We start from the raw sequence: 72,089 nt of genomic DNA, 5'->3' as shown, positions 1-72,089 counted from the left end.
AATCACACATTACAACAGTAGTGTGCAGTACAGAATCTCTGAATGCACTTGTTAACCCTTGAAGTGGATGGGCTACAGTAGCAGAAGACCAAGGACATACAGTTAATAGCCGCTTTATTAGTACAAGAGGCATCTAATAAAGTGGCCACAGAGTGTGTATTTCATCAATAAGAATCTGATTACACTTAAATTGTAATATTACCTTTGTATTCACAAGTTTGCAAGATGCACATAACTAGAATTGCTCCCAAGAAACACTTACAGTAAGTAGAATTGCTCAGTATATCTGAAGCAGATTTTCAAGATGGCTGTGAGTTATTGTCTTCAAATGTTTTAAGTAATGGCACTGTCATAATAAATCTGCAAGGATAAAAAGTAGTAATTAATTCAAGGTGCCTGTTTCTTATGAATAATATACATTCATATGATTGAGTAAAAACAAATGAAGTTCCTGAAATCCATTGTAAAATACTTTAATATCAATGAAACATTGCAGAGCTGGATATGGCCATCTGTGACTAACATCAGTTTAAATGTGAAAGTTTTCACTTAAAAAAGTACTGCAGGCAGGTGAAGTCTTAGATCAAAGACATGACAATAGGACTGAGGGCTGAAGTAGATCTTCAATTCAATTCAAATTTAATTGTCATTTAACCATAGATGGATACAGCCAAACGAGACTGCATTACCATGGGGTTGAGGTGCAAAGACACGTTACCAACAGTCACACACAACATCACAATCTTGTGTCAGAGTCCCGAGGCCCACGTTCACTCTTCCCACGATTTGATGCATTCAAGTCAATAAACCCACGTAGAATATCAGTAAAAATACAATGATGCAGAATATGCGGGTACTTATCGTCCAAACGCTCCACTCCCCACCCACCGGTATCATCTGTCGACTGACCCCCGACACCCGCTAGACAAATCTGTGGCTTTGAGGCCCTGTCTACGTCCCGATGCCTGACTCCCGCTTGGCGAATCTGTGGCTTTGAGGCCCAGTCCTCGCAAACACAAGCACATAGGTTTCAGGCCTAGACCGCACTACGACCGGGGAGTAGCCACTCACCCCTGCTCGTATCCGATAAATTAGCGAATCGAACTTGCAGTGGAGCAGATTAACAATGTCCAAAGGGGCTTGCGATAACAACAAAAGTGACTGTGATGGCCACTGGCTTTTTGACTGTAAGCCTCCATCGACTCAGGCAGTAGCTCGTTCATTATTTTCACCAGAGAGCAACTCGGTGCAGACCTGTAGTACTTTGGGTTCTTAACATACAGCAGGATCTTACGATCATTTAACACACGGCTAAGTAGAACACCTTTTGTTGATCCCGGAGAAGCTGCAGCGGCCAGTCGCGCCACCATCTTGCTGGAAGTATATTATACAACTGCCACATATAGTATTCAAAATATAGACTATAATTCTAAAGCAGGTTAGGTAATCTGATCTATTAATTAGAAGTTATAGAAGTGATTGTTGGAATTTATCTGCTGTTTGGGTGGGTAGTTTTGTGTCTGAGCTAAAGTGTGTGCCGATCTCTGCTCCTTCAAACTTACAATCATTGCAGGAGCCATTCAAGCTAGTCCCTGATCGAGGTGCTGAGCTCCCAGAGCTTGGAACCTGCCAGCTTTGTGCTGGTGGATGGTCTCCACAAACAGTGATGGAGAAATGCTGCGTTTTCTGAAGTCTATTGGGTAGGGTGGACATGCTTTGAATACTGCTTTCAGTTTGGGAAGCCCCTGCCTGGAAGGGACAGGCTCTTGGGCCTAATTGGGACTGTACGGGTGGAAGTAAAGCCCATGAGTTTCGGACTTTCTGCCTGCTTCCTTTCAACCATAAAAGAGATCTGCATTATTATAACCAGATTTTGCCCTGAATAGTTTCTCTCACTTCTTTGACGTGACACATTAACTCTGTTTTTCTTTACATAAATTCTGTTTAACCAACTGAGTATTCCCAGCATTTTCTTTCTTTTTCATGCTTTCTTTATGACTAGAAAAAATGCATTTTCTTTCATGTTTCCACTTCCTCCCAGAGTAGCTTATGCCTTGTGGTGGGGCATTTACTAGGCAGGGGGCTGAGTGACATGACCAAAGGGCTGCACTCTAAAAAAAAAGACACTGTAAGGAATGTTGACAAAACTTTCCATGATAATTGTGAGGAATTATTCTAGAGTTATGAAATTATGGGTAGTAGATATTAGTTAAACTCAGAACCAATCTTTCAAGAAATAAAACTTTTTCACAATTCAACTTCAACTGCTATTTTAAAGTCATCAAAACCATTCACTGGATGTGCGATAATCTGATTCTGTACCAGTTGAATTTTTCAGAGGAATACAATAGCAACAACTTGAACAAACAATGCCATTGCTGGAGACCCCATGGATAGTTATATGATACACCCTCCGATTAATCCAATGATAATGTTCCAAAAAGTCAAAGAAATGTACTTGATCATTTATTAACAACTAGTAAAACATACAATCTTGAAGTGATGAAACTTATGAAACTAAAACTAGCAACGTTAAATGTACTTGGGTTCAATGGTCCAATTTAAAGTCAGAAATGTATATAATATACACCCTGAAATGCTTTTTCTTTGCAAACATCCACAAAAACAGAGAAGAACCCCAAAGAATGACTAGCAGTTATACATGAGAACCCCAAAGTACCCCCCCAGCTCCCCCGTCCTGCGCATAAGCAGCAGCAAGCAACAATCTCCCTCCCCCACCGGCAAAAGAAGCAAGCATCAGTACAAGTGTAGGCTAGGCAACAGCAAAGAGACAGACTTGCAGTTGCCCTAAAGACTTCGCATTTCATCTGGCATTTGACAAACCACAGGTTCTCTCGCTCCCTAATAAGGGAGGTGTCCTCCGTTTTCACAGCGAGCGGGGAGACATAACAACAACCTGTTGGTTTACGATGTTAAAAGTCCAATCACCTATTATCTTTGAGCTATCCTTCTTCCCCTCTACCCACCTTTCTATTCTGCTATCTTTCCCCTTTGCTGAAGAAAGGTTTTGGCCTGAAATGTCGACCATTTATTCATTTCCATAGATGCTAGCTGACCTGCTGAGTTCCTCCAACATTTTCTGTGTGTTGCTTTAGAATTCCAGCATCTACAGCCTTTCTCAAGTTTGGAACTAAGGTCTTGTTGGTTGGTTCAAGAACAAATTAGTGGAAGGGAAGCAACTGCTAAGGGCATAAGACCTTCAGACAGAGGAGCAGAATTTGGTCATTTGGCCCATTGAGTTTGCCCTTCCACTTCATCATGGTTGATATAATATCCTGTTCTCCTGCCTTCTGCCCATAACATTTGATGCCCTGACTAATCAAACTGATCAACCTCCGCTTTAAGTATACCCAGTGACTTGGCCTCCACAGCCATCTGTGGCAATGAATTCAACAGATCACCACTCTCTGGCAAAAGAAATTCTTCCTCATCTCTGTTCTAAATGGATGTCTCTTTATTCCGAAGCTGTGCCCTCTGGTCCTACACTCCCCTACTATAGGAAACATCCTCTACACATCCACCCTGTCCAGGCCTTTCAATATTTAGTGCTCTTGAACCTGCAGGTGTGGAACCTCAGGTTTGTGAAGTTTTCTGTATGTCCCGACTAATGGTGGTAGCAATAAGTTGGAATGCCATTTTTGCTGATTTTTTGAGGCAGCACCTCCTGCTGATGCTTACAGTTGTGGGAAGGGATGTTCCTGTGATGCTTTGGACAATGTCCACTACTCTCTTCAGCTTCTTTTGCTCCTATGTCATCCAAGTTGCTGTAGTAGACTATCAATCAATTTGTCAGGATTCTTTCAATACCACATCTGCTCAGGCTTGTTCCAGTGTTTGATAATATGCTGATCATCCTTAATCTCCTAAGAAAGTAAAGACACTACCATACTTTCCTTATGATTACATCTATGTGCTGGGTCAGGGCAGGTCATCCAATACGTTAGCACCCAGGAATTTAAAGCTGCTGACTCTTTCCTTGGCCGATTACCCAATGTAGAATGACAAGTGTGAAGCAATCATGGAAGTGACATTCATAACTGAATGCCCTCACTCCAATGACAACCTCGGGGTAATGGCATTAGATGACACCATTATTCCCATCTGAATCTGCATAAAGAAACATTCCTGAACTTCATTACTATTTTCACAGCACTGCTGTGTATTTAATACTTCAGTAATCTTGTATATTTGTTGGTTGATTATTATTCATTTAAATACTTCATTATGAGTTATATGTATAAATATGTGAATTGCATATGTCATCACGCTACTAAGTGATAAATGTGTGCCTCGCTTAAAGTAAACTCGAAGTTAGACCCACATTTTGGACTCCCAGGTCTACCTTTGAATTATTTTAATGTTTTGAAGTTACAAAACATTATAGAGCACAATGAGTTTTTGTTTTGAAAGCACATTAGAAATTCTATAGTTGAAACAAGTATGCTTTAATTACTGTCCTCTTGGGTTCATGAATATCTAAACTAATCGAGTTTATTATCCATCCATGTACTTGAACCTAAAGCCCCATTACATCATGATCTGAACAAGGAAAAACTTTGGGCTGGGGAAAATAATTTTACTATAGTGAGATGTAGTTTCCGACCCACATGTTTGTCAGCATTGTGTGTTAATGTTAAATTGCTGAGGTTCCAGCAGCTCACACCACAACCATCATGTCATTTCTTTATTTAATCTGGGGATTACTGAGGACATGCATACATAAGAATTTAAATGTTAGAGGAGGGAGCTGTGATATTACAATAAACAGTGTCAATTGTTGAAAATACCCACCATATTCCATTTAGTCATATTTTTGTGTGTTTACATCATGCTTAAAGAGCAAACAAAAAGCTTTCAACATTACATTCACTCAAATGTCATGTGTGCCAACATGTGGTGCTGCTATCATATCAAATCACTTGCATACTCACCAATTTAGACATGCTTTCTCAATATGTGACAGTGGCACTCTTTCCAAACACTAATTGTATTTACTCTTTTCTAAATCTTAAACTTCTAAACTTATGTAGGAAGCCTGTATCTGTTAGGGGTTAGACATGTTACAGGAAGTCCCTGCCGGTACTGCATGTTGTTGTTGGGATACTTGATCAGAGAATCAGGGGTAAATTCATTAATTTATTGAGATACAGTGCAGAATAGGCCCTTTGGCCCTTCGAGCCACGCTGCCCACCAATCCCCTGATTTAATCCTAGCCTAGTCATGGGGCAATTTACAATGACAGATTAATCTACCAACAGGTATATCTTTGGACTGTGAGAAGAAGCCAGAGCTCCTGGAGGAAACCCACACGATCATGGTGAGAATGTACAAACTCCTTACAGGCCCCAGCCGGAATTGAACCCCTGTCACTCTTGCTGTAAAGTGTTGTGCTAATCATTATCTATGGAGCCAAGAGAAGATTTCTTTTCCTTTTGGTAATTTTTCAACTTCCATTTCTGCTGAGATTTTTTTAACCAGAAATTGCATCTTAAAAACTGTCCCTATTTATCTCCAGTAATTTTGTTTTTCAGATTGTATATAATAACAACTTTTTCAATAACAAACAAGAGAAAATCTGCAGAAGGTGGAAATCCAAGCAACACACACAAAATGCTGGAGGAACTCAACAGGCCAGGCAGCATCTATGGAAAAGAGTACTGTTGAGGTTGTGGGGCGAAACCCTTCAGCAGGACTGGAGGGAAAAAAGATGAGTTAGAAGTTGGGACGAGGGGAGGAGGAAACACAAGGTGATAGGTGAAACTGGGAGGGTGGGTGGGTCTCAATAATTTACCTTTCATGTTATAAGACATCCCAAGGCTTTTCACAGTTTGGCACCAAGATGTATAAAGGTAGAGGACATAACTTTTAATGGGTATCTACAGAAGAAAGGAGAATTAAAGCAATGCAAGAGCAAAAGAGAGAATTCCATGGCTAGGCATTGGTATTTGAAAGAAATAACGTCAAGAGGAGTGAGAGTTCAGAATTTGGCCAACAAAGATTGCAGAGGAAGAGAGGTGTTTGGCCTTGGAGGAACTTGAAGGTGAAGATGAAAGTTTTCAAACTGAGCAGAGGGGATGAAACTCAACTTGACATCCTATCAGCAAATAGTCAGAATATAGATACAGTATGTCTCGGAGTTAGTGTAAATGGCACAAAACCTGGGACAGAATGTAATCAGGAGCATTTTTGTCTATTATTGCTAACTTGTTTGATAAAGATAAAAAATGTTTTAATACATTTTATCATAAATGTTTATTTTGTTTCTCAGAACAAAACTCACTATTGAACTCCTGCTCATTCAGTGTCAGTAGCTAAGCTGCTGGATTTTACCACACTCTCTTCAAAAGCTTATAACTGCATTAAGGTTGCTTAGAACATTATGTATTATGCCTTCAGTATGTGAAAACCACAGAGAGAAATGTAAAAGGATTATTTACAATTGTGCCTTTTGGACCAGAGAATTTTTCTTCTCTACGAGACTGCATAATAGCCTTGATAATCACCTCTATGATGAACAAAATGTGTTTTAACAATACTCATGTCAGCCTACTATATATTTATGTACGTCTTTATCCATGTAAGCACAGATGCACTTAAAACTAAAAGAATTGTGCAATGAAGAGTACCTATTTGAGCCAAGCCCAAGCAGAAGCCACCACCTTAACATTGATTCCTTTCCATTCCAAAGCTAATTTTCAAAGTATCCACTTGAAATGCAGCTACCTCCATGCAGACAGACTATACTGATCGATATCTTTACTGATTTATTTATTTAGTAAGATACAGCTCAGAACAGGCTCTTCTGGCCCTTCGAACCAAGTCATCCAGCAATCCCCCGATTTAACCCTAGCCTAATTACAGGACAGCATATAATGACCATTTAACCTACCAATCGATATGCCTTTGGATTGTGGGAGGAAACCAGAGCACCTGGAGGAAACCCAACGGTCATGGGGAGAATGTACAAACTCCTTACAGACAGCGGCAGGAATTGAACCATATCGCTGGTGCAATAAAGTGTGGTGCTAATCACTCCACTAATGAAGCACCTGCTTTGTTCAAGAAAGTAACAAGTTGAAATGTTTCCACAGATTAACCCAATCGTTGCAGTTTTTAACAGAAGATTGCCACGTCATATTTTTTGTGTGATCCACAACCTGAGAATCAAAACTTAATGATGTTAGTTAGTTTTATCATGAAAATGAATGCAATTAAGAGATCAGTTTACTCTTTTGGCAAAATTATAGTTCAGCACCACTGCTGAATGTAATGTAGGCTGTGAAACAAAATCTCAATTTAATAGCCAATCCCATGACTAATGTATGTTTTCAGTTTCACTACAGTTATGTGTTTTCAAAGGGAACATTTCTGAAAGACCCAGCTACGGTAATGTAGTGGTTAGCGCAAAGCTGTTTCAGATCGGAGTTCGGATTTTCCTCCCACAGTCCAAAGATGTCCCACTTAATAGGTTCATTCGTCACTGTAAATTGTCCCGTGATTAGGCTAGGGTTAAATAGGTGGATGGGTTGCTGGGTGGGTGGGAAGGGCCTGCTCTGTGCTATATCTCTAAATACAATAATAACTAAAAAAAAAATTCTTATGCTAGCTTCTGGATTTTTGCTTACTGTCTGGTTGGTGAAATTTATGAGTATTTTTAGTTGTACGCAGCTTGTGAAATATTAAGCTTTTAATACTGAAAATAAAGTCTGGTTGTTTTCAAAGATCTTCATGTGAAATCTGTAATTATTTCCAATAGTTAGTTTTCTCAGACGTGAAATAATCCTTTTAGCCTCCATAGCATCCACAACCGAGTTTTATATTAAATACGACGAATGGAGAAAAAAAAAATCAGTGTTTTCCCAATCACAACTGGAACAACTATCTGCAGACTGCTGATGGCACTTTGTTCTGATCCCTGAGAATTGGATTTTTCATTAAACCTTTTCCAGAGGCCTACACCATTGCTTTCTTTGGCTACAAAGCAGACCCTTTGTCAAGCCTTGGGAAACATTGCTACATATGTTGACAATCTTGAAAACCAAGTTTAGTGCCCTGCAAATCCAATATCTCTCTGTTTATTAGCAGTATTATGCGCCTCAGGGGCTTTTATTGGGTTCACGACTCTGTGTTTCTGAGACAGTGGTAAACTCTAGTAAGGTCAGCCTTCCTGCTGTTTGTCCCTGTGGGTGTCTACTACAGCATTAATCCAATCATAGCAGCATCCCACACAGGTACAACTTGATATATTAATAGCCTGTATTTCACCATGACTCCCAGCAGAGATACGGCAGTTGGCTCCTACAGCAGCTTATATAGTCATTCATTCACCTTACATGGGAATTAGCAATTCCCTGTGCAGGCTCTTCTTCAGTCTGCCTTAGAAATAGTCCATGCCTTCCTGTGATCTCTGCATTAGTCTGAATTTATTAGCTGTAAACCCATTTATTTATAGGCAGAGCGGCACTAATTTCCGTGCAAGTCCTTAATTCCAGTTTAGTCTCATGTTATTGCGTCTGTAGATTTTATATTAATTTAAATCTTTTATGCATTGATATGCACATATTTAAAATTCCATGACTAACATGAAATCTATATGAAATAATGGATAACTGACTGACAGTTACATGGTTGTTACATCTCTAATATCAAGAAAAACAAATAGATCTCCACCCTGTTAAATATTGGTGAAAAAAAGACTAGTCTCAGGGCAGCCACTTTTGAGGTGTGATTTCCCCTAAGCTGGGTCATAGGGCAAAAACTAAGTGTATCCATTGAAGCAGGCAATAGGTTGGTTCACTATGTGTATCAGAGTAATAAATCCACTCTCAGCACCCCTCAGAATATTTAGCACAACTAGATAAAGCATGCACTGGACATGTTCTGATGTACTTATTTGTCACTTTATTGGCCTAATGGAGGGAATATCTGGAAACTACAAGCCATGAGGTAAGGCTAACAGTTTTCAATAATCTTTACAAGGGCCAGAAGAGATGGGTTTGCTTCTCTGGGGCTCCAACAGTTCTGTATCAGTGGCTACTCTTGCTCTATCCAAAAATAAACCAGAACACAACATTTCAGGTACAAATCATCTGGAGGTTTGCCTAGTTCTACCATTATATTATATTCTTTCTGCATTTTACCTGGAGATTGAAAGGTGCTTGAACATTAGCAAAATTAAGAAAGGATCATATACATAAACTCATCCAAATCAACAACAGAATCAGAATCAAGTTTATTATCACTGACATATGACATGAAATTGTAGTTTTGTGGCAGCAGTACAGTGTGATACATAACCAACAGTCACAATAAGAAATATTTTTTTTAAAAGTGCAAAAAGAAAGCAAAATAGTCATGCTCTCTTCTTGTGGCTGCCATTGTCGTGGTTTCTCGTGCCCCACAAACGACCAGAAGATGCAGAAGATTCTTCAAGAAGTATTAAACTTTAATTTGCAAATCAAAGCTGAGACAGTCATTGAGCTAGTCGCTGATTGCCCACCGATCTTTGGACATAGCATATTTTATAGCAATCTCCTGGTTTAGTTGCATTAGCATATTCAATCGGTCTATAGTTGTGTACCACACGTACATCCGCCACTATTGTTTCTACCCATTGACTTAATCATGTTCTAATCTACATCTCTTAGCTACCTCTCATTAACACAACATTGTCTTCTACATTCTTAGGATTTCATTCTCTAGCAAATAGCAAGTTTACATTCTTAATATTTCGTGACTTGATCATGTTCTAATCTACATCTCTTAGCTACCTTTCATTAACACAACATTGTCTTCTACATTCTTAAGATTTCATTCTCTAGCAAATAGCAAGTTGCAACTTTTATACTCCAATAGATCCCCCACCTAGAGAAAGAAGACTAAGAGTCCATGCACAAAAGCCCCAATAAACTCAAGCATTTATTCCCAAATCTCGGGTTAAACTATAATTTTCTGTGCCAAGACCTCAAAGTATTCTCTCCCTGTTACCCTGGGCTGCTGAGCCAAAAACCTGTCCCTCTGTACTTGAGACAGGGAAAAAGACTCAGAAACCCTTACAATCTACTCCCACACTGTCGTTTTGCTCTTGTCCATCCTGCAGGTGTTGCAGGCTGTAACGATACATTTTCAGTGTTTCTTTCTCCACTAAGCTTGCTTCAGTAATTGCCACGAGCATTGGAAATTGTTTGGTTGTAGCACGCACTACAAGAGATTTGAGACAAGGAAGAAAACAGCACAGCACAAGCACACAGCTCAACAACACTGACAGTTATTGCTATTTTAGTCAGCCATGCTCCCCATCCTCCCAGTCTACTTTCCAACCAATCAAAGAACTGATGTTCAAATCCTGCATTCTGTTTGACCTCCGTCCGCGGATTCTTTAATTTATTCATTGCTCTGGTGAAAGACCCTTCTGGGCTAGTATTGTTCAGTATGAAAGTGTAGCATTGTTCTCCAAACATTACACACACACCCCCTTTTTCTGCCAAAAGCCAATCCAGTACCTGTCTGTTTTGCCACGCCATCCCGCTAGTTGCATCCAGCTGTTGCCCTAAGGCCTCCAGTGCATCATCGGTGTAGTTGATGAATCTCTGTTGATTGTAGTATATATAGTTTATCCATTCAACATTTTTGCTTACCCCTATCACAGGTATGATAGCTTCCCAGTGAGCATCTTATGCGGTGTCAGGCATGTCATTCGATTAGTTTGCATGCGGTAATTCATCAATGCTAACAGTAAAGCATCAACCCAATTAAGTTTAGTGTCTGTACAAATTTTGTTTAGTTTGGCTTTCAGGGTTCCATTAATTCTCTCTACCATGCCCTGCGACTGAGAGTGGTATACACATCCAAATCTTTGCTTTATCCTCAGCGTCTGTAGTACCAGTTTGACCACTTTCTGGATAAAAGCTGAACCATTGTCTGAGCTAACTTCTGTAGGTATTCCAAACCTTGGGATCACTTCATTTGTCAGAAATTTTACCACTGTCTTTTCCCCTTGATCTCTTGAAGGTACCGCCTCCACCCAACTGCTAAATCGATCAATTACTACCAGCATGTATCTTTTCCCTCTCACTGTCTTTATCATGTCTACGTAATCGATCACTAGATGTTTAAATGGTCCTTCAGGTACAGGAATGTGACCTATTGGGGTTGTAATTCCCTTTCGAACATTATTCTGTGCGCATACCTCGCACTGTGACAAGACCAAGTCCACTGAAGCCTGTAAATAAGGTGATCAAAAACCATCCTTCTTTATTTTCTTTATCACTTCCCCCCTTGCACAATGGTCCATCCCATGCGCTTCTGAAATCAGAAACGTCAGTAGAGGGGTGGGCGCTACCAACAAACCGTCTTCCGTGCTCCACAAGCCTTCTGGGTTCTGCTTGGCCCCCCTTTTTCTCCACTATTTGCTATGCATGTATCCAAAATGAAATCCTAGGAATGTAGAAGACAATGTTGTGTTAATGAGAGGTAGCTAAGAGATGTAGTCAGCTTTGAAACTTGCTATTTGCTATGCATGTATCCAAAATGAAATCCTAGGAATGTAGAAGACAATGTTGTGTTAATGAGAGGTAGCTAAGAGATGCAAATTATGTAATCTGAGTTTGCTATTTGCTATGCATGTACCCAATTTCGCAGGAGAATGAAATATTAAGAATGTAGAAGACAAAGTAGCAAAGAGATGTAGATTAGAACATGATTAATTCAATGGGTAGAAACAATAGTGGCGTATGTACGTGTGGTATGCAACTATAGACTGATTGCATATGCTAATGCAACTAAACGGGAGATTGCTATAAAATATGCTATGTCCAAAGATCGGTGGGCAATCAGCGACTAGCTCAATGACTGTCTCAGCTTTGATTTGCAAATTAAAGTTTAACCCTTCTTGAAGAATCTTCTGCGTCTCCTAATCATTTGTGGGGCACGAGAAACCACGATACCATCAAGAAGAAAATACACTCAGGACTCACACCACTAAGTTCAGGAACAGTTATTACCCCTCAAACATCAAGCTTATAAACCAGTGGGGATAACTTCACTTGCTTCATCACTGAATTGTTCCCACAACCCATGGACTCACATTCAAGGGCTCTTCATATCACGTTCTTGATATTTATTTATCTATCTATCTATCTATCTATCTATCTATCTATCTATCTATCTATCTATCTATCTATCTATCTATCTATATCTATTTATTATTATTTCTTTTTTTTCTTTTTATGCTTGCACAGTTTGTTGCACACTAGTTGTCCACCCTGTTGGTATGATCTTCCATTAATTCTCTTACAGTTACTGGATTAATTGAGTATGCCTACAAGAAAATGATTTTGTTTTGTATACAGAGGCATATACGTACTTTGATAATAATTTTATGTTGAACTTTGAAAATAGTGACGCAGTATTTCTGGCTTCATAGACCATTCAGTTTTTAACAACAGTCATAATCTTTTTGTATTATGCTGCAGATGCAATACTAAGGATATGATGTAGTCTGACCTTATTCGGTTGATATTTGGTTACCAGAGAATAAAACTTCTCAAAATACAATAGACTCTTTAAAATGCCTTTGCAATTGCATTTATCTGAGTTTTCTGCATGAAACATTGAAAATTTGTTAAAGAAATGATAATAATATAGTAGTAAAGTAACTTGGACTCTGAAAATGAACTGGATGCTCCGTTGAAAGTTTGCACTGTTAGTTTCTAACACAATGAGCTTCTGCATTCACCTTTCCATCATGGAGAGACTCCACTCTAGATAAGTGGTTTTCTTCAAGGATCCCGACAACCACAGCAACAGTCACTATAGAAATAGATTCTCTGTGTATAATGCCTGTTTCATTATTAGACATTCTAAGTGCTTTAACAGGGCAAATGAATTGGTTCATCTTTGATGAGTGAGAAGATCTTGAAAAATTTGAATTTGTTATTTGGAGGCAAATGAAAGGACAGAATTGGAGAATTTTTGTGAAAGAGAAGGATAGATTGGTTGGTGTCACAGCAACAACCTTGCACTTAACATCAGAAAGAGCTAGGAATTGATTGTGGGCTTCAGGAAGGGGAAGTTGAAGGAGCACACATTAGTCCTCACCAAGAGATCAGCAGTGGAAAGGGTGAGCAGTTTCAAGTTCCTGGATGTAAGCAACTCTGGAGATCAATTCTGGGCCCAATGTATTGATGCAATTACAGAGAAGTCAATGACAGGGCTTGTATCTCATTAGGAGTTTGAGAAGATTTGGTATGACACCAACAATCTCACAAATTTCTACAGATGTACTGTGGAAAGAATTCCAACTGGTTGCATCACCATCTGGTATGAAGGGGTGATGGCACAGGATTGGAAGTTGTAAACTCAGCCAACTCTATCATGGCCACTAGCCTCCCCAGCATTGAGGACATTAAAAAGAAATGCCTCAAAAAGGCAGTATCCATCATTAAGGATCCCCATCACCCAAGACATGCCCTATTTTTATTGGTACAATCAAAGAGGAGGTGCAAGAGAATGAAAGCATATTCTCAATGTTTTAGAAACAGCATCTTATCCTCCATCATCCAATTTCTAAATAGACAGTGAACCCATGTACACTACGTTAATATTCTTTCTTCTTTTGCTCTCTTTTTGTTCTAATTATTAACTAATTTTTGAAATACATTTCTTATTGTAATTTATAGCATTTAAAAAATATTACGTATTGCAATGTACTACTGCTGCAAAACAACACATTTCAAGATATGCCTATGATATTAAATCTGAATTGATTCTGATTCAGATTCTGATTTTAACATCTGAGAGAGTAGTGGTTATGAAGGAGGTAGTAGAAAGAGAGGGAAGCTAAACCATTGCCAGATAAAAAACAAGGATGGGCAATTTAAATTGAGACTTTGCCTATCTGAGCACTGTATAAGTCAACAATTCACATAGAGTAATCAATGAGAGGAAGATGAGAGCGAGGCATGAGAAGCAGAGATGTGTATGAGTTCAGATTTACAGGAGATATCCTAGCCAGGAAATGGAATAGTTCAATTTAGAACATGTCCTTTATTCCATGGAATGGGATGATAAGTGACATTGATGACTTCAGACGACCGTGAAACTTAACAGGAGGTATCTTTGCCTTTGGACCATGTTCAGTTACTGAGTTTACTAGAAGTGAAAATTTAGTTGATGAACAATAGCCAACTAAATTGTAATCGACTGCTTGATATTACCATTCAAAGCTAAACTTCGTCGACTGTGGTGGTTTTGGGTATGTTGACTGTGAATTTCTAAATGCAAATGAAGATTGTAAGCTTTATCTGATATATTAGATAGCTACAGGGCCCTCACTAAATGGAGGTTATACTATAACCACCTATGCTTCGAAGACTAGTTCACTTCCTTGTTTATCCTCCATGGCAAGTTTATCTGCCATGGCCCACTATTTGAGGGGTGGTCCCCCCTCTCTACTAAGGAGGAGTTACTTCTACTAAGTAGTTTAATCACAGCTCAATTAATTTTATTGATACATATTTAAATTTAGATAACACTTTTAAAACACATTTAAAGCTCACAGAGGGTTTCTATCTCATAAATGACTTTAAATGTAAAAACACTTCTAAAACACAAATGATTTCCAAAACACAGGTGCAATCCCTATAAGTTAAAAAGACATATCAAACAGTTGCAGACAAGCAAATCATCCATTGCATAAATCGAAGGCAAAGGAATAGATTCTAGTTCACACCTCTGTCTGTCATTCTTCTTTATGTTCTTGGACCATTCCCAAGAAGGCTGACTGCTTTGTTACATTTATACTGTTTCTCTCCCTCTTGGGGGACTTCACATGCATATGATATTTTTTCAGATACATTTTCACATAGGTAGTCTAAAAGGTTCCCAGATACCAATAATTAATGCTGTGAAGCTGATTCTAGGAGTACACAAATCTTCCAACTATTAATAATTTAGCTATTTGATGTTTTAAGTGATAGTATCATCTGGTCTGCAAGCTTTCTTGAACAAAATAAACAGTGATGTCTGGTTAGAAACAAGCCTAATTAACATAACATAGCTTAACCTGCATCTCTTGAGAAATTAGCCTGATGCTGCAGGGCAAACAATCTGTGTACTATAGACAGTGCTGTTCCCAAGCTGCACTTTTAACTTCGGAATGGCTATTGATTGCAATTTACATTAAGAACTGAAGACTGGCCCCCATTTATGATGAGAAGCTAAACAAAGAGTATTGGCTGGAAGTTTAACATATTCAGAAATAACACTTTGATCTCTAGAAGTGTCAGCTGCTATGTTTAGAAAGCTGAGCTTGCCAAAAAGGCTCCCTTGGCTCTGAACAGTGAATGTCCATTGCACAACTATGTGCAACAAATAAGGCGCTGGAAGATCTCAATAGGTCAAGCAGCATCTGTGTGAGGAAAGGAATTGTTAAACTTTTAGGTCCAATCCCTGTAGTATCTCCATCAGTTGTGTACCATGCATGCAAATTGAACATATCACAAGTAAGTGTCTGGCACTCTGATGTGTACATAAGTCATTTGCATTGGTAGATTTTAAGAAAATAATTTTCCTAGATCTGCGATATTCCAGTGAAATTCTGACCCAGGCTGCTTGAGGGAATAATTATTTGATCTGCATGATCAAATAGGTTGATACCAACCTGCACAATGTCTTGACCAAGAAATGAAATGTTTTGAAACTCCAGATGAAAAATGTGCGATTATATTTCTCATATTCTCAACAATGAGCTCCACATCTGGATAGAAATTTGAATGACCAGGTTTAAGTGTTTTCTAAGTATATTTTAACCAAGCAAATTTTGCTGGAGCCATACAGTACTTACATGCATGTTGGACAGTTTCAATCAAACCCTCACTTTTAAACTCCATGTACATAGCTCTATAATGATTTATATAAATTCTAACCAGGCCTTTCTGAAAAAATCACTAAGCAATTACCATCAACAGATCACTTGCAATACCAGAGGAAACAACACACTGGACCATTGCTACACCACAGTCAAGAATGCCTACCATGTTATTCCATGTCCTCACTTCAAGAAGTCTGATCACCTGGCTGTACTTCTACTCCCAGGGTATAGGCAGACACTGAACACTGCAGCACCAGTAGTGAGGACCAAGAGGTATGGACAAGGGAAGTACAGGAGTGCCCCAGGACCGCTTTGAATTGGTGGACTGAACTGTATTCAGGGATTCATCTTCAAAACTGGATGAGTATGCTGTAGATTTACCAACTTCGTAAAAACTTGTGTGGATGGGTGTGTGCCTACAAAGACTTATTGTACATTCCCAAACCAAAAGCTGTGGATGAGGAGGTATGTCATCTGCTGAAGGCCAGATGTGTGGCATTCAGGTCTGGTGGCACAGGCTGTACCAGAAAACGAGGTATAATTTGCAGAGGGCTATTTCAAGGGCGGAAGAGACAATTTCAAACACGGTTGTAGGTGACATTGGATGTACAACAATTCTGGCAGGGTTTGCAAGACATTACTTTCAACAAAGCGAAACCCAATAACATGTTGGTAGCAATGCTTCACTACCAGATGAACTCAACAACTTCTGTGCCCACTTTGAAAGGGAGAACACAATTACATCTGTGAAGATCCTTGCTGCACCTGTCTCAGAGGCCGATGTTAGGCTGTCTTTAAAAAGTGAACCCTTGCAAGGTGGAAGGTCCAGATGGAGTACCTGGTAAGGCTCTGAAAATCTGTGCCTACCAACTAGTGAGAGTATTCAAGACATTTTTAACCTCTCATTGCTACAGGTGAAAGTTCCTACTTGCTTCAAAAAAGACAACAATTACACCAATGCTAAGAAGAATAATGTGGGCTGCCTTAACGATTATTGCCTGGTAGCACTCATGCTGACAGTGATGAAATGCTTTGAGAGGTTGGTCATGACTAGACTGAACTCCTGCCTCAGCAACGACCTGGACACATTGCAATTTGCCTATTGCCACAATAGGTCAACAGCAAATGCAACCTTAGATCAATTGGACAACACAAGCACCTATGTCTGGTTGCTGTTCATCGACTACTGCTCAGCATTTAATAACCCATAATACTGATTGAGAAGTAGAATTTGGGTCTCTGTACTTCCCTCTGCAATTGGATCCTTGACTTCCTTACCGGAAGACCACAATCTGTGTGGATTGGTGATAGCATCTCCTCCTCGCTGACAATCAACACTGGCACACCTCGGGTGTGTGCTTAACCCACTGCTCTTCTCTTTGTATACACATGACTGTGTGGCTAAGCATAGCTCAAATACCATCTGTAAATTTGCTGACGATACTACCATTATTGGTGGAATCTCAGGTGGTGATGAGAGGGCGTACAGGAGTGAGATATGCCAACAAGTGGAATGATGCTGCAGCAACAACCTGGTACTCAACATCAGTAAGACGAAAGAACTGATTGTGGACTTCAGGAAGGGTAAGATGAAGGAACACATACCAATCCTCATAGAAGGATCAGAAGTGGAGAGAGTGCACAGTTTCAAGTTCCTGTGTGTCAAGCTCTCTGAGAATCTAACCTGGTCCCAACATATCGATGTAGTTATAAAGAAGGCAAAACAGAGGCTGTACTTCACTGTGAGTCTGAAGAAATTTGGCATGTCAAAAAATACACTTGAAAACTTCTATAGCTGTACCAAGAAGAGCATTCTGACATACTGCATCACTGTCTAGAATGGGGGTGGGGGGGGGGTGTGGGGGTGCTACTGCACAGAACTGAAAGAAGCTGCAGAGAGTTGTAAATCTAGTCCATCTTTGGTACTAGCAAAAGTAGTCAGGACATCTTCGAGTAGTGGTGTCTCATTAAGGAAGAGTCTATTATTAAGGACCTCCAGCACCAAGGGCATGCCCTTTTCTCACTGTTACCATCAGGCAGGAGATACAGAAACTTGAAGGCACACACTCAGTGATTCAGGGACAACTTCTTCCCCTCTACCATTTGATTCCTAAATGGACATTGAACCCTCAGACACTACCTCATTTTTTTAATATACAGTATTTCTGTTTTTTGCACATTTTTAAATCTATTCAACATACATATACTGTAATTGATTTCCATATTTATTATTATTATTAGTTTTCTCTTCTATGTTATATATTGTATAGAACTGCTGTTGCTAAGTTAACAAATTTCATGTCAAGTGTCAATGATAATAAACCTGATTTTGATTCTGATTCTGAATTACTAATAGAAATTGAAATACTTGTAATTTCTGCTGTAACATAATATTAGTCTGTTGTCTTTCTGTAAACCTTCCTGAATACCCTCACAATCTTGAATTATTTGAGATCCTGATATTAGAGAGATTTACTGGAATTAGCATTGTCATCAGAATCCACTTCAAGTCCACACTGACAATGGTGCAGAAAATAGCTTATTTTATAAAAGAGCAAAAATGTCTATTAGTCATAAGGATATATTTAATTTCATCCTAGACATCTGAACTATCAGTCCAAATATATATTTATTACTTACAGTTAATTCTTTATTTTAAATTTACCCCAAATACATTTGATGTCTATCAAGCTTGTTTAAAGTAATATTGTAGCGGTGTGCTACAAGCAGCGCTAAAATTACGACACGGAGTCGGTAACTGCAGTCGAAGGAAAAAACTTTATTCGAAAACCTCAGCCTCACTTTTAAGCCTCTGTCAACCGGCCCCCCATGGCGAAGAGGCTCCAAAGCTCTGTGCTCGCAAACCCCCGTAGGCTATCTAATTGTGAGTCGGTTCGCATACGCTAGGAAATGAGCCGCCACATAACCCCCCCCCCAGAACCGGCGATACACCCCCCAATGTCCACAGCCTGGGCCAGAACCTGCTTGGGAGGTCGGCCTCTGCGCCGAGGCGCTGGAAACTCGGCCGGTTGCGCCAGGTCCACATGGGCCGGCTTGAGGCGATCCACCGTGAAAACCTCCTCCTTCCCCCCAACGTCCAGCACGAACGTGGACCCGTTGTTCCGGAGCACCGTAAACGGCCCCTCGTATGGCCGCTGCAGCGGCGGCCGATGCCCGCCCCTTCGTACAAACACAAACTTACAGTTCCGTAGGTCTTTGGGTACGCAGGTCGGGTGCCGCCCATGCTGTGAAGTGGGTATGGGGGCCAGGTTACCGAGCTTCTCGCGAAGTCTGCCCAGGACTGCTGCGGGAGCTTCCTCTTGCCCCCTTGGGGCTGGTAGGAACTCCCCGGGGACGGCCAGGGGCGCGCCGTATACCAACTCGGCCGACGAGGCGTGCAGGTTGTCCTTGGGCGCTGTGCGAATGCCGAGTAGGACCCAGGGAAGCTCGTCCGCCCAGTTGGCTCCTCGCAGGCGGGCCATGAGGGCCGACTTCAGGTGACGGTGGAAACGCTCCACTAGCCCGTTCGACTGTGGGTGGTAGGCAGTGGTGTGGTGCAGCTGAGTCCCCAAAAGGCTGGCCATAGCTGACCACAGGCTGGAGGTGAACTGGGCGCCTCTGTCGGAGGTAATGTGGGCTGGTACACCAAAGCGGGATATGCAGGTGGCGAGCAGGGCTCGGGCGCAAGATTCGGAGGTGGTGTCGGTGAGCGGGACCGCCTCTGGCCATCTTGTGAACCGGTCCACAACAGTCAGGAGGTAACGCGCTCCGCGCGACACTGGCAGGGGGCCCACGATATCCACATGAATGTGGTCGAAACGCCGGTGGGCGGGATGGAACTGCTGCGGTGGGGCTTTGGTGTGCCGCTGCACCTTGGCCGTCTGGCAGTGCATGCACGTTCTGGCCCATTCACTGACCTGTTTGCGGAGTCCGTGCCAAACGAACCTGCTGGAAACCATCCGGACAGTTGTCCGGATGGAGGGATGCGCCAAGTTATGAATGGAGTCGAAAACACGTCGCCGCCAGGCTGCGGGGACGACCGGACGGGGCCGGCCGGTGGCGACGTCACAGAGTAGGGTCCTCTCACCGGGGCCCACGGGGAAGTCCTGGAGCTGCAAACCAGAGACTGCAGTCCTGTAACTCGGAATCTCCTCATCTACCTGCTGTGCCTCTGCCAGTGCCTCAAAGTCTACCCCTTGGGAAAGGGCATGAACGGTAGGGCGAGAGAGCGCATCCGCCACGACATTGTCCTTACCCGAGACGTGCCGGACATCCGTTGTGTATTCAGAGATGTAGGACAGGTGGCGTTGCTGGCGGGATGACCAGGGGTCGGATGCTTTCGTAAACGCAAAGGTAAGCGGTTTGTGAACGCGGTGAAGGGCCGGCCTTCTAGGAAGTACCTGAAATGCCGGATTGCCAGGTAGAGCGCCAACAGTTCCCGGTCAAAAGCACTGTACTTGAGCTCGGGTGGCCGCAGGTGTTTGCTGAAAAACGCCAGGGGTTGCCAGCGACCTGCGATGAGCTGCTCCAGCACCCCACCGACTGCCGTGTTTGATGCGTCCACTGTGAGGGCGGTAGGGGCGTCCATTCTGGGATGTACTAGCATCACGGCGTCAGCCAAAGCTTCCTTCGTTTGAACGAAAGCGGCGGCGGACTCCTCGTCCCAGGTAATGTTCTTGCTCGGACCCGACATCAGGGCGAACAGGGGGCGCATGATCCGGGCAGCTGAAGGGAGGAAGCGGCGGTAGAAATTGACCATACCTACGAATTCCTGAAGGCCTTTGATCGTGGTGGGTCGGGGGAAGTGGCGGACCGCATCTACCTTAGCGGGCAGAGGGGTTGCCCCGTCTTTAGTAATCCTGTGGCCCAGGAAGTCAATGGTATCAAGTCCGAACTGGCATTTGGCAGGGTTGATTGTAAGACCGTACTCACTCAGTCGGGCGCAGAGTTGACGGAGGTGGGACAGATGCTCCTGACGACTGCCGCTGGCTATGAGGATGTCATCCAAATAGATGAACGCGAAGTCCAGGTCCCGTCCCACCGCGTCCATTAACCGCTGGAACGTCTGTGCGGCATTCTTCAGGCCGAACGGCATGCGGAGGAACTTGAAGAGGCCAAACGGGGTGATGAGAGCCGTTTTGGGGACGTCGTCAGGATGCATCGGGATTTGATGGTACCCTCGGAAAAGGTCGACCTTGGAGAAGATCCGGGCGCCGTGCAGGTTCGCCGCAAAGTCCTGAATGTGCGGCACAGGGTAGCGGTCCGGTGTGGTAGCCTCGTTCAGCCTGCGGTAGTCGCCGCACGGTCTCCAGCCCCCCGTCGCTTTGGGCACCATGTGCAGGGGGGAAGCCCAGGGGCTGTCGGACCGCCGGATGATCCCCAATTCCTCCATTCTCTGGAACTCCTCCTTCGCCAGTCGGAGCTTGTCCGGGGGAAGCCGCCGAGCACGGGCATGGAGGGGTGGTCCCTGTGTTGGGATGTGGTGCTGTACGCCGTGCCTGGGCATGGCTGCTGTGAACTGCGGTGCCAGAACCGATGGGAACTCCGCCAGGACCCTGGTGAAGTTGTTGTCAGACAGCGTGATGGAGCCGAGGTGAGGGGCTGGCAACTGGGCCGCGCCCAGGGAGAACGTCTGAAAGGTCTCGGCGTGTACCAGTCTCTTCCTGGGCAGGTCAACCAGCAGGCTGTGAGCTCGCAAAAAATCCGCACCCAGAAGCAGTTGGGCTACGGCGGCCAGTGTGAAGTCCCACGTGAACTGGCTGGGGCCGAACTGTAGCTGCACCTGACGGGTGCCATAGGTCCTTACTGTGCTGCCATTCACGGCCCTCAGGGGGGGACCTGGTGCCCTGCTGCGGGTGTCGTAACCCGTCGGAGGTAAAACGCTGACCTCAGCCCCAGTATCGACCAAAAAGCGGCGTCCCGACCTGCTATCCCACACATACAGGAGGCTATCCCGATGGCCAGCCGCCGTAGCCATCAGCGGCGGCTGGCCCTGGCGTTTCCCGGGAACTTGCAGGGCGGGCGACAACGGCGGGCTTCTGCGCCCCACCGCTGGTGGTAGAAGCACCAGTGGTCATTGGGCCGGGGGTTAGTGGGCTCTGCGGCCGGGCCTGGACTGGTTTGCTGCCGGGAGCGTGGCTGGGAGATCTGTGCGATGGACGCCCCGCTCACCTTTTTGGCGTTCCACAGCAAGTCCGCCCGGGCTGCCACCTTCCGGGGGTCACTGAAATCCGCGTCGGACAGCAGCAGGCGTATGTCCTCGGGCAGCTGCTCCAGGAATGCCTGCTCAAACATGAGGCCTGTGTGTCCCTCGGCCAGAGACAACATCTCATTCATTAAAGCCGATGGAGGTCTGTCGCCCAAGCCATCCAGGTGCAGTAAACGGGCAGCCCGCTCGTGCCGTGAGAGTCCGAAAGTCCTGAGGAGCAGAGCTTTGAATTCCGTGTACTTGCCGTCTGCCGGGGGCGACTGTACGAACTCCGCGACCTGGGCAGCTGTGTCCTGGTCGAGGGAGCCCACCACGTAGTAGTAGCGGGTGTCTTCTGAGGTGATCCGGCGAACGTGGAATTGGGCTTCGGCTTGCTGGAACCATAGGTCCGGGCGCTGTGTCCAGAAACCCGGCAGTTTCGACGAAACCGCATGAACAGAGGCGGCGTCGGTCATTTCTGGTCCAAAAATCGTTTGGACCGTCGGGGTCACCAATTGTAGCGGTGTGCTACAAGCAGCGCTAAAATTACGACACGGAGTCGGTAACTGCAGTCGAAGGAAAAAACTTTATTCGAAAACCTCAGCCTCACTTTTAAGCCTCTGTCAACCGGCCCCCCATGGCGAAGAGGCTCCAAAGCTCTGTGCTCGCAAACCCCCGTAGGCTATCTAATTGTGAGTCGGTTCGCATACGCTAGGAAATGAGCCGCCACAATATCATTATTTCTGGTAAATTGATTTGCATGCCATTTTGGCACTTCTGCCAGATTATATAACATCAACTAAAATCAGTGAGTGGGGATATATTGGAACCTATGGCTCATCAGAAGGTAAAAGTTTGCATAAGGCATTAGGTGATATTTGGATGCAAAATTCATCTGGAACTTTCCAAGCAGTTTAAATTGATTGCAAAGAACAGCAGAGTGCCCCATGGAAGTGGCTTTCTGCAGTGACCTTGCCAATGTTAGTGATTGATAGTTGACAATCTCCCAGTGCAAATGGGTTTGGAAATTGTCTACACCACGAATGACATATCTCTCAGCTGCCCATTTTCCCTCTCCAATCAATAAATCTCAGGTTCAAGGAGCAACAAACAATCCCCTGTAGAAACTCACTGTGTTGTGCAGCATAATGGTTGATATTTTGGGTCAAAACACTGCATCAGGACTGAGAGCAGACTGGGGAGATAGGCAGGATAAAGAGAAAGGGGGGGGGGAGGGTTTGTGATTAAGGAGCCCGAGATGATTGGTAGAATGAGGAGGGGTAAAGGATGATGGGGAGATCCAGCCAGTTAAGGGAGGGCTGAAGGTGGGAGTCAAGAGGAAGGTGGATTATCATGGAGACAGTCAAAAAATGGAGAGAGGGTCAGGTGGGCATTAGGGTTGGTGAAGCAGAAAAAGCTGGGAGGGTGAAAAGTAGGAACACAAAAGCCACCATTGCTAGAATCTAAAAAGTAAGAAACGTAATAATGGGAGCCATTATGGGGGAGGCAAAGGGCAGATGGAACCTGAGCCAGAAAGAATGATCCAAATACTATTTTGAGATGATACCTAAATGATTCCTCAAGGATTTAATTTACTCATCCAGCCAAGGTGCCACTCTCTGCCAAACCCTCCCACACCCCCTTCCCACCCATGTGGAGGTCATGTGACTCATCTTATTGGCCATAGCAGCCCCCAGATCAAAGCCAACTTGGAATTTTGGATTGAGTAGGAAATCAGCCTTCAGCATTTTTTCAACAAGTTTGGAAAACAGTGTGATCCTTATTGAAGTTTTCAGATCATCTAGGCCTGATATTTTGTGGGTCCTTTTCCAACATTAGATAAATCCATCCAACTCTGTGCTGTTTGTACAGCATCATGAGTCACCCACAAGGCTCACAGGTCAGGTTTCCCACAGTCCTGCATCTGAAAGGGAAATAATCTCTCACATTTTACATTAATGTGAATTTTTTTTTTAATTTAAAACTATGTGATGCTGTAGGGTATAGATGGGAATCATCAGAAACCTTTTCATGACTACACTCCACAATGTAATCAGGCAAAACCAACCTCCACGGCCCCTGCCATCTACCAATTACAGGTGTCCACTCAATGCCAGGTCTGCTTCCCCGGAGCCCCGTTATGCTAGCCTAGGCCCATAAAGGAATGGCTACTGGTCATACTGAGCCCTGCCCGTACTTTGCCGCCTGAGTTTAAGATTCAAAATTCAAGATTAATTAAAGTCACTTCCAGCACACAAGTGTAAAGGAGAACAAAATAATTGCTACTCTGGATCCGATGCATCACAAAGATTTGTGTTTGAGGGTTTAAGCAGGTCAAGCCAGGTGTAAAGCTGTCTTTTTATCAGTGCGGTGGCTGGAGCCATTTTGGTGGTGGCATGAGGTGTGTGGCAGTATGTCAGCAAGAAAGTGCTAAGATGCTGGTGGAGGGATCCACTTCCCAATAAAGTCTAGAGGGCTTGTTTCATTGTTTGTACGAATCGTGGCTGGATGATATGGCACTTACTTGATGTGTTGATGAATGTTTGCTTCCATAAATGCCTTGAACTCTTCAGACAGGAGTTGTGGGCCATTGTCACTTACAAGCTTTAGAGGAAGCCCAACACAGCTAAACTGGAATGTAGTTCTTCAATGCATTTTTCAGATGGAATGCACTTCATGATGGCAACTTCAGGCCACTTACTATGTGTGTCCACTATGACCAAGAACTTGTCCTTCTGGAGCCTTAGCCCCTGTTCTTTGAGTCTTGATAGTTCAATATCCAAGTTTTGTAGGTGCTCAAGCTCATTTTTCCCAGCATTGTACCCCTGTCAGCTTGATCAAGACCTGGTTCATTGCTCAGTGAAAATGTGCAGGAACCGAGGTGATGCCAAATGATTGCCTTTGGTACCTGAACTTTCCTCTGCAAGTCACGATGGTCAATAGTTCCTGTGACTCCTGCTCCACATGCACATGCAAGTATGCTTGACACAGATTGGTCTTGTTAAATGTCAGTCCTCCAGCCAATCCTGCAAAATAGTCATCAATGAGGGGAAGACGATGTTGGTTAGCCAGAAGAACTGGGTTAATGGTTAGCTTGAAGTCTCCATAAAGCCTTAAAGACCCATCCCTTTTAAGGACACAAACCACTGGAGTTTCTCATTCAGTTAGACACACTGGTTCCAATACCTTACTCTGGACCAGCCTTTCCAATTCAGCCTATCTTTGGTTTGAGGGTGCATGGAGCAGGTCTTGCCTTTTGAGTTTTGAGTTGTGTTGGGCTTAATAGCTAGCTTAACAGTGATTCCCTCCATACTTCACAGTTCTCTGTTGAAATCTTCTGTGTGTTTCTTCAATACCCAGTGGAGCAGTGCTCCCACTAGTCAAGTGCACTTCGCATCACTTGAGTTTGAGCCGCTCCAACAATGAGCCATCCAGAAGCACTGGATAACTACCTTTAATAATGTACAATGGAAGCTTATTTCTTTTTGGTTAATCTCCACTGTAACATGTACCAACCCCCCTCACTGAAACTTTCTCACCAGTGTAGGTCTTTAAAGTCAACCTTGCCACTTCTGGGGTGAGATGCTGCAATTTCTCCTTGTAAACTGTCTCTCATACTGCAGTGAATCTTACTGTGGACTAGTCTTTCCAACTCACCCGTGTCTGCCTGCATCCTCACCATGGCTCCATCCAACTGCAAGGGCACCCAGTTGCTGTCTTTGTGTCCTGAAACAGATAAGGCATGAAGAGTCTTGTCAATCACAGACTTTGTCTGTCCTCAGTGTGCTCCACCTTGTTCACACATTTTTTTTTGTTTTTCCAAAAGTCTTTTTTCTTTATTATAGTGTTTTTGGTTGACGGTGTCTTTTTGCTTTTACAGGTGTGTTCAATATGTCCCTTTTTGCCACAGCTTCAGCAGTCTTAATCCTAATACCAGCCTTCTTTTGCTGAATTTCCAGTTTTGTCACAATGGTAACAATGATTGCTAATAGGAGTCTTATTCTTAATGTCAGTAGAAACTCTATGAACTTGTGAAGATGTGCTTAATAGCTGTGCTTCTTTAGCTGCCATCTCCATAGATATACTAATCTCAATTGCCTCTGTAATGTTAATCTGTCTTTAGTAAGCAAACATTTCTGAATTGCCTGACTACACAGACTACATATAAGTCAATCATGTAACATATCATTCAGCGACTGCCCAAAATCAGTGTTCAGGCAATTGCTTCAGTACTGTCACAAACTGTGAAATAGACTCACCTTCCTCTTGAGTTCTTTTATTAAATCTTGAACTCTCAGCAATAATCATAGGTTTAGGTGAATAGTAGTCCTTTAAGACTTTAACTATGTCCACATAAGCTTATCACCAGATATGGCAAGTTGCATTATTCTGCATTATAAATTAAATGTTTTTGCACCCATCAAAGTCAGAAAACTTGGAACACAAATTTCATCTGAAATTCAATTTCCCAGTACAAAATATTCAAATCTTTCAGTATGAGAGCTCCATCGCTCTGTCATTTCATCATGTGGCCCCATGCTTTCAAACATTGGCGCTATTTTCAAACAATCCTATTCTAGAAAAGTGAACTAGTTTTATTAATCTCTGTCCCTCGGTGTCTCTTATTTGTTTTATTTAACCATCCCATTCTCATTCTCTCCCCTTGGATCCTTCATTCGCCTCACTTCCAGTGCAGGATATTCAAATCTATCAGGGCATGAACTCCATTGCTCGGTAGTACTTCAGTAACTAGTTCTATCCGTCCCTCTCTCTCTCTCTTATTTGTTTTATTTAACCGTCCCATTCTTGTCATCTCCTCTTTGATCCTTCATACACCATACTTCCGGCATCCATTTTTTCGTGGTGTCCTTTTTTCATTCACCCACATTACACAGTGGTACATCGCCAGTTTTGCACACGGACTTTTCTTGCCGAAAGGAACAAAACAACAAATGTCGCGTGAGGTCCTGTCATCCCGTCACTGGTTGTTATGTTTGGGAAGCCGGGTGGCTGTGAATGACACACACGAGAGACGGAGAAATGAGGAATGAAAGTGTAGTTGTTTATTTTACTCGTGAGTGATCTACCCAGAATGCCCTGTCACATTACACACAGTGTGTAACACACAGGGAAGCCTGACAGCAACCCGTAAGGGTCAAAATATGCATGAATACATAACAATCCCAGCAACAGTTCTCAGCAATTCCTTTCAGAATTTACTTTGATTAAATGCAGGTATGTGTTCATGAAGTTACAGTGCAGTGCTTATTGAGGGGATGCAAGAAAGGAATGTGATCAGCTTCATAACTCATGGGGGTCGGAACTGTTTGTTCTATGAGAGGAAGGTTTTACAGAGAACTCAGCTTCAACATAGTTTTACTGAAGGATTTGGAGTTTTGACCTCTGTCTGTCTCTGAATTAAGGGCTCCACAGAGTCCAAGCTGCTGCTAAATTTTGATTAGATCATTCAAATAAAAAACCTTTCAAGAGAGCTGCTACTCTTAAAAAAAAGACTGTGGGAAGTGCTGGCAAAGTATTGCATATCTGGAAATCTACAACAAAACAGCAAATTCTGGAAATACTAAGAAGGTCAGACAGCATCTGGAGAAGAAAGGGAATTAACATTTCAGGTAATTGACTTTCCATCATTTCAGTAATATGAAGTATTTTCCTCTTAACAGACACTGCTTAACCTACTGGGTTTATACAGAATGTTCTATTTTATTAACCATGTGCTTACTTCTGTCTTTAGCTGAACAAATGCTCAGTGGATGACGATAATAAGTCTTGTCCAAAGCCAAAACAGATTAGAAAGTGAGTAGAATCTTTTGCCTTATTGTCATCACTGGAAATGCTAAATCACAATAACTTTATTGATCCCTGAAGCAGAGAGGGTATATAATAAAGATATATAATGAAGCAAATTATTTCCTACTCAGTAGTTTAATACCATTAACTGTCTAGTTCTTGAATGGCTACATGGATCAGAATCAGGTTTAATATCATCAGCTTGCAGTATGTCATGTAATTTGTTGACTTTGTGGCAGCAGTAAAATATAACATGTAATAATAGAGAAAAACATGAATTACAGAAAGTGTATAAATATATTTATATAAACTAGTTAAATTAAAAAAGTAGTGCATAAAAGCAGTGAGGCACTGTTCATAGATTCAATGACCATTCAGGAATTGGATGGCAGAAGGGAAGAAGCTGTTCTTGAATCATTGACTGTGTGCCTTCAGGCTCCTGTAACTCCTTTCTGATGCTTCCAATGAGAACAAGGCATGGCTTGGGTGATGGAGTTGGGGGGGTGTGGTGAACTACACGCCCCCTGCTGACTGCTCCTGTGGCTCCTCCCACAGACCCCTGTATAAAGGCGATCTGAGGCCTGATCCTCTGCCTGTCTCCAGGACGTAGTATGATGGTCACTCACTTCTGGTTCCTTCTTCCAGTCAATAAAAGCCGATATCTCGCCTTACGTCTCAGAGTGAGTTATTGATGGTGCATCGGGGGGGGGGGGGGGTCCTTAATGAAGGATGCCATCATTTTGAGGCATCGCTCTTTGAAGATGTCCTGGATACTATGGAGGCTAGTGCTCGTTATGGAGCTGACCGAGTTAACAACTCTCTACGGCTTATTTTGATCCTGTGTATTCCCCCCACCCCCACCGTACCAGACAGTGATGCAGCCAGTTAGAATGCTCTCCATGCCATATCTGTAGTAATTTGTGAGTGTTTTTCGTGACACACCAAATCTCCTCAAACTCTTAATGAGTTTATGCCTTCTTTGTAGCTGAATCGATACTTTGGGTCTAGGATAGATCCTCGGAGGTAGGGAAGGTTTAGAGTGATACGGGCCAAGCATGGGCACATAAGACTAGCTTAGGCATGATCTTTGTCAGGATGGATGAGTTGGGCTGGAGGACCTGTATCTGTGCTGTATTGCTCTTTGACTAGATAGTGTGCATTATAGCAAGCATAACATCAAAGATTTTTGCATCAAAATATTCATTGTTAACTTAACTAAATAGTTTGTCAGAACCTGACATTTTTGAATCTGAAATTAAAAATAACCAAGCTGAGAGATGTGTCAGATATAATGAGATCTTTTGAATAGAGCTCGACCAGATGAATTCATTGCAAAGGACCTCCTGGCTGACATCTAAACGTATGTGACTTTCAACATTTCAGCATTTTTCTGTTAGCCCACAATATCCCAATACTGATAAGCTACAAATGATTGACTATGCAAAATTTGGAGCACCAATATATTATGACTTTCTAAAATCATGCAACAGAAATTAGTCTGAGCAACACACACACAACGCTAGAGGAACTCAGCAGGCCAGGCAACATCTATGGGAAAGAGTAGAGTGAATGTTTCAGACTGAGACCTTACATCAGGACTCCAGCATTTTGTGTGTGTTGCTTGGATTTCCAGGATCTGCAGATTTTCTCTTGATTGTTGTTAGAAATTAGTTTGAGCTTCTTTTCAGAAACATAATGAGAATTACAAGATGTGGCATTCCCAACAAAAAAGTATGTTGCTTCTGACTTCCTCTCCAACCTCTGGAAGAGTACTTTGTTGGCATTAACTCTGTGCAAAGTGGCAGCAGGCACAGAGGATGAACCTGGGGAAATGGTGACTCTTGTGGAAGTGGAGAGTACTTCTTCGATTTGTAACTCTATAGGAAGGTGATGTTCAAAAGAGACACATTTTGATTGTTGGTTGCGGAGGTTATTATTCTTGTTTATCAGATGGGCAATGTATCAAAAGGGACAATTAATGGGTGCTGGGTTCAAAGTTCAGATAGCCTGGTGTTAACTTTGCATGGCCACAGACGCAATCAAAAAATAGGTCCTGCAATTTTTGCAACGTACAGGTTGTATGCAATCTGTCCCATGTCGATCCAATATAGCATGTGCCTATTTTTTACATGATGAATGGATATAGCATAGACCAGCTTTTGCTCCATAAGTCTGGAAATTTAATTCAACCTTTAAAATCCATAGAGATAATCAAAGGCAGTAATGTACAACAAGGTGATGTAATTGGTGCCGTGCCCGGAGTTCTTTAAGATCTCATAATTAATGTGGTGCTTCATGCCATTTTGATGTGAAGGTGATTAACAGAGTGGAAGAAGATAACTAAACAAAATAAAGAGCTGCAAATATAACTAAGATATAACAAGAACAAGATATCTGCTGCAACGCTGCCTAATCAGACGAATGATTGCTTTTGTAACATTAATGGCCAGAAGGTCTATATTACATAATTGGAAAGAAGTAAATCCTCCTACCACGTTTCAGTGGCTTTCTCAAACTATTTCTTATCTGAGCTTGGAAAAAATTAGAAGCACTATTTTTGACTCATCAATTAAATTTGAAGAAACTTGGAGACCGTTTATTCGACATTTTCATATGAATTAATTTGGCCTTTTCCAGACCTTCTTTCTGCTTATTCATGTTCAGGTATGGAGTTCCGGAGTTTGTTGACACTATCATATACTTGTAAACTATTATTATTGCCCATGTTAGTTTAGTTTAGTGTTTTATTTTTCTTAATATATACTTTTTTCACATATTTTCAAATTTTTTCTTCTTTTAATGGTTATTTTTGTTTTTTTTCATATATAATCATATGGACTTGATTGATTAAGGTATTTTTTTTTCTGCTGATGTTTAATAGGATATTGTTATCTTTTTATCAATGTGACTTCATGTCTATTGTATTCATAATTTACTCATTATTATGTTATGTTTTTTTTATATGTATATATGAAAATCAATAAAAAAATTGAAAAAGAAAGAAAGAACACTGCCTAAATATTCATTGTCTGCAGCAATCTTTACCAGGCTCTCACTGTCTCCCTGATAACTATGTTTAATCCTGACACACTGAAATGATACATTAACACCCAAGTGACCCTGTAACATCTTCCAATTATATCAAATGTTCTCCTCTCCTGAACTCTTTTTGCACTCTTTAGTATGCATTTTAAACAGTAACCCCAGGTGCTGGAGGATTGCCAGGAAGAAAAGATGGGAACAGTGAAAGAGACATCCTGTTTGTACATACTTGGGGAAAGGCGGAGGCAGATGGAGTGTGTGATTGAGTAGGGAGCTGGTGGAGGGTGAAGAACTTGTTTTCAAACTTTAATCTTACTTCAAATACATAAGTGGTAGATGTCTACTCTGGGAATTGTCTGTCAGGGCAAGTCCTTATGCCATTTTTTTTGCTTCTGTCATCAGTTAAAGAGTCTCCTACCTGTCCAAATGAATAATAAGCCTATGGAGAAGTTGGCTCAGACCTTGGAGCGAGGGAACTTTATGAATAAAATATCTTCATGAAAAAATTTTCACTTACAGTGTGTGTGGTTGACTTCGTAGAGAAAGTAAGTTAAATATATTGTGAGCTTTGTAAGATCGCCATGAAATGCTCTGTAAGTTTAGATAGTACATCATTGGGCAAGAGAATAACACACACACATACACACACACACACACACACACACACACACACACACACACGTAAATGTATTTCTGAATATAACACGTTTGTGATTTTTTATTGAACAGTTCAACATCACAATTATTAACGAAAGTCTGAGAGTGGAAGTGAAGTTAATGTCTGCCTGTGATCACTGCAAAAGGCCAGCAGGATTGTCCATGGCTTTCCCTCATTCAAAATTCCCCTCCGTCTCATATTTAGTGTTAAATCACAGGGTAATACTTATACTGAATTCAGGAAAAAGTATGGCAGCTTCTTAATCATTACACACCTCAAATCCCAAACAATGCCTATATAACAATGCAAATTAGGAACTGGAAAATTATTTCCAGGATGCCTGTACCAGAAAAATGAAATCAGAGTCAGAGTTGTAGTCATAGAAGAGTACAACACAGAAACAAGCCCTGCAGCCCATCTCGTCTGCACCAAAGCATTCAAACTGCTACTCCCATTGTCCTATACCAGGACCATACCCCTACTATCCATGTACCTATCCAAACTTCTCTTAAATGTTGAAATTGAACTTGCATGGACCATTTACACTGGCAGCTCGTTTCACACTCTCATAACCTTCTGAGTGAAGAAGCTTCCACTTGTGTTCCCCTTAAACTTTTCACCCTTCACCCTTAATCCATGACCTCTAGTTGTAGTCACACCAAAAAATTGTAAACAATTACAGGATTTGTTGTGACATATCTTCCATTGATATGAGTATTAATTATTTTATATTTTAAAACTTTTAGCTATTAAAATTAAAGTGATTCTTTGTCAATTCACAGGCAGTAAAATACTAAATCATGTCACTGCTCTTTACATATATATTAGTCAATAAAACTGAAATGCAAACAGCAAATACAAAAGAAAGTTAGACAAGAGGACAAAATGCAGAATTCATTAAAACAACATGGCCATGACTTAAACCAGAAATCATAGACAGAAATAGGATCACAGAAGTTCGCAGTACAAAAGGTCAATCTATTGCATCTGTACCAAGTCTTTGCTAGAGCAATCTGAACCTAATCCTCCTGCCCTATTCATTCCCCTAGAACTCTGTTTGTCTTCCTCTGGTTCAAATGTTTATCTTTCTATCCCTTAAAACATGCAATAGTCTCTTATGCAATTATTCCCTGTAGTAAACAATTCCATGGTCTAACAACTAACTGATTATTTAAAATTCTCATCCTTGTTTTTAAATCATTCTGTAGCTTCACCTCTTCTTATCTCTTTAACCTCTTCCAGCGGTTTAGCCCTCTGAGATCTCAATGCTCTTTCAGTCTTCTCTCTTGTACATCCCTGGTTTTCAAATCTCCAGTTTAAGTGGGCGTGCCTTCATCTGACTGAGCTTGAAGCTCTGGAATTTCCTCTCGGAGTCTCTGTGCTTTCTCCTTTAAAGCACTTCGTAAAACTTGCCTCATGTTTCTTCACGTGTTCATTTTGACAAAGCTCTTTAGGATGTTCTGTTACCTGAAGTGAGCTAAATAAATACAAGTAAACGTCTGTTTTTAATTTAAAAGTATTTTCCCCATCACCACTGACTCTGAGAGACACTTTTATCTGTATGATAGAAAAGCTTTTCCCTTTTCATCCATGAAATCACTTATTTTGTTTCTTCAGTGGAAAATGGAATACATTTCCATAATCCCTTTTTATTTTTAAAAATTCTGTTCACATTTTGCATTCTGATGCATGCACTCCCATCTTGTACAGACACTTTTATAGAGACTTATCAATATTAAATGCAGAAGCAGACCATTCAATCCATTATGGCTGTGCTGACCCATTAAATAAAGTGTAATTTGCTTTCTCTCTGCTATAGAAGTTAGCCAGAACAGTGCTGATTTCTTTTATTCAATGTAACTAGTCATCTTCCCCACAGGAATGTGGTTTATCAGAATATATGCTGGAAGAAGAATCAACAGAGGGAGATGTTAATACAGAAAATCTTGTTTGAAATTATTCAGTAGTTATGAGTGAGTAGCAAGCATTAATCAAAGTGAGAGGCAGTTCAGTTTTATTGACTAATCTGTATTTAAAGGGCATTGACATGATGTTATATGTTACTGCCTATAACTTGACAATTTACCCACTTTAATTTTAATTGCTAAAAAAATTGAGATATATTGTAATTAAAATACATACCAGTGGAAGGTATGTCACAACAAATCCTCTAACAGCTTACAATTCCATTTTTCTGGTACAGATATTCTGGAAACAAGTTTGTTATAATTCAACGCTCACCGATACTTAAAGCCATCAAAATGAGTCATTAGATGTGGAACAACGTACAAAGGTACTGGAGGAACTCAGCAAGTCAAGCAGTATGTATGGAAGGAAATCAACATGCGATGTTTTGGGGTTGAGACCTTGCTTTAATATTCATAGATGCTGCCTGACCAGCAGAGTTCCTTCAGTGTCTTTATTGTTTCAGAATCCCAGCATCTGCAGTCTCTTGTGACTCCAGTTGGGTGTGGGACATTCTGTTTCTGTACCATTGTGATTATACAGGGACGACCATAGATGATCATGTTAAATGGCACTTATTGAAATCCTCATGAGGAGATTAAAGAAAGGATTTTGTGGTCATCCCCTGTATTAATATATTATTAAGGACATTTCCTTCCACTAAGTGGACTGTTCAGGACATACAAAAAAAAATTTACAATTGCTGGAAATCCAAGCAACACACAAAAACTGCTGGAGGAATTCAGCCAACCGGACAGCATCAATGGAAAAGTACAGTCGACATTTCGGGCCGAGACTTTGATTGTAGTCTTTTCCATAGGTTCTGCCTAACCTGGTGAGCTCCTCCGGTATTTTGGGCGTGCTCTTCAGGACAAGTTCATTTTGTCACTTAATGGTCTGACTGTTTAATTCTGCAAGATTACCTGTCTTCATTCAAATTGTTAAAATTAAGTAGGTAAGTACAGTATAGCCAACTAAATATGTAAAAAATCCTTTATTGATGTCTTTGTGCTTAATAAATATAGAAAATTACTGTTTTGTTGAGTGTGGGAAACAGAGGAGTAGATTCTCCAGAAGGCATGTTTGTGATGAATAAAGAGCTTTTACTGTATATCTACCAGCTTCATTGTCACCAGTGACTCAGTACATAGACAAAACAATAGTTACTATTTTTATGACAATCACTTTGGATATGCTCCTACTTTTTCAAGGTAAATCCATGTCAATATTTGAACCTATTAAGATCAGCAACAGGTATTTACATTCCAAAATCCGTACATGAGAAAACAAAATGAATAGTGTTTGTGTGTTCAGTTTGGGTTTCTATGGATAGTCTGTTGATATTAAGGTGGATAATTAACTGAAGCTTAGTGACAGCAACAAATACATTGTTTTGGCAGTTAGATTTATAATTACAATCTGCATAATAAGCAATAAGCCATTTTGCCAAACTAGCTAACCAGGTAAAGTTGAAATTGAAGGTTAATTTCTACATCTGTATTAAATAGACATACAAGTTTCTGACTTGTCCTGTAATGGAAGATATTTCAAAAATCAATGTAATTAAACTTAGTAACAGGGATTTTAGAGAGTAAAAGTTGTTTTCTCTGTCCTGATCATTGGCAGAACAATGCTGATTCTTTCTATTCAATGTAACCAATCATCTTCAGAATCAGAATCAGGTTTATTATCACCGGCATGTGTTATGAAATTTGTTAACTTAGCAACAGCAGTTCAATGCAATACATAATAATATAGAAAAATAAATAAATAAATAAATAAATAAATAAATGACAGTATATGTATTGTATATTGAATACATTAAAATCATGCAAAAATAGAAATAATATATATTAAAAAAGTGAGGTCAAGTTCACAGGTTCAATGTCCATTTAGGAATCGGATGGCAGAGGGGAAGAAGCTGTTTCTGAATCTCTGAGCGTGTGTCTTCAGGCTTCTGTATCTCCTACCTGGTAACAGTGAGAAAAGGACGTGCCCTAGGTGTTGGAGGTCCTTACTAATGGACGCAGCCTTTCTGAGACATCGCTCCTTGAAGATGTCCTGGGGTACTTTGTTAGTATCCAAGGTGGAGCTGACTAAGTTTACAACCCTCTGCCTTGTCTTTTGGTCCTGTGCAGTGGCCCCACCCCCACCCCTCCATACCAGACAGTGATGCATCCTGTCAGAATGCTCTTCACTGCATATCTATAGAAGTTTTTGAGTGTATTTGTTGACATAGCAAATCTCTTCAAACTTCTAATGAAGTATAGCCACTGTCTTGCCTTCTTCATAGTTGCATCGATATGTTAGGACCAGGTTAGGTCCTCAGGGATCTTGACACTCCGGAACTTGAAGCTGCTCACTCTCTCCACTTCTGATCCCTCTGTGAGGATTGGTATGTCCTCCTTCATCTTACCCTTCTGGAAGTCCACAATCAGCTCTTTCATCTTAATTACTGTGACACCATTCCACTAGTTGATGTAATTCGCTCCTATCTCTATCTGAGATTCTACCAACAATGGTTGTATCATCAGCAAATTTATAGATGGTATTTCAGCTATGCCAAGCCACACAGTCATAGATATAGAGAGAGTAGAGCAGTGGGCTAAGCGCACACTCCTGAGGTGCACCAGTGTTGATTGTCAGCAAGGATGAGATATTGTCACCAATCCACACAGACTGTGGTCTTCCAGTTAGGAAGTCGAGGATCCAATCACAGAGGGAGGTACAGAGGTTCTGTCATTTATCAATCAAGATTATGGGAATGTTGGCATTAAATGCTGAGCTATAGTTGATGAACAATATCCTGATGTAGATGTTTGTATTGTCCAGGTGGTCTAAGGCTGTGTGAAGAGCCATTGAAATTGCATCTGCCATTGTCTTATTGTGGCGATAGGCAAATTGCAATGGGTCCAGATCCTTGCTAAGGCAGGAGTTCACTCTAGTCATGACCAATCTCTCAAAGCATTTCATCACTGTAGATGTTTGCGCTACCGGGCGATAGTCATTAAAGCATTTCACATTATTCTGCTTAGGCACTGGTTGCTTTTTTGAAGCAAGTGGAAACTTCCGCCCATAGCAGTGAGAGGTTGAAAATGTCCTTGAATACTTCCGCCAGCTGGTTGGCACAAGTTTTCAGAGCCTTACCTGGTACCCCATAGGGACCTTCCGCCTTGCGAGTATTGAACCACTTTAAAGACAGCCTAACATCAGCTTCCGAGACATAGATCACAATGTAACCAGGTGCAGCAGGGACCTTCACAGATGTAATTATATTATCCCTTTTAAAGCAGGCATAGAAGGCGTTGAGTTCATCTTCCCCACGGGAATGCGGCTTAATAGAGTATTTGAGGAAAGAAGAAGACTCAATAGAAAGATACAGATTTGTCAGGCTGAATCAGAGGAAGTTTCAGCCTTGTCTCAGAGACTGAAGTCAGGTATCTCAATTTGTCAGTGGGTCAGTGCTATCTGTGGTTAAAAAGGAGTTGTGACAAAATTTATTCTGCACAGTTCAAGGTAAGATGCAGTTGTATTCCTCAAAAAAATATAAAATGGCCAGTCCTTCCTTAACTTTAAATTCATTTTATGCTCCCACTGGGGCTATTGATTTCCAGAAGCCAATGAACTTTATGCAGATAACTAAAACTAATGACAATTACTATATTTTCTTGATCAACTACTTTCATCTTTTCTGTTTGACAAATTCTCAAAAGACTCAAGGGTTAATGATTACATCTATTGGCTTTTGCATAATGGTATGATTCTCATGGATAAGAAAGGATTCCAATTGATAAACTTTTAACTTGTTTCCAACTATTACCACTGAATTTCAGAATCAGAATCAAAATCAGTATTGGGTTTAATATTGCTGGCATATGTTGTGAAATCTGTTAAATTTGCGGCAGCAGTACAAAGCAATACATGATAACAGAGAGAGAGAAAACTGTGAAATATTATAAGTACTTACATATTAAATAGTTAAATTAAATAAGTAGCTCAAAAATTAAAAAAAGTAGTGTGGTAGTGTTCATGGGTTCAATGCACATTCAGAAATCAGATGGCAGAGGGGAAGATGCTGTTTCTGAATTATTGAATGTGTGCTTTCCGGCTCTTGTACCTCCTTCCTGATGGTCATAATGAGAAAAGGGCATGTTCTAGGTCAGCCTTTCTCAATCTTTTTGCCCTGAAGGAACCTTTGAAGTAATTTTTTGGATTCAGGGAACCGCTGCATAAAGTTTATTCAATCTAGAGCTCACAGTACCTTAGCATGATCAGTAAGATGTAGATATAATAATCCAAAAGTAATTGTCAAAATCTCATCCTCGGTGAACAATCAGACTGCAGCTCCCAAAGTTCTTCCTCTTCTCTCAAAGTCAAGTTCTCAGACTGAGGAGAAGATTTGTTCTGCAATTCTTCCAGGTGGTTTTCAATAAGACTCGAGAGTTTCAGATATCCATCCTCACTCTCAAGCCCAAGCAGCAGTGAAAACATTTCAAGATTTCCTTTTGCAGCATGATTTTTCCAAAGATTCAGTTTCCTTTTAAATCCAAGAATCATGTCACTTGAAGTCAAAATATTTTCTCCTTGCAGAGAATTATTCAACTGGTTCATATGATGAAAAATGTCTGTTAAATAGGGTGGCTTCTGCAGCCATTCTTCATCTTCAAAGCTCTCAGCAAAATTTGGCTTACTATCTTCTTGAAAGTACTCCTGCAATTCACCTTTCAGCTCAAACACCCTGTTGAGAACTCTTCCTCTGTTAAACCACTGGATTCCTGTATGTAGCAGGAGATCGGTGTGCTCTTGGTCCATGTTTTCACACAGTTTTTAAATATTCTCATGTGAACTGGTCTTAAAACTACTAAATAACTTGCTTCCTGAATCTTTTTACTAACTGTGACTTTATTTTCAAATGCTTTAATCTACTTGTTTTGAGATTCAAATAGTCGTTCAAAACAATCAGCATGTTTACATGTCAGACGGCTGTGATTTGTAGTTAAGTGGTTTTTCAATTTTGCTGGAGCCATTGCTGCATCTGTACGTTGTTTGCCACAGACTGGGCACAGTGGAACAAGACAGCTTGGATCACCAGTGATAAGTAGCTTTCATTGTAATGATATGATACTGGCTGATTATTTTAGTCCTGTCCAATGCTTTTGTCTCCAGGACCCAGAAGAGGATGGTGGATGACTTCTGGGGCAACAGGAGGCACTGGGTCTTGGCTACAGTCCTGAGTGTTCCGATCACAGAGGGCGGTTAGTAATTGGTGTGTGTGCGCACCTAACCGGCGGCTCTCCACCTAAGGACCCTGCAGAGATACCTGTATACAAACCACCCTCCGAGATGGTGTGTACTGGTGGCACACTTTCTCTGCCTGGGGCACTGCCTGCAGGAGGGCACATGGCTTCTAGCAGACAGTGTCAGCTCTGTCATTTTGAGGGAACTACCTTGCTTTTAGCAAGAACGGTTGAGGGTGTGGGGTCTAGTCTCATCCAGTCAGGCTGCTGCTGTGCAGGTAGGGGACAGTACTGGTCCCCATCCTCTCACAGTGGTGTTGAGGGGACTCGGGGAAGTGGAGGAGTTCCAGTTGCACCACCACACCATCTGAGGGTCGGAGGTGTTCGTAGGACCCAGGCCTCAGGATACCACATGGGCGGGGTCCCATACAGTGTGAGTTGTCTCACAGGGAGGCCGACCATGCCCGCCTGTGATGCTCCAAAGCATTTCTTGTATGGGCTATTCCTGCATACCTTTCACTCCCTTGCCTTCGCCTGCCGACCAGATTTGCCTTGGCGGTCTGTGTTACTACCTGGCAGTGGAGGAGGACCCCAGTGGAAATCTCTATGCAGGGGATCTTTCCCCTGTACCCTGGGGACCTGGGGTGAAAGGTGTTGATAGGGCAGTACTGGACAACAGGCACTGACAACCCATCCACCTTGCTGGGAGGAGTCAGTGTACCACGTTTATACGGAGTGTGAGGTTGCAGCCGCTGTTTGTGTATTTTATGGGGCTGCAGCTCAGGTTTTGGTCACATGTCAGCCTCGGGCTCCTCATCTATGGGTGCCTAGTACGGAAGTGGGCAGGTCACGAGGAGGATCTATTGCTGGGCTTGGCCAAGATGGCCATTCACGGGTCTGGGCAGCGGAAATTTGAAGGCTCTGCCAGGGATGCCCGCCTACCCCTCTTTGAGGATATGTCTGTGCCCGGCTGTCCTTGGAGAGGTAGTGTGCAGTCACAGTAGGTGCAGTGGGGGATGTCGGGGGTGATGGGTCCCACAAGAAACTGACTGTTTTATAGACAGCAGCAATCATATTTTAATTTGAATTTATTCACTGTCTTGTAAATACTTAAAGGTTGTATTTTGTGTACCGTGTAAACAAACTGTCATAGTTCCGTAAGAAAAAAGATGGACCTTTATTATGTCTGTTCTTTCACTAGTTCTGCGAAATGACTGAGAAGACTGTAATTCTTCATCATTAACATTATTAGAATTGTCCATAGGCCTAGGCCTGGAATCCTCCTTTTCGATCTCAGACCTCCTCTTCAAAGATCACCGCAAAGAACTGTCTTTAGAATGAATATTTCCCTCCAATTTTCTACTCCACTGGCAGAGACTTTTCGCTTCCATAAATCAGTCGGCGGCACATAAGGGGAAGTTGGGGGAACTGAGACTGGACTCAGCCAAATAAATACAATCCTACTGCGCACTGCCACACTGGGCTGCGTTTGCTAACGCCCAGTCCAGTCACTTCCCACCACTGCGAGCGCTAAGCCTTGTGCGTTGCATGAAGTTCAAAAATAATGCTTATTTTTTTCATCACGATCTCTCGTGGAACCCCTAGTGGCCTCTTCCTGAACCCCGGTTGAGAAACCTTGTTTTAGTTGATGGAGGCCCTTAATGATGGACACCGCTGTTTTGAAGTACTGCTCCTCCTAGATGTCCTGGATGCTGCGGAGGTTTGTACCCACAATGGTGATGACTAGTTTTACAACTTTCTGCAGCTGACTTCGATCCTGTGCGGTAGGTCACCTTACCAAATTGTGTTGCAGCCAATTAGAAAGCTCGCCACAGTAATATTGTAAGTTGTTTCCTCAGCAGCTGTTATGATGATTTCACTTTAAGACTTTAATCTCTCGACTGATTAAATTTTGGATGACGGGGCAAGGTGCTGTGCCATGGCTTGCAGCATACCCGAGGGCATCAGCTCTAAACAGTTATGACGATGTGAAGGGATCTATCAAGGGAATATCAGAGTATACTTTTATGCAACATTGGCTTTAGGATCATGAATCATTTCTGGGGAGTCAGTTACCCAATGTAAGGAGTCACTACTAGTGATGTTAAATGCAATTACTAAGTCGTTCAGTGATAATAGGTTTTGTCAGACCACAGCAACAGTCTAAACATGGAACAAGGACCAAGTTCTGGAGATCATGTGAGAGTGACATCAAGACAGGACTTGATTGAGTCTGGTGTCAAAGAGCCATGATAATACAATTCAATTGGTATCAACTTTAATACTTTACATAGAGGAGAAAATAATCTAAGCCACTGGGATCACTGTGGAGCTTTTCAGGATGATGTTCTAGGCCCAATCATATTCAGCTGCTTATTCAATGAAATTCCTTCAGAAATGGGGATATTCACTGATAATTGCACAATGTTTAATTGAATTTTCAATCCCACAGCAAATGAACCCGTCTATACCTACATGCAACAGGATTCAAACAGCATTTAGGCATTGTTGGGGAGTATTCTGGAGTTACGTGAATATAGAATAAATATTAAATATTAATTTAATCAAGAACTAGGATTCAGTCCTTATTGTAAATTGCAAGCAGTAAATTGAAGTTAAACTGGCCCACAGATTGAGAGAAATATTTTAAAAAATGGTGACCATGAGATGTTTGCATGTGCATCAGCCAAGTGTTGACAATTTGGTTGTGTTCATTAGCCTGCTGTCCAGTAGGCAACTATGGCTTTAAGGAATTTGCACCATTGTAAGCAAGTTCAAAGAAACTTGCAATCAATTTGTGCCAGCAGAGCTATTTGAACAATCAGAGGTACTTCCCACTGTAGATATGCAATTCAAAGGAAGCATTGTCATCCTGAAGGATTGAAGTAAATGATGTAACTATTGAATCTGTATTGAATCAACTACGGTTACCTTTAATCTTAAGGGTCTAAAAATATGAAGTATTTTTTGAGTTTGTGCGACTTCACCATGAGTGTCTCCTCAAGAATGCTTGCTTGTTGTGATGAGTAAAGATTTCTATATCACCAGTTCAGTGTCTATCTGGTGACTTTGATCATGGTCACAACAGGCCTGAGCTGTACAGTGGCAAGTATCTATGCCATTGCTGTACAAGGTAAAGACTATCTTAAATAAGAGAGAGTCTGATACCTACATTTGACATTTAATGACATTACCATTGCCAAGTCTCTCAACATTAACATTCTGAGGGCGACCATTGACAAGGAACTCAGTTAGGCCGACTACATAAATACAGTGCTTATAATAACAGGGAAGAGATTGAGTATGCTATGGTGAATGACAGTCCAAAGCCTTTCTACTATCCCAAGGCTCAAGTCAGAATTCTCCTAGAATTCTTTCCACTTGCCTAGATGAGTGCAGTTCCAATAACACTTCTGAAACTCAACACTATCTGGGACAGATAAACCACCTGCTTGAATGACATCCCATCCGCTACCATTAGCGCTCATTCCCTTCGAATGACTGCCATCAAAAAAAAATCTCAAAAGCTACATATCTAAATTGCGCCAGTATTTCTAAATGCAAAAGATCTCCCTACCAAGAAGGATAGGGCTGTAAATGTATTGGAAAACCACCACTAGCAAACTTGCCTCCAAGTGAGACAACATCAAGACCTGGAAATATTTTGCTAATATCATGGATTTAAATCCTGGAACTCCATATCCAACACCTTTGTGGGGGCTCTTTGACTAGAAAGTCCACAGCAATTTGAACTGGCAGCTCACCTCCACTTGAAGTCAATTAGGTATAGGCAATAAAGCTAGCCTTACCTACAATTGTCAACATCCTGAAAAATGAACAGAAAGTAACAGTGGATTTCTTTAATCACATTCACTGGAATTTAGAAGGATGAGAGGGGATCTGATTGAAACATACAAGATTATTAAGGGATTGGACACACTAGAGGCAGGAAACATGTTCCTGATGCTGGGGGAGTCCAGAACCAGAGACCACAGTTTAAGAATAAGTGGTAGGCCATTTTGAATGGAGTTCAGGAAAAACTTTTTCACCCAGAGAGTTGTGGATCTATGGAATGCTCTGCCTCAGAAGGCAGTGGAGGCCGATTCTCTGGATGCTTTGAAGAAAGAGTTAGACAGAGCTCTTAAAGATAGTGGAGTCAAGGGATATAGGGAGAAGGTAGGAACGGTGTAGTGATTGTGGATGATCAGCCATGATCACATTGAATGGCAGTGCTGGCTCGAAGGGCCAAACGGCCTACTCCTGCACCTATTGTCTATTGTGTATTCACTGGTGAGATCATTAAGTCAGATCTTGTCCTTCCCAGAAATTGTCAGCAAGGTCAGAATTGCTGTCAGTTTAGCTATGATTTTTTTCCTTGAAATACATCAGCCATTTTCACTGACACAAGCTTTTATTCTATATGTAATCTGTTACTGAAGTTAGATTTACTGGATTTAAATATGCCAGGTGCTGCATTGAGAGTGAAACTTGTCCTTTGGATAATTACTCAGATCCTCGATATTCAAATCCAGTGATTTAATTATGATGCCATCCCTGCTGTCAGCATGCATTCCATGCTGCGCTGATATTTTACTCTGGGAGTTCAGCCACGTCTTGGTAAATAGACTCTGGGATAAAATCTTATGTCACATACAGAGACCAGAAAGCTCACCTCTCATGAAAGAGTGGTTAATTGCTTCTGCATGAACCAACTTTTGCTTTGCCAGCCTATTTACACCTTTGTATTCTCATCAAACACACTTTGAGTTTGCCTTTGTAGAAACTGTTGCAACTAACCTGATTTTCATTGCAGTTGCAGTGAGATCTGGCCCAGGGACTTATAAAGCCCTGTCTAGCACAGTGCTGGAAAATATAGAGCAGCCGGGTTGGAGCCGTTCCTTTGTGCTGAGCTTGACTATAGCCCAACGCTCAACTGTTTGTTGCACTTGGCTTCATTACTTAGATCCGAGGTTAGGATACGTTCACTTTTGTAATCATCCTGTAGAAAGCTGCACTGAAAAATGCTTGTAAGTATTGATTGATGGCAGAATTGATTTTATTATGATGTTTACAATGTTCAGCACACTACTAATGCTCATTCTCCAGGTTTTATGCACAAGGAGGATCACTTGAACATTGTGTTGAGTAAAGCTCCAGAGTACTGTGTTCTTCCACACAGTTTATAGTTTCTGTGGAACTCATGAAAATAAACTGGATACATAAAGAGATAAAATTGGAGGTGACATCTGAGCCCAGATTGAATAATCGCTGAATGGTTTCTAAATCCTTTAACTGAGTAACCATTATACGTAAAAAAAACCCAAAATGTTGTAAACAGTGAGCTGCATCTGCTAACAGAAAAAAACCTGTTAGTCTGAAACCCTTCATCAACTCAACAACACACACAGGTGTTTCTGCAGATGCTGGAAATCCAGAGCAACACAGACAACATGCTCTTCCAGGGGGAACACAGCCTAGTCGTGGTTTGGAGGTTTGTGCACCTGAATGACCTGGAGAGCTATGCTGGCTGGAGTCAGGGGTTTATGCTTTGACTCTTGGTAGGGTCATACACGCCAAACAGGTCAAAGGGTAGAGGCCAGACTAAGTGGTCTACCAGTCCTTCAGGATCGGGGGCTTCAACTCAGGACTAACAACCCTGACTGGTAAAACAAAATTGTTATGGAAATAGTGATGAAGAATCCTTCTTGAACTGAATGTGATGGTATTCCGGAGTCTCCACCTGGGACTTGTATGAGTGGCAGTAGTGAAAACTGAGAGGAAGCTACTGACATGATGAAGGAAGCCCTGAACACTGCCAGAGATGGAGGACCTTTACTGCTGGCCTAAATGCCAGCGATGTAATGAGTGGTGAATAAGTAAGCACACACACAATGCTGGAGGAACTCAGCAAATCAGACAGCATCTATGGAAGGGAATAAGCAGTTGACATTTTGGGCTGAGACCTTTCATGCTTGGCCTGAGACATTGAATGATTATTCCCCTTCATGCCTTCTGACCTGCTGAGTTCCTTCAGCAACTGTATCAGCCTAAGAAATTGTTTACAAAGTATAACTGGAATTTTACAGTGAAAAAGATTAGTTTTTGATGAAAATGTGTGTAATCCTGCATTCTTACTGTTTCATAACTGTTCCACCAAAACTAAGTGAATGAGGTTCCTTGACAAATGTCAATCATTGGAATCTACAACAGGAAACTTCACCCAAGTTGCTACCAATTTACTGCCATTTCTTAAACAGATATGGAGTGAGACCACCAGTTTGCCAAACTTGGACCAGTGGAATGAAAGAATGGCTAAAGAAATACACACAACGTTCTGGAGGAAATCAACAAGTCAGGCAGCATCTCTGGAAATGAACAAACAGTCGATGTTTTGGGTTGAGACCCTTCTTCAGGACTAAAGATGTTCCAGGTCCAGTTGTTTATTTCAGCATTGGTCAGCATCTGTGCTCACCTGTGCCTTTTGGGGAGGAAGTGAGCATTAGTTGGTAGGGGCTGGCTTTATTTCTCTTTCATTTGACACACATAATATTGCTACTGTGGATTATTGTATTTTCTGCTGTTATTTCCTAAATGAAATAGAAAACCTAAAGATACAGATCTTTGTGGGGCAACAAATAATGATAAGTCAGAGGATGGGAAGGAGTTAGAGAGTCTAGTGCCATGGTGGAATGACAACAACCTTTCCCTCAATGTAAATAAAACCAAAGAACTGGCCATTGACCTTAGGATGGGGTGGGGGGGCTCCTGTCTACATCAATGGTGTTGACATCGCGATGGTTGAGAGCATCAAGTTACTAGGAATGAATATCACCAATGCCTCTGTTTCCTCAGGAAGCTAAAGAAATCTGGCATGTCTCCACTGACCCTTACCAATTTTTATTGATGTACCACAGAAGGCATTCAGCCAGGTAGGCAACTGCTCTGCATGTGACTGCAATAAACTGCAGAGTGTTGTGGTCACAGCTGAGTACAGCACTGAAACCAGCCTCCCCTTTATGCTCTCTATGTTGACTTCTTGCTGCCTCAGCAAAGCAGCCAGTATAATGAAAGAGTTCATCCACCCTCTCTTCTCCTCTCTCCCATTGGGCAGAAGATACAAAAGCCTGAAAATATATACCAACAGGTTTCAAGATCAGTTTTGAACCCACTGTTAATAGACACTTGTCTATTAAACTGTTAATGAACCCCCTTGTATTAAAAGTTATCTTTAGACATCACAATCTACCTCGTTACAAGCTTGAACTTTTTTGATTTCCTGCATTTCACTTTATTCTGCACTCTGTTGTTGTTTTACTACGTCTTACCTCAGTGCAGTGTGTAATGATTTGATCACTATGACAGTATGTATGGCAAGTTTTTCATGACATCTCAGTACATGTGGCAATATCTGGCAATACTCATATTGGCACTTCCATACATTAGTTAAAGTATTTTCAGCACCTCCTTGTGAAGCCAGAACTTCCAAAGTCGCTCCTAGATTTTTATGGAATCTTTCTTCAATGAAGTTTAACACTGAATTCTGGAAGAGTCTTGTGCTGAACTACATCTACCTGTCTGGCCACGCCCCCTGCTGACTGCTCCTGTGGCTACTCCCACAGACCCCTGTATAAAGGTGATTGAGGTCTGAGCCCAGCCTCTCTGTCTCCAGGATGTAGTATGGTGGTCACTCACTGTTTGTTCCTTCACTGTTTGTTCCTTCTTCCAGTCAATAAAAGCCAATATTTTCAGAAGGCATTCGATAAGGTGCCACATAGGAGATTGGTGAGTAAAATCAGAGCTCATGGCATTGGGGGCAGGGTTTCAACATGGATAGAAAATTGGTTGGCAGATAGAAAGCAAAGGGTAGCAGTGAATGGGTGTTTCTCAGACTGGCTGGAGGTGACTAGTGGGGTACCACAGGGCTCTGTATTGGGACCACAGCTCTTTACGATTTATGTCAATGATTTAGATGAGGGCATTGAAAACTATATCAGCAAGTTTGCTGACGATACTAAACTGGGTGGCAGTGTGACATGCGAAGAGGACGTTAGGAGAATACAGGGAGACTTGGATAGGCTGAGTGAGTGGGCAGATACTTGGCAGATGTCATTCAATGTGAATAAATGTGAAGTTATCCACTTTGGAAGCTGGAACAAGAAGGCAGAGTATTGTCTGAACGGTGTCGAGTTAGGTAAGGGAGAAATGCAAAGAGACCTAGGAGTCCTAGTTCACCAGTCAATGAAGGTGAATGAGCAAGTGAAACAGGCAGTGAAGAGGGCAAATGGAATGTTGGCCTTTGTTACAAGGGGAATTGAATACAAGAGCAAGGATGTTCTTTTGCATTTGTACAGGGCCCTGGTAAGACCACACCTGGAATATTGTGTACAGTTTTGGTCTCCAGGTTTAAGGAAGGACATTCTGGCAATTGAGGAAGTGCAGCGTAGATTCACTAGGTTGATTCCTGGGATGGCAGGGCTGTCTTACGCAGAGAGATTGGAGAGATTGGGCTTGTACACGCTGGAATTGAGGAGATTGAGAGGGGATCTGATTGAAACGTTTAAGATAATTAAAGGATTTGATAGGATTGAGGCAGGAAATATGTTCCAGATGTTGGGAGAGTCCAGTACCAGAGGGCATGGATTGAGAATAAGAGGTCAGTTATTTAAAACAGAGTTGAGGAAGAGTTTCTTCTCCCAGAGAGTTGTGGAGGTGTGGAATGCACTGCCTCGGAAGACGGTGGAGGCCAATTCTCTGGATGCTTTCAAGAAGGAGCTGGATAGATATCTGATGGATAGGGGAATCAAGGGATATGGGGACAAGGCAGGGACTGGGTATTGATAGTGAATGATCAGCCATGATCTCAGAATGGCGGTGCAGACTCGAGGGGCCGAATGGTCTACTTCTGCACCTATTGTCTGTTGTCTATTATCTCGCCTTACGTCTCAGAGTGAGTTATTGATGGTGCATCAAGTCTGCAACACAGCAAGAAAGGGCTCTCATTTCTCAGTTGATCAGGTTAAATATCCTGCAGCAAAAGAATCTCCATGAGTCTATAGGGAAATGAATGGCTGCAAAGGGAACAGGGTTTCAAAAGACCTCTGCAGGTCAGGTAGCATCTATGGACACTTTTTATTCTGGTAGCTTCCCCTTTCCTTTGCGATCCTGAAGAGGGGTTTCAGTTCAAATCGTCAACTGCTTGTTCATTTCCATAGATGATGCCTGACCTGCTGAGTTCCTGCAGCATTTTGTGGATGTTGCTTTGGATTTCCAGCATTTGCTGACTTTTTTGTGTTCAGAAGATGTCCTCCAAGTCCAAAACTGGGAAATAAGAATAAGAAACATCTCTCAACGGGAGCCATAAGATCACAAGACATACATGCAGAATTAGGCCATTCAGCCCATCGATTCTGTTCTGCCATTTAGTCATGGTTGATTTATTATTCCTCTCAATCCCATTCTCCTGTCTTCTCCCCGAAACTTTTGATACCCCGACTAGTGAAGAACCTATCAAACTCTGCTTAAATATATCTGATCACTTGTCCTCCTCAGCCATGTGTGGCAATAAATTCCACAGATTCACCACCCTCTGGAAGGAGGAGTTACTCCTCATCTCCATTCTAAAGGGATTCTGATGCTGTCTCCTCTGGTCCAAGACTCTCTCGCTATTGAAAGCACCTTCTCTATCAAGACCTTTCACTTGAACTTGGACAGGAGCATTTTACCTGCTTCATAATCAACCTGAGTGTCTTTCCATAGCTTATGACTTCATAAGCATGTAAGTAATCTTGGCATTAGTCAGCTTATGTATTTGAAACATACATTCCAAATTAATATTCTTCACCTTCTTCTTGGGCCCTTAGCTCCCAGTAGACACTTGATGGCCTCCCGTCTCCATCGTCCAAAGTTGATGATACGGTTGGAGTTCATCAATGTTTCTGTAAGCCATTGTATCCACTGTACAGGAGATGGGTCTGTATAGCTTCATCAAAGCCCTGTTGGCTGGCCTTACCTGATTCCACCGCTCAGGACAGGGACATGAGGTTGGACTTTGAGAGGCTCCAAATTAACACTCAATGCACAAAAATCAAGCCCAGTGAAGTCAAGAAGGACTGTAACTTATTGGAGGATACAGAAACTGCATTAGGATCGCCAAAGGTTTGCATTTGCACAAAGTTCATTTGTTCTAAATGGTTTAAGTTAACCACCATAAAACTATGTATTGAGATGATTCTATGAAAGTAAAAGGGAATTTATAAAAATGGGTGTATTGTTTCACATAAAATGGCAGCAGCTAAAGATGCCTTCTCTCAGGTATGAAATTTGTAAAAATATCTTTTAAAAATGGTGATAACTTTAAAAAATATACAGAATCAGTTAACAATACATTTAACTTGCAAAGCAAACTGACCTGAATGGTGTGGTATTTGCACTGCTTGATGTGCTATTTGAGCTGAGATATTATGGTAACTGCCAGAGTATTGTTAAGGGAATCTGGACTAAATTTATCATCACAAAAGTGACCAGAGCAGGTGTGTTGATCCTGAAGATGGTAATGATTATAAATTTTGTTTTACTCTTTGCTTTCCATAAATATTCCTTTAAGTAAGTCATATCCATTTGTGTCTGGAGGCCCAGCAATTTTGTTTTTCTGACACAAGGACCATTCAAGCACTTTGTCCTCCACTTTATCTTCAACATAGGTTTACACAAAGGTCACAAATGAAGCATGTCTATCTACCCCTGTGGTCTGTAGTCTGTAGTCTGGTAAACATTTATACAGTGAAGAGGTCCTGATGGCAGTTTGCAAGGCTTTAAAATGGGTAAAACGCAGAAAGGAAACTCACTTGAAACTTTACATCCATTACTGTAATGATCTTATTTTTGTCTCCAGGAGCATATAATACCCAAATGACAGTCTGAGCTATCTTAGGTTTCAATATATCTATTCAGCTAATGCTTTTGGATGTCATGTTGTTTAATTGTGATGGTTATTCTACGCCTGGCTCAAATATCAACAAAATCCAGATAGGCAGAGCAAATTTCTGCATTCTTTCCTTATTTTTCTAGGATAGAATAAATGCTTGCAACAAAACAGCATTGGGGAAAAGAAAGCAAGAAAAGTTCAAAACTGTAACTGTGTTGTGCATTTACTCACATACTCTTGCCCTAAAACACTTACTGTGTACATTGCTGATACAATTTTAAATGGCAAAAATCATTTGGGAAGACAGTTTAATTGCCGAGGATGAATTTCAGGGTGACAGTAAAACTTGGCAGACAACTGTGATTCAGTTACACAACCGAGCAGAAGTGAAGCTAGGTTTTCCTCACAGATTCTTCTGATGATGAAACACAATATCTTGTAAATATTATTACACTATTTGACAGTCTGCATCGATTAGAGATGAACTTCCTTTCTGGTTTTTGTTCACAGACTCAGAATTAACACATATTTTGATTCTATACCAATTCAGATCTACGTGGCACATGGGGGTAGGGGCTGATGTTGCCATTTGTGCGATTTGTTTCTTTTTGTGTGTGTGGGAGGATGATGTTTTTCTTTGTTTTGTGGCTGTCTGTGGAAAAGATGAATACACACTTTGATAATAAATGTACTTTGAATCCATTGAACTGCATACTCATCTGTAACTTACATCAATTACAATTATTTGTTACAAGCTCCCTCCATCTTTTATTCAGAAAGAAAGTGATTTTATTACAAAATTTTATTTCAGTTAGATTACATACTGAAATCCCAGTGCTAGTATTTAATTGACTGTTTAGAGATGAAAACAGCTTTTTGTTTGAAAACGGTCTTGTATAGTTTTCAGAGGAAGTTGTACTGCAGACAAAGTTTCAGGATGAATAAGGATTTCACAAAGCTCCTATTTTCTGAGGCCATGTACTGATTTAAGATGGCCTGAGGGCTTGTGAGTTATTTAGCTACTAACTTAAGATAAAATACTCAAATAGATGTATCTATCTATAACCACATGACTAAAATATAAAAAGAAGAAACTTCCAAGTTAAAATTTCCATGCTTTTACAGACAGACTCTTTGTAAACTCAACTTGTTTTGCTGTAAAATATTCCAGCTCTGTAACTCACTAGGAACTCTACATCTCTCTGAATTTACCTTCTAATCCCACCTTCACTTCCCTGTTGGTTTTGTCTGAGTAGAGCTCTTTGATGCATCTTGGGATGCTATTGCACCTTTATGTTTTTGCCCCTTGTGATGATGAAATATAAGTTGTTGTGGATTGACTGTTGAAAATCCTGAGGAGCAAACGTAAAGGCCTGGTGGGACTAATTCCCTCCACCTCTGCCTCAAAGCAACACCATTAACTCGATAAACCAGTTCTGTAAAATAGCAATCAGTAAGTGCCAGCAAATCAAGAATGACAAATGACAAGCTATATCCAGAAATGTCAAAAGCTTATTTGAAACAATGGTGGTTTATCAGTTTGATAGATGGTGCCACAGCCCTTCAAAAGGAAGCTACTTTCAGACGTCTTGGAGAACCTAGTCTGAATTGTTAGCTGGTGGACTGGGTGAAACCAAAAAGCATGTCCCAAACAGGAACTGGAAACAGGATCAGGAAGTGTCAATAAATTATTGTTCTTATATCCATAAAATAAGTTATTTCTACAGGGGGATGAAGTCCAGTTTCAGAAGTTACAAGTAACTAACAAATATTTAGTTATTTTAGTGGGCGCTGTATGTTTTGGATGGAGATTTGAAAACATGAGCCAATTCTTAAATGAATGCTTCAAACTTAAACTGTGAGAAGTCCATCTCACAGGCAAGAATAAAATAACTGATCACAAATAACAGATTTGAGAAACAGCATTTGCTTTTTATTCAATTCTGTGCCTCCATAGAAGCTGATTATTTTTAACTAGTAGTTTCACTTGAGTTGAATCAAAGATTTATACATTGTCGTGCTATATAGGAATAAAGCCAATACTTTTAGCTTACAGTCACTGATTTAGTGGAAAACCTAGTTTTATGGTTTGGTATTTTGGATTATTTTCATATTGCAAAATAGATCATTTGTCTCTCTATCACACGGTAAAAACTATATTTGCCTTTATGTTACATGTACTTAATGCATTTTCTTACCATTTATAAAACTTGAACTCCCTGCGTATGACTGGAAAGGGGTGGTAAAAAGTTGATGAACACAAATAAATAAAACCTGATCTGCTTAATCCCTATCTGATGCAGACATGTCAATCAGGTCACTTGTGAAGGCCTGAGAACTATGCCTCAGATCTCCGACACAAGCAATTGTTGCACTCCTGGGAGAAAGCACAACTGTCACAAGAGATCAGAGTCCTGCTAACATTACATCAGGGGCTCAGCAATTTGGACAGATCAGACAATCTGGCCTGTTCCCTCAAAGACAAGTTCACACGCGTTCACTACGAAAACAATTAAACCACCTTTGTCCAGACTAGAGATAAGCTAGAAGCAATCTAAATAAGTGAAAGCAGAAAATTCCTTTTTGAATATCAGGGCTGGAGGCATCAATTACATCTTTGTGTTTTACAATTACAGTAATATTTTAAGTCTCTTTAAAATAGCCATTAGATACAATTTTTTTGTTTTAAATACACTTACATTTGTCAATCAACAAAGTTGTACAAAGACAGTATATAAAAGTGGTCAGTTTTGTTGATTGGGTGAGAATGCTGGTCAACTATGTAGTGTGCTTTTGACCACGTATGGGGAATTTGCAGCCTTCTAAGTCCAAATGTTCTGGGATGAAAATGTGTGCATGACAGAGTGATGGAGCTAGCCCCATCATTTGAAATAGTTTGATGGAGCTACAGGCCACCTTGTGTGAAGCTGTGGTGGAGGTATACAGCATTTAGTGAGGCAGTTTAATGCAGCCATCCAGCACTGTGTGGTTGTGCTGGATACCACCAGTTTGTCACTGTATTGGAGCTACCCACCATTGTTCTCAGTGATTGGAGTCGTCAGTGACTTTAGCAACCTTAACTTCAATTCATTAATCATAATCACTCATATAAACTCTAGAAAGTAAAGGCCTCAGCATCAATTCTATGATACAGCAATCATTATATGTATATTACCAATAGACCTGAATTGGGCATGTGTGGTATTTCAATGGGAAGTTGACTGCCCAGTACCATATTAGCACAATTCAACTACTTATATCCCAGTTCAGCCCACAATGAACACATTACTGAGCTGCAGCAGTGCTTATCCTTGAACCCTTTGATAGTCAGTGCTGACAGGATCGTAGCACAAATGCTCCTGCCAGCGAGAACTACTGTAGAGTGAAGGGAAAAGAGGAGGGGTATCCATTCCAGATGGCCATGAAAGCTCACCAATACCTCTGCTTCCTCAGGAGGCCAAATAGATTTGGCCTGTCCCTGTGGACCTTTACTGATTTTTATTGGTGTACCACAGAAGGCATCCTGTCTGGATCCTTAATGGCTTGGATGGCAACTGTTCTGCATGTGACACATGAAACTGCAGAGAGGTGTGGACACAGCTCAGCACAGCACTGAAACCAACCTCCCCTCTGTGTCTACCCCAGGAAAGCAGACAGCATCTTCTCTTCTCCCAGTGGGCAGAAGGTACAAAAGCCTGAAAGCACATACTACCAGGCTCAAGGTCAGATTCTGCTCTGCTGTAATAAGATGATTAGTAGAACAAGATGGACACTTCACCTCACAGTCTACTTCATTATGACCTTGCTCTTTAAGGGTTACCAGCACTACACTTTCTCTGAAGCTGCTACACTTTATTCTGCATTTATACCATCGTTTACCTCAGTGTACTGTGTGATTTGATCTGTATCAACAGTATGCAAGATAAGATCTTCACAGTATCGTTGTACATCTGAAAATAATAATCCAATGCTAATACCAATATCAATATATATGACTGTCCACAAATCCACTGGCATTACACCATACTAAAATAAGCCCCAGTCACATCAAACATCTGGTGAAAGGTTTTTGACTTATAACCTTTCTTACCCAGATGCTTCCTGATGTCTTGCGCATTTTCAGCAATTTCTACCTCTGTTTCAGATTTACCATCCATGGCTCCACAGAAAACATTGCCCTCACCTCACAACATGGCCAGCAGTGGCAAAACCCCTCCCACGCAACAAACCCCACTTACACCCATCTCCGCCCACAACAAGGCCCACCCTGAGGCACACACGCAAAATCCACCCACAACAGTCCTTACCAATAATAAGCCCCATTCAAAACAATACACCAACAGCAATGTCAATACAAATCTCCACATTGACATGCTTCATCTGCAGCTAGTGGATGGAGCTTACTGTGGTAGGACCAAGCCCCACCACCATAGGCTCCATCCACAACAACAGCATTCAAAACAAACCCCAGCTACGAGCTGTGCCTCAGAACTTGACCACCCACAGACCCATCAACAACATGCCCACATGCAACCAGCTCCCCTGATAATAAGCCAGACCAATAAAAATGCTCCAAGCCCCATCTACCAATAGCCACACCTACACCAAGCCTTATCCACAGCATCCCATGGACACGAAGCTTTGCCACAATTGTCCCACCCACAGCAAATATCATCTATATAGCAAATTCTTTCATAACAAGCTCCACCCTCTCAAAACAAGTTCCACCCACAACATCCTCCTTATTTTTGAAATAGAATGTTGGTAACTCCAAACCCCGATTTCAATTCACTTAACCCCTCACCCTGAACCCTCTCTTTTCCTGTGCCAGTTCACTATTTCCCGACAACCCACACTTTCCCCTGAGACTTTTCATACATCTTATTTTCAATTCTTTGCTAATTTCTTTATATGGACTGCATTTACAGAAAATCTTAAGAGTTTTCTGAAAGGGTTGGTGTACACTCAGTGTCTCCTGTACCTAATAAGCTAGCCACTGAGTGTATGTTCATGGTCTTCTGCTGTTGTAGTCCATCCACTTCCAGGTTCGATGTGTTGTGCATTCACAGACACTCTTCTGCACACCACTGTTGTAATGTGTGGCTATTTGAGTTACTGTCACCTTCTGTCAGCTCGAACCAGTCCAACTGCTCTCCTTTGACATCACTCATTAACAGGGCATTTTCACCCACAGAACTGCCACTCACTGGCTGTTTTTTTATTGGCTTTTCATACTGTTCTCTGTAAAGTCTAGAAACTGTTGTGGGTGAAATTGTCCCGGGAGATCAGCAGTTACTGAGATACTCAGACCACCCCGAGTGGCATCAATAATCATTCCCTGGTCAAAGTAACTTAGCTTAAAGTTCTTCCCCATTCCGATGTTTGGTCTGAACAACAGCTGTACCTTTTGACCATATCTGCCTGTTTTTATTTATTGAGTTGTTGCCGCATTATTGGCTGATTAGATACTTGCATTAATGAGAAGGTGTACAGGTGTACCCAATAAAGTGGCCACTGAGTGCATTTCAAACGACTTTGCTATCACGGAGCTGGGCGGGAGAGGCCAGTATATACTTCAGGTGGGGTCTTTGTTACATAGCCCCTTTAGACTAATTTGATCTGAGGGATGAATGAAGTTTTGTGTTGTCTCCCCCTGCTCACTGACTTCACTTAACCTGAATTTTCACAGGCAACATTATTTTCTAATGTCATCTCCTGAACATTAAAAATAGGTGAAATCTGGAACAACCCTGAAAGCTGATAAAACAGCTGAATATGCTTGTAACTCAAATACACTTCAACACTTAGTTAAACTCAGGACAGAGATGGTCTCTTAAATTCAGAACTCTTAAGTTTCAAGCTGTGCTCCTATTGACAAGTTTAATGAATTTATTGAAACAGATAGGGTCAGTATTTCAGGGTTCACTGGCTGTGGACCTCATTCACTCTGTTCAATCTGTAGAGGATTGTTATGAAGGGGTCAGTGTGCAGAAATAATCAAATGTTGTTTGTGCCAGTGCAGGCAGCAGTATCTTTCCCCTTTCTCCTATCTACCTCAAGGTCATGAACAGATTCTAAGATCTTCCACATCACACAAAAATATTCTCAATTTTTACAGATTGCAATACTTTCTGATGGACTTTAAACTACAAAAACAGCAGCATACTGCTGGGGTAAGCACTGAAGAAGGATGGTGTTGGGGGTCTGCTGACTCCAGTCCCTGGAGGAATAATCTACCCATTGTTACTTTGTAATCACGTGGTGCCCAAGGAACCTGTTCTTCAGGAAGGGAAAAAAGTGCAACAGTTTCGAAGATCTTGCGCAGCCGCATCCTGACAGGAAATTCCATTAATGCACTGCCTCTCATTTTGTTCTGAGTGTGGCGAAAACTTTTCCCCAACAAAAAAATCTCAGCAGCTAAAAGCAAATTAAAAATGAGGCTACATCTTAACAGGGAATTCTGGGCTCCTTTCCCTCATCCTCAATAGTGTCAATCTCTGCCCCCATCTCACTCTCCACGGCCCCCAACACCAGCAACACTCCCCCACCTTTTCCAGTTCATCTCTTGACAATTAATGTCCAAGCTGTTTCATTTCCTCACTCAGCAGATGCTTCTATTATCCAGGCAGATTATCAATTGCAGCTTTGTTTACACTTCCTGTAATCCCTGGGGGTAAACCTGTAATTATTGCGTGCTTCAAAACCTTCAGATGCACTGAGAACCCTGTGCATGTGGATTGAACCGATCAACAGCAGTGCTCAAGCTACATTTTATTGGAAAGGTTTCAAATGACATGCATTGGAGATGGCAGTTTTTAAAGCACGGGGAAGCATAACCGAAAACCCTTGGAGAAATGCCGCGGAGAAGTCAGAGAAAATCATCTTGATGCTGAAACACTAAGCGGAAAGAGGTTTTTAAACAGACATTTTAAAATGAAAAATATGCCGCAATCTAAAACCCGTGACCAAATGGATAGAGTAAGGCAGAAACCAAGCCTGGAGTGTAGACTGTTAGTAGGATAATTGGAGACGACCAATGATAAGAGGATAAGGACATAAGAAATAGGAGCAAGAATAGGCCATCTGGCCCATTGAGCCAGCTTCACCATTCAATAAGATGGCTGATCCGGCCATGGACTCATCTCCACTTACCTGCCTTTTCCCCACAACCCTTAATTCCCCTATGATGTACGGTTTTAACCCTGACTACACACTTACAAGGAGTGAATGGGAATTTAGGAAGTGCAGGGAAGGAAACAAGGAGTGAATGGGAGTTTTGGAAGAGTAGGGACGGAATTAGATTAGCAAAGGGACCCTCTGCTCAAACGTTCTTACATTCTGGGCCATTGACAAGTCAGAATTTCTAAGCTACTGCAGAGCTCCTGTGTATCAGCTGTTGCAGCTGGAATCTGAGCTCTTGTTTCTTTATTAAACCATTGACCATCAACAACATAAAACCAAGGCCTTAGCTGACCTCTAAGGTAGATGTAAAAGACCCTTGAAGATGAACTAGGGAGCTTCACCTCAATATCCCAGCCAATATTTTTGGTTTCTTGATTCTGTGGTGAGGACGATGGATGGAAGTAAAGTTATGGACTGATTCCCTGAATCAATCTGGGAATGTTTAGGCATTCTTGGTCATCTTTTTTGTCACTCCCCTTCAAGGGCTAAAGTTCTCAGAGAACTGCAGTGAGTTCTACAGGAGTTGCCCCGTACAGCAATAGAACCCAATCCCAGGTGACGCCTTCACTCAAACTGGGATTGAGGAGTTTTCTGGCTCTAGCTTGGATTATTTCAGCAGTCCAGATGGTGAAGAGTTCAGTGATGCCCTATGCACCCACAAGCAGTTCATAGCAGATTAATAAATGTATTCTAACCAGACTATTTCAGAGGATCTGTCCTGGGTCCAGCATGTAATGCAATTATGAAGAAAGCATGGCAGTGCCTCTACCTTCTTACAAGTTTGTGAGGTTTGGGATGTCATCTAAAATTTTGACAAGTTTCTATAGGTGTTTGGTGCAGAGTATATTGACTAGTTGCATCATGGCCTGGTATGGAAATACCAATGCCTATGAATGGAAAACCTACAAAAAGTAATGGATACACCCCAGTCCATTTCGGGTAAAAATCTCTCCGCCATTGAGCATGGAGCTCTGTCACAGGAAGACAGACAGACAGACATAGTTTATTGATCCTGAGGGAAATTGGGTTTCATTACAGTCACACCACAACATCCAGTATCAAGGGCGCCCTCCATCCAGGTCACGTTCAGGAAGAAGGAAACTGCAAGCAGTTTCAAACTCCTGGGAGTTCACATTACACACAACCTCTCATGGTCCCAGAACACATCCTACAGAGTCATGAAAGCTCACCAACGCCCCTACTTTCTGAGGAGGCTTAAGAAAGCAGGACTTTGCACATGTAAACTCAGATCATTCTACACAGTGAAACCCAACAGCATGAATGGCAGCGATGCTTCACTACCAGATGAACTCAAACACCTTCTATGCATGCTTTGAAAGGGAGAACACAACTACAGCTGTGAGGATCCCTGTTGCACCTGATGACCCTGTGATCTCTGTCTCAGAGGCCAATGTTAGACTGTCTTTAAAGAGAGTGAACCCTCGCAATGTGGAAGGTCCCAGTGGAGTACCTGGTAAGGCTCTGAAAACCTGTGCCAACCAACTGGCAGGGATATTTAAGGACATTTCAACCTCTCACTGCTATGGGCCGAAGTTCCCACTTGCTTCAAAAAGGCAACAATTATACCAGTGCCAAAGAAGAATAATGTGAGCTGCCTTAATGAAAACAGCCCGGTAACACTCACATCAACAGTGATGAAATGCTTTTGAGAGGTTGGACATGACTAGACTGAACTTCTGCCTCAGCAAGGACCTGGATCCACTGCAATTTGCCTATTGTCACCATAGGTCAATGGCAGATGCAATCTCAATGGCTCTCCACACGGCTTTAGACCATCAGCAGAACACAAACACGTACGTCAGGATGCTGTTCATCAACGATAGCTCAGCATTTAATACCATCATTCACACAATCCTGACTGAGAAGTTGCAGAACCTGGGCCTCTGTACCTCCCTCCACAATTGGATCCTCGACTTCCTAACCAGAAGACCACAGTCTGTGCAAATTGGTGATAAAATCTCCTTCTTGCTGCCGATCAACAATGGCACACCTCAGGGGTGTGTGCTTAGCCCACTGCTCTACTCTCTGTATACACATGACTGTGTGGCTAGGCGTAGCTCAAATACCATCTATAAATTTGCTGATGATACAACCATTGTTGGTAGAATCTCAGGTGGTGATGAGAGAGGGTACAGGAGTGAGATATGCCAACTAGTGGAGTGGTGCTGCAGCAACAACCTGGCACTTGATGTCAGTAAGGTGAAAGACTTCAGGAAGGATAAGACAAAGGAACATGTACCAATCCTCATAGAGGGAGCAGGAGTGGAGAGAGTGAACAGTTTCAAGTTCCCGGGTGTCAAGATCTCTGAGAATCTAACCTGGTCCCAACGTATCGATGCAGTTATAAAGAAGGCAAGACAGCGGCTATACTTCACTAGGAGTTTGAAGAGATTTGATATGACAACAAATACACGCAAAAACTTCTATAGATGTATCGTGGAGAGCATTCTGACAGGCTGCATCACTGTCTGGTATTGAGGGTGCGGTGGGGGGGGGGGGGCTACTGCACAGGTCCGAATGAAGCTGCAGAAGGTTGTAAATTTAGTCAGCTCCAACTTGGGTACTACCCTACAAAGTACCCAGGACATCTTCAAAGAGCGGTGTCTCAGAAAGGCAGCGTCCATTGTTAAGAACCCCCAACACCCAGGGCATGCCCTTTTCTCACTGTTACCATCAGGTAGGAGGTACAGAAACCTGAATTAGTACAGAAACACTCAGCAATTCAGGTACAGCTTCTTCCCCTCTGCCATCTGATTCCTAAATTGACACTGCCCTTGGACACTATCTCATTTAAAAAAATATATGGTATTTCTGTTTTTTGCACGATTTTTAATCTATTCAATATATGTATACTGTAATTGATTTACTTATTTATTTATTATTATTATTATTAGTTTATTTTGTGTTTTTTCTCTCTTCTAGATTACGTATTGCATTGAACAGCTGCTGCTAAGTTAACAAATTTCACGTCACATGCTGGTGATGATTTTGAGATGCGCAGTAGAGGACATCCTAAAAAGCTGCATCACTGCATGGTAGGGAAACCGCACTGCCACAAACAGACAGGATGACTCTACAACTGCCCGACACATCACTGGCACCAGTCTACCTGCCATCAACAACTATACTGTACACAGAAAACTGCTGCAAAAGGGCCAGTACACGCCGGGTTTACGGACAGTCTGTCCCACTCCAATCAGGGAGGAGGCTACGTATCATCCACACCAGGACCACCAGGCTCAAAAACAGTTATAGTACTTCCCCCAAGCAATAGGACTGATCAACACCTCCGCCCACTAACTCCACCCCTACTTTATTGTTTCTTGTCAGTTACTTCCTGTACAGCCAGGTGTTACTTTATAGTCATACAATCAAACTATGTATATAAGTTTACTTATGTATTTACTGTATATAAATTGTGTTCTTTAGTGTTTGTGTTTTTTTGGTACTGCATTGGATTCAGAATAACAATTATTTCATTCTCCTTGCACTTGTGTACAGAAAATTACATTAAACAATCTTAAACCTTGAATCTCAGGACCCACACCACCAAGTGCGGGAGCAATTATTACCCCACAGCCATCAGGCTCTTAAACAGGGGGCATAACTTTACTCTACTTCACTTGCCCCATCACTGAACTGTTCCCACAACCTATGGACTCACCCTCAAGGACTCTACTACTTATTTTCTCAATATTTATTGCTTATTTACTTATTATTAATATTTTGTGTTTTTTTCCTCAGTTTTTATTTGTATAGTTTTCTGGTTTTGCAGATTGGTTGTTGCTCATCCTATTGGTGATGGTTACTCATTGATTCTATTGTGTTGCTTTTATTTACTGTGAATGCCCACAAGAAAATTAATCTCAGTATTGTATATGGTGACATATATGTACTTTGATAATAAATTTGCTTCGTGCTTTGAACTTTTGAACATCTCCACCTGAAATACTGCATCCTCGGCATCAATAGCTGCTATATAAACACATCAGCAACAAATCTTTAACCAAACAGAATGTTTCTTTCGTTCTGGCAGGACCTAAGTGCCAGCTGTCACATAGTCAGAGGCTTCCAGCTCTGACTCCAATTATGAAAACATTAAAACAAATAGCTGTAGTATGACAGTCCCATCACCGACAGCAAATATAACAAGTTACACAGAAAATCTGTAGTTGTACAGAATCCATGCTAGTATCTGTACAAGCACAATAAAAACAACAATGTCTGTTATAAGAACTTTTGCCCACGATATAAACTACTCCGAACTCGTTCCTGCAATGCAACCCATTTTGGAGTCTTTGTCAGTAATTTAATCCAATTGGTCATTTACAACTATAATGCCGCCTGGTCCATAATCTGCAGCTATACTACACCATTATGAAAAATAACGTACAGATGCAGTATGTGCATCTGCAATATAACTTTCACTGGAACTTGCAACAATAATATTATCCAATGCAGATGCCACACCTGTTAGAGAACTTGTCTGGAACTTGCATGTTTAATAGTCCCACTCTGTAACTTACATCTGTAATAGAGCTTGCTCCAGAATTTGCACTGGCAATATAACTCACTTCAAAACGTCCACATGAAACAGTTGCAGAATCCAAAACCTGCACTTAAGATATACCCACAGCTGCATCCACAGAATAATTTCAGTGACCTCACTGATAATGACTCTGGGACCTAGCTCTTTTTTCATATTCAGCATTTTACTTTCTGTGGTACACATCAAAAAATAATAAAATATATATGTTAGATTAGGGTGTGTGAACAGTGAAAACCGGCGCCCTCTACTGGCTTACATTGTCAAATCTCACTTGATTGTCTGTTAACCAACCAATCCTATTATTTTTATAAAAGTATATTTTTTGCACCATAATTTTGCAGAGATCATTTGTGGCATGCAACTTACTTATGAAGAGCAAATTCTGTTGTTATGTGAGGAAACTTAATATATGAATTGTGCTGCTGAATATTTCCCAGTCTGGAAATGACTCGGTTTGTTACACTGATGGGGTTGTGAAGGTTTGAATTTTGGACAGGTTATCTTATTCCCGGAATATATTATTCTTTAACCACTGAGACCTTCCACATTTTCTTGAATTGAGCAATCATTCCAACTATGACACAGAGGCACAAGAGGCTAAAGATGCTGGGATCTGAAGCAAAAGCAACCTGTTGGATGAATTCAACAAGTCAAGCAGCATCTGTGAGGGGGAAAGAAAATGTCAAGTCAAAACCCTGCATCAGGACATGAAAAACGAACCAGCTGGACTTCACCTCTTTCTGTTTGGATCACTGAGCTCTAAGTGCCCCTCAGGGGCACGGCCTTCTAACTGAAAGATGAGAGTCATAGAAAACTACAGGACAGAAGTGGTCCCTTTGGCCCATCTAGTTCATGCTGAAACATATAAACTGGCTAGTCCCATTGAGCAGCATAGCCCTTCATTCCTCTCCCACTCATGTACCTATCCAAAGTTTTCTCGAACATTGAAATCAAAATTGCATCCATCACTTGCACAGTAGTTTGTTCCACACTTGTACCACCCACTGAGTGAAGAAGTTTCCCTCATGTGCCCCTTTGTAATTTCCTTTGGGATCAATAAAGTACCTACCTACTTATCTATCCATCCATCCATTGATCTAAAACATTTCACCTGCGACCACGACCTCAAGTTGTATTCCCACCCAACCTCTGGAAAACACCTGCTTGCATTTACCCTATCTATACCCCTCATAATTTTGTATACCTCTGTCTAATCTATCCTTAGTCTTCTATGTTCTAAGGAATAAAGTCCTAACCTATTCAAACTTTCCTTATAACTCAGGTCCTCCAGACCCGGCGACATACTTGAAAATTTTCTCTGAACTCTTTCAATTGTATTTGCATTTTTCCTGTAGATAGGTGACCAAAACTGCAGACACTGCTCTATATTAGGCCTCAACAACATCGTATACAACTTCAACGTAACATCCCAACTCATGTACTCAGTACTTTGACCTATGAAGGCTGATATGCCAAAAGCTTCCTTTACGATCTTATCTACCAATAACATCACTTTCAATGAATTATGGACCTGTATTCCCTGATCCTTTTGTTCTACCATACTCCTTAGTGCTCTGCCGCTCATCATATAAGATCTACCCTTTCTGGTCTTCCCAAAGTGCAACACCTCACACTTGTCTGCATTAAACTCCATCTGCCATTTTTCAGCCCATTTTTCTAGCTGGTCCAGATCTAGCTGCAGGCTTTGACAGTCTTCCTCACTCTCCACTACATCCCAGTTGCTGATCCAACATTATCATTATCATCCAGATCATTGATAAAGATGACAAGCAACAATGGACCCAGCACTGATCCCTACAGACTCCACAAGTCACAGGCATCCAGTCAGAGAGACAGCCATCTACTACCACTCTCTGGCTTTTCCTTCAAAGCCAATGTCTAATCCATTTTACTACCTCATCTTGAACGCCAAGCGACTGAGATTTCTTCATCAATCTCCCATGCAGGACCTCGCCTAGCTGAAGCCTATTAGACAATGTCCACTGTCTTTCCTTCTTTAACTTTCCTGGTAATATATTCGACAAACTCCATAAGATTGGTTAGACATGACCTACCACGCTTAAGGCCATGTTAACTATCCTTATTCAATCCCTGTCTTCTAAATACTGATATATCTGATCCCTTAGACTACCTTCCAATAACTTTCCCACTTCTAATGTCAGGCTCACTTGCCTAATAATTCATTGGTTTGTTCTTCGAGCCTTCCTTAAACAGCAGAACCACCTCGGCTATCCTCCAATCCTCTTGACCTCATCTGTTGCTAAGGATGATTTATCTCTGTAGGACCCCAACAATTTCTGCAATTGCTTCCACAGGGTCCGAGGGATTGTCAGGCCCTGGGAATTTGTCCACCCTGATTTGTCACAAGACAGCAAACACCTCCTCCTCTGTAATCTGTATCAGGTCTATCACTGTGCTGCTGCTTTACCTGTCATCTATAGATTCTGTGTCTACCTCCCTAGTAAATGCAGGTGCAAAAATCCATTTCAGATCTCTCCCATTTCTTTTGACTCCATGTATTCATTACCACTCTGATCTTCCAGAGGACCCTTGCAATCCATTTGCTCTTAACACATCTGTAGGAGTCCTAGAGTCCTTCACCTTACCTTTTAGACCTCTTGATTTCTTTCTCGAGTGTTCTTGTGTATTTCTTACACTCCTCAAGTACCTCATTTATTTCCTCATATCTATACCTGGTATATACCTCTTTTTATTTCCTTAACCAGGGGCTCAATCTGTCTTGAAGGCAAGTTTCTTTAGGCCTATAATTCTTGTCTTTTGTTCTGACAGGCACATGCAAGCTTTGTACTCACAAAATTTCACTGTTGAAGGCCTCCCACTTTTGCCAGAAAACAACCTGTCCCACTTGCCTTTTTGATGCCACCAAACTCGGCCTTTCTCCAAGTTAGAACCTCAACCTGAGGATGGGGCCTATCATAATTACCTTGAAACTAATGGCATTATGATCACTAACTGGCGATCCCCTACAAAAACTTTTGTCAGCTGCCCTACCTCCTTCCCTAATAAGAGATCAACTATCGTACACTCTCTCATTGGGAGGTCTACGTACTGATTAAGGAAACTCTCCTGAACACATTTGACAAACTCGATCCCATCTAGTCCTTTCACAGTATGGGAGACCCAGTCAATATGTGGGAAGTTACAAATCACCTACTATCACAACCTAATGTTTCTCGCTACAAATTTGTTCCTCTAAATCCCGTGGACTGTTGGGTGGTCCATAATCTAGCCCTATTAACATGGTCATACCTTTCTTATTCCTCTGTTCCGCCCGTAATGCCTCCCTAAATGAGTTCTTCAGTCTGTCTTGACTGAACACTGTTTTGACATTTTCCTTGACAAGTAACACCGCCCCTTCTCCTTAAATCACTTAGAAAATTATGAAAGGGGTATATAAGATAGGGGCTGGCAAGTCATTTCCACTGGTAGGTGTGACTAGAACTAGGGGACAGAACCTCAGGATTTGGGGCAGTAGATTTAAGGCGTGGATAAGAAGGAAATGCTATTCACAGATTCTGGTGTATCTGTGGAATTCTCTGCCCAATGAAGCAGTGGAGGCTACCTCAGTAAATATATTTAAGACAAGGTTAGATAGATTTTTGCATAGTGGGGGAATTAAGGGTTATGGGGAAAAGACAAGTAGATGGAGATGAGTTCATGGCCAGATCAGCCATGATCTATTGAATGGTGGAGCAGGCTCGACAGGCCAGATGGACTACTCCTGCTCCTATTTCTTATGTTCTTAATCCCCCCCCCGCTCTGTCATTTCTAAAACAATGGAAGCCTGGAATACTGAGCTGCCAGCCCCTGTCCTCCTGCAACCAAGTCTCACTAATGGCTACAATATCATAATTCCATGTGTTGATCTATGCCTTTACTAAAATACTTCCCGCATTACAATCAGAACATTTGTCCCACCATGCTCAGCCTTTTGATTCCTGACTTTGTCTGAGGTCTTAACAAATCTGTGTCCAAAACCACTCTACTATCTGTCCTGACATTCTGGTTCCCATCTCCCTGCAACTCTAGTTTAACCACTCCTGTGCAATACTAGCAGACCTTCCAGCTGGGATATTAGTCCTCCAGCAGCTTAGGAGCAAACCATCTCTTCTATACAGCTCTCACTTTTCCTGGAAGACAGCCCAATGACGTAAAATCTGAAGCCCTTCTTCCTACACTAACTTGCTAGCCATGTGTTAATCTGTATGATCTTCCCATTTCTGCCCTCACTAGCACGTGGCATTGGTAGCAATCATGAGATCACAACCCTGGAGGTCCTGCTCTTTAACTTAGCACCCAACTCCCTGATTTCACTTTGGCTAACCTGTCCCTCTTCCTCCCTGTGTCATTGGTACCTATATGGACCACATCCTCTAGCTGCTCACCCTCCCACTTCAGAACGTAAGAGAATCAAAACTGAATTCAACACTGGGCTTACAGTAGGAGAATATTGCAGATGTTATCAATCTAGTATAGAACACAAAAGAGCTGGAAATATTCAGTAAATCAGGCAGGAAATATGGAGAGAGTGCTTTAGGTCTATTATCTTTTGCTAGCTTGGCCTGCCATTAAACTTGGAAGCCCTGTATTTGATGAGCATACTGTATTACAGCCATTGGTTTGAGTCCAGCTTTTGCTGAGGGCAATATGAATGCACTTGCCTGCCAACTCTGACTTAATTGTGTTTGGGCCAAAAATTACAGATACTTTTCTCAGAAGCAGTAGAATGTCATTCAAGTTTGTTATACACATAATTCTTCCATCACTCCTCTATTAAAATGATAATAAATTACAAGTAGCAGGTTTCCAAATGGCTCCTTGGACCATCTGTCTTTATTGGATTCGGGTGACTAGGCCTCTGAACAGCAATATCGGCAAAGCCCTTTCATACTAACACAAGATTTGCTGGTGTTTTGCTCACTTTTCCTGAGTCTAAGCTTTAGATGCGAAGCTAAATGTGTATTGTTTGCTGTGCTGACATAGGCATCTGAATCATATTGTACAGACTCAGAGTTGCTAATGAAGAGTGTACAGGCTACATCGGATATGTGCGAGAAAAGTGTATAAGTTTATTCAGGTGCCCTTCACAGACTGCTTACATTTTATACACAGCACAGACTACAGTAAAGTTAGATAACACAATCCTTTAAGAGGATGGTGATGAATGAAAGATAATAATTATTGCAACTATTACATATACTGCAAACATCAGTTTATCTTAATGCATAAGGACCCAAAGATTTGTTTGAATACTTTCTCACCAGTTTGGCTTATCATAAGTGAGGGACTTCTGTCAAGAAAAGTAGTTCCTTAATTACCCTGTATCAAAATTTTAGAGCGTCAGGTGCAGACCACCATAGAAAAAGTTATAAAAGAAACACCAACCCTGCTGAGGACCCTGGAGTTAGAGGAAATTTCCATTGAATCTACATTAAAACTAAACTGTTATATACCATGCCGAGAATTGCCTCTTTCTGGCAACATAACTCATCCTTCAGTTTAGTGATCTACAAGGAGCTGTAGATACTGGAATCTGGAGCAGAAAACCAACTACCAGATGAAGAAACATGATAGTCAGCATCTTGGGACGATGCCCTGCATCAAAGAGGCAGCTGGTCCTGCTGCAGGGAATCAGCCTAGAATATCGATGATCCCTTTGCCTCTTCACCTCTGAGTTTCTCCAGCATCTTGTTTTTTTTTTGCTCAATGATCGACCTTGGGTTGTCGGATACAGAAAGGACCCAAGTAAGATGGACCTAGCCTACAAAGCAGTCTGAGATTCCCATAAAGAGCACAGCTGAGAGTGGACGTTGGGCCTCGGCCTGCTCGCTCTGGTGCAGGCACCGGCCTATGCCTTATGTTAAATACTGTTCTTCCAGAGAATTCTGCTGATAACATCAGAATATGCTGCAGATACTCGGTAGCTCAGGCAGTATTGGTGGAATAAAAATAGAATTTATTTTGAAAATGGGTGACCTTTAACCAGAACTGGGAAAAAGAGAAAATTAATTAGTTTTAAACAGTGGAGACAGTGAAGGAGGGTTGGATGGGAGGATGGGACAAAAGAAATATAACAAGAACTAGTGCACAAAGATTCTGAGACAAGGAGAGTTAAAGTATATGAACAGTGAGAAAGAAATGCAAAAAAATAGTCAAGTTTGAAGGATTGCATGTTTCAGGAGGTTACACTGAGTAATTGAAAGAGAAATGAGCCAAAACCACAGATGGAGATGCAGGGAAGGTCCAATACAGACAGAGAAAGTGAACTTCCTGAATTTGTCCAGTTTCATATTGAGTCTATCAGGCTGAACATGCACTGACTGAAGATGAGGTGTTGTCCCTTAAGCTAATGTTAGGAATCATTATTGTAGGAAGGTGTAGACAGAAATATCAGAATAGCAATGGAATGAAGAGTTAATATGTCTGTTACAGGGGGCTTTTATCTGCTTCTGATTTGTGTTTGGCTTCTTCAGTGAAGAAATCTAAAAAAAATGATGCTTAGTAGAGCTCGAACAGCGTCGGGGCAATCTTGACATCAGGTATGGAGCTGGCATGTTCACTCTGTGACCGTGTGGGTTTCCTCCCGAGGGTAGATGGTTTTGACTTTGAGCAGGTTACCTTGCTGCTATAAATTGCCTTTACTGTGCAGATGTGTTGTAGAAACCGGGAGTTGATAGAAGCTTGGTAAGAATAAAATGGGATTAGTGTGGGATTAAGATAATTGTGTGTTTGATGGTCAATGTGGATTTAATGGGCCAAAGTGCATGTTTTAGTACTGTTTGACTGTATGATGTTCCATGATCCATGACACCACATTTTGACCTCTGGATGCAGCACATTAAAGTGGAAGAAGGGTCAACGAATCACTACGAATCCCAGAGGATGTGCCATCTCGGGCAGTTGTATGGGAGACCCATGCTAAAGTTATGCCATTATGTACTCTCACCCTTTCAAACACTCACTAATGTGCTGACACCAGTTAGAGATGTTCCAAAAACCTAATGTTCAAGCGTAAATACGGACTTTCTTTTCTCTCTGGTGATTCTGAGGGGTGCTCACACTTGTTTTTTTAATGAGATAATCCCTAAAATATAAAGTAAATTTGGCAGCTTGTTCTAGATACGTTTCTGTGGTAAATAAATTTCTATTTCAAAAGAACTTCTGTTGATAACGTAAGGCAGAAAATGCTGGAAACACGAGAAGAAGGCAGTGCAGATTAATGAGATCCTTAATTGTTTTAACTCTCTGCTCACAGTTGTTGTCTGTGGAGATAATGACCAGCAGGTGGCAGCATCCTCCACTCAATCGCAGTCAGAGTCTTTTCTGCCATGTTAGAGCTTCCTCTACTGGCCATGGGTAGAACTTTTACCTGTGACTGCACAGCCAATCGAAGGAGGCACAGATGTGAGCAAAGAATAAATCATGCCTGCTCTTCTGCAGAAGAATAGGAAAGGGATATTAAGTGACTACATTTAATCCTCAGATAGAAACACACACACACAAACATGCAGCCTGATATATGGTAGCCTACCTGCATGCAGTATTCCAGCTTGGGTCAATATTTGTCCTGGCTTGCTTTTATGTAAGCAGTGTAATACGAAACAAAACAAAAACAAATGGAAGCACAGATAGATGCACATTTAAATAAATAAGTTTTGTTTCTGCTTTAAGTACAGAAACCAATGATTGGGTTCTGGAAGAGCTGAACACAACAGGTAGATCACCTTGCCAGGTTAAATCTAATAATGTAGCAAATTGTCAAACAATACCACTGCTACGAAGCACCACCACATGCATTTACAAGCAGGTACTGTCTTTTATCAAATGAGAAGAGCATGCACTCTATTAATCGAGAGATAAACTTAGTAACAAATAGACAACTTCAGGTTTTCATTATTTATGACTATTACAAATGCTAAACCCCCACCTTATATCTTTATCTTCAGTCTGACCTTTTAAACAAAGTTTTAGGGATATTATTTGAGTGTATAAGTATCTTCAGAGACTCATGGGTTTTACGGGTTTGACCGAAAAGCCCATCAGATCTTTCCACACACAAATGCTGCTCTGCATATTGAGTTTCTCCAGCCGATTGTTTATCGCTCCAGGTTCCACCATCTGCTGTTCTGTATCCCACCTAGTATCTCTACAAAAAATCTTAATTTGCAAGGGCCAAGAAGAGGATGAGTCTTTGGTGATGGTTAGGACATGCTGCTTTCTAATGCTGGCGAGGGCAATCCCAGTGAGAAAATGGATGTAAAACCAATGAATTCTCTGCTTCTAGTGTGTGAATTCTTCAGAAACCAGCAAGACCAATATTTACTGTACTCCTTGAAGCCTAGAACAACTGGAGTGGATACTGAGGATCAGCACTGTTTTTGGGATGGGCAAGGTTTGCCATCTATAGAAATAGGCTATAATTGGGAGGCTGAGGCAGAAGATTTATCTCTAGGGGAACATAGAAGGGTCTGGGAGGTGTTGCAGGAGTCCTGCTTGTCCTTGGCTCCAGGGGCTCTGGGCCTGTACTCACTAGAGTTCAGAAGAATGAGGGGGGATCTCACTGAAAACTATTGTACGTTGAAAGGTCTTGATGGAAATAGATGTGGAGAGGATGTTTCCGACAAAAGGGGAGTCTAAGACCAGAGGACACAGCCGCAAAATAAAGGAATGTCTATTTGGAACAGAGATGAGGAAGAATTTCTTCAGTCAGAAGACGGTGAATCTGTGGAATTCATTGCTACAGTCAGATGTGGAGGCTGAGTCACTGGGTATATTAGAGATAAAGGTTGATAGGTTCTTGATTAGTCAGGGCATGAAAGGACATGGGGAGAAGGCAGGAAAATGGGGCTGAGAGGGAAAATAGTTCAGCCACGATGAAACGGTGGAGTGGACTTGATGGGCCAAATGGCCTAAATCCACTCCTATATCCTGTGGAGCTATGGTCTGTTTGTTGTGAGCTACTTGGATGCCATACTGTTGAAAACACAAATCTGCTTGCTGACGTGTTGTTCGACATTTCCACCAATTTTCTCTCTACATTGCTCACCCCAGCCCCTCCTGACACACACATACACATACACCTACACACCTACCTGCACCCACACACACCCTCACACCCACACACACACACACACACCCAATCACACATACACCTACCTGCACCCACACACACATACACACTCACACACCTACTTGCACCCCCCCACACACACCTACCTGCACCCCCCTCACACACACACTCACACACATCTACCTGCACCCTCACACACACACACACACACACACACACACACGCACGCACACACACACACACACACACAGACCCACACTGACAGACAGACAAACCCACACAGACACACACCCTGACATACAGATAAACCCACACACTCACCCCCACACACACACTGACATACGCACCTACACATGCACACAGACAGACAGACGCATACACACTCACACACCCAAAGGCACAGACATACAAACACACAGAAATACGAACACATACACACACACATACAGGCACAGACATACAGACACATGCACAGATAAACACACATACACACTCACACATACTTACTGACATGCACACCTGCACACACACTGATACACAAACCAGTACAGACAGACAGTCAAAAACATACACACACACACACACACACACACACAGGCACACACACACACACACACACACACACACACACACACACACACACACACACACACACACACACACACCCTCATTCACCAATGGAAGGGATAACAAATTCAGTTTGACCAAGCTTGGTTGCAATCCACATTGGAATATCAGACAGGCTGGAGCATGTTGCTGTACGAGCAACATCCAATTTTTATTTCGGCATGTTCTTGGACAAGTGTGCTAATTTGAAATTTATCTTCGATTGTAGCAAACGTACAAACAACCTTTTAAGTCTGGGCCTTATCTATTTCAATATGACAGAATTGCAGAAATGTTAAACGCTTTGCAGTTTATTCATATCTAGTGATAGAATCCAAAGGTGAATTCTAGTTTATAGGTTTTAGGAAAGCAGTCAAGACGAGAGGACAAACGATCAGGCAAACAGTAAGGAGGTGAATCACTGAAGACTGTGTGTCTGTACAATGGTGGAGGCATGCCAGTGGTTCTACTTTAGGACTTTAAGGAGATTCAGTATGTAGCTAAAGACTCTTACAAAGTTCTATAGTTGCATGATAGAGTTCATTCGAGCTGGTAGAATGACAGGCAGATATGGAGGAACCTATGTCCTCAGCCCAGGGTCAGAAGGTGCCTTAGATAGTTGTAGACTCAGCCAGTTCCATCACAACCCTCCCCATCATCAAGGACATCTTCAAGAGGTGCTGCCTCAAGAAGGAAAACTTCTTCTCCCAGAGAGTTGTGGAGGTGTGGAATGCACTGCCTCAGAAGGTAGTGAAGGCCGATTCTCTGGATGCTTTCAAGAAGGAGCTAGATAAGTATCTTATGGATAGGGGAATCAAGGGATATGGGGACAAGGCAGGAACCGGGTATTGATAGTAGTTGATCAGCCATGATCTCAAAATGGCGGTGCAGGCTTGAAGGGCCGAA

General features: G+C 41.8%; 2 long non-coding RNA genes across 2 annotated transcripts; one reads left to right on the top strand and one right to left on the bottom strand.

Moving 5' to 3' along the window:
- Positions 1-14,658: 14,658 nt before the first annotated feature.
- LOC132390811 (uncharacterized) lies at positions 14,659-26,061 on the bottom strand. Its single transcript, XR_009511016.1, has 3 exons — positions 25,737-26,061; positions 24,604-25,105; positions 14,659-15,430 (listed from the first exon to the last, which is right to left on the bottom strand). It is a non-coding gene; the product is annotated as an uncharacterized LOC132390811 (long non-coding RNA).
- A 1,072-nt stretch (positions 26,062-27,133) lies between these two features.
- LOC132390810 (uncharacterized) lies at positions 27,134-60,763 on the top strand. The gene is made up of 3 exons (XR_009511015.1): positions 27,134-27,709; positions 27,832-27,893; positions 59,839-60,763. It is a non-coding gene; the product is annotated as an uncharacterized LOC132390810 (long non-coding RNA).
- The last annotated feature ends 11,326 nt before the right edge of the window (positions 60,764-72,089 follow it).

This window comes from Hypanus sabinus, chromosome 3 (assembly GCF_030144855.1).
Source record: "Hypanus sabinus isolate sHypSab1 chromosome 3, sHypSab1.hap1, whole genome shotgun sequence".
NCBI lineage: Eukaryota > Metazoa > Chordata > Chondrichthyes > Myliobatiformes > Dasyatidae > Hypanus > Hypanus sabinus.
This window is presented reverse-complemented; position numbering and strand designations above follow the sequence as displayed.